General features: G+C 40.3%; 1 protein-coding gene and 1 long non-coding RNA gene across 2 annotated transcripts; one reads left to right on the top strand and one right to left on the bottom strand.

Moving 5' to 3' along the window:
* Positions 1-20,039: 20,039 nt before the first annotated feature.
* On the top strand, positions 20,040-30,596 carry LOC140468881 (uncharacterized). Its single transcript, XR_011955869.1, has 3 exons — positions 20,040-20,103; positions 25,714-25,848; positions 29,635-30,596. It is a non-coding gene; the product is annotated as an uncharacterized lncRNA (long non-coding RNA).
* A 5,516-nt stretch (positions 30,597-36,112) lies between these two features.
* On the bottom strand, positions 36,113-62,893 carry lysmd4 (LysM, putative peptidoglycan-binding, domain containing 4). Its single transcript, XM_072564933.1, has 3 exons — positions 62,718-62,893; positions 40,344-40,630; positions 36,113-37,448 (listed from the first exon to the last, which is right to left on the bottom strand). The coding sequence occupies exons 2-3, from the start codon at positions 40,617-40,619 to the stop codon at positions 36,903-36,905; spliced, it is 822 nt and encodes a 273-aa protein (XP_072421034.1). The 5' UTR covers positions 40,620-40,630; positions 62,718-62,893; the 3' UTR covers positions 36,113-36,902.
* Positions 62,894-72,089: the final 9,196 nt, after the last annotated feature.

Genomic DNA, 72,089 nt, shown 5'->3' with positions numbered 1-72,089 from the left:
TGTACATGAATCAGCAACTGACCTTTAAAGGTTGAGTTGCAGTAAATAATAGGAATACGTCGCAAAAGTTTTTTAAAAATTACACCTGTGTACAAATATTCCACTTAATTTTCCCATTATTAATTCCTATTTTGACATTTAGGGCCCCTGTGACATTCTTTTGGCAGCTTCTCAGTGGAGGTACTACAGTGCCATCATTAGCCGAAGGCTGTCATTGCAGCATGCCCAGTTTATTTCTGCAGTTACTTTTAAAGTAAGGGGATGGAGGTTTTTCAGAGATATATCAAAATAGGATGAAACCCTCTATCTTTCAAATAGAGACTGAGTAATCTCTGTCTTGGGTCAGATTGCCCATTAGCCACTACTTTCACCTGCAGCATTTGATTTGAAGATAAAGATCAGCTTGTATTTGCTTTTTCTCAGAACACTCCAAAGTTGTTTACACTTCGCTCGCCAATTTGCAGAGAGAAAGGTTGTATAGAAGGCAGTGGGATTCTCCGTTATAATGGTGTTGGAGAGTAATAATGGTGTGGACATTGAAGAGGACTCTCCAACCTCCTTCTCCCCCCCCCCCCCCCCCCCCCACCACTCAAAGACGATGACCACCACTGCCCGCACACACACGGTGACAGGTTCTGTGGCAGGGTCCATTCAATCACGCGGAAGGCTGGCAAAGGGATCACCATCTTTTTGCCTTCACCTGGTTATGTCTGGGACAGGAAGGCCTGTGGTCAGCCTTCCCACCACCCTGCTACCTGATATGGGTCATAAGTGATCAATTAATGACCATTTTGTCCTTATCCTGCCTCCACTGGTATTAATTCAGCAGCAGCTGTGAACTCCCTGTGCGGGGTGGCAACAAGAGACCTGTAGTACCCCTTGATACTTTTGAGAAGTTGTTTGCAGTTTCCTAGTCGCACAGGGTCCAATGTTTGCACTCCTGTTGAGGGCCGTGTGGTTCTCTTGTTACTGCCTCCCTCCGCACGCCCACCCTCCCAGTTCCACTACAGTCCATTCTAGCCTGAGATCCAACATTAATCTTTGGTCTCAGGACAGTATCACAGCTGGTGCTACCATTCCATAGAACTACCCAGTTCTGGGTTGGTTTATTCTACTATTCTCTATTCAAGATTGCTGTGGAGAAGGTGCTGGTGTGCTCCTTACCTTAAGCTGCTGCAGTCCTTGCCACCAGACCTATTACACCAGTCCCTGTTGAAATAGAATGACCGAATGGTGATTATGACTTGAAATTTGCTATAATTCTGGGTATATATGTTGACCTTTGCAATGGTCTCAAAAACCCTCCAAAATTGGGGTTGACTTATTTGCTGAGTAGAAAAGTGACCATCAGAATGGATTTGAATGGCCAGCATCCTCGTCATTTGTCACAGAGGGTGGGTGTGTCTCATACTCCTAGAATCTTGATAAAACAGTACATATCATCTCCTTCCACCCAGTTTTAACATACCAGGAAGTAATGTATCCATTTCAAGGGTGAAAAGTGAGGCTGACTACTAATACAATTATAGCATGTTGCTGTTGAAAAGAGGATTTATCAATTATAATCAAAAATATGATTTTTGGTACAAAGAATGGTTTTGTCATACATTGTCATACAATGGTGGGTCAGCTTACATACTCTGATCTATCACTTGTGTCTCAAAGTATATGAGGTACTATTTTTATTAAAAGAAATGTGATTTTTATTAACTGGTTTTGTGACATCTTCCAAATAAATCTTGGTATCATAATTAATACAAAACCTAGGATCAACATCTAACAGCAGAATTTCTTGTTTGAATTGAGTTCTTTAATCCTGACAGAGAATCCAAATACAGACACTCGTTTTTGCAATTGCTTGGCTCATAAACGCAATATGAAGCTAAATACCTCAAAATCATAAGTTGTAATGTCTGAAGAACTGGAGTTACCTCATAAGTAAAAAACTTCAGTCCCTCTTTCTTCATAAGCTAACCTTTGTCCAGCTGGCAGCAATATGTTTGGAAGGATTTAATTTGCTGTTCGACACAAGAACATTTGGCAATTTTCTCTCTGAATGTGCAAATCAATGGTATTTGAAGTTGGAAGCAAGATTCATTCTTGACTCATCCACCGAATAGATTATACACTGCATTGTCAAATAATAATGAAGGTGGTGCAGCACAGAGGGAAATAAAACAACAAAAGGGACTAGATTATTTTTTGAGTTGTGTATGCGAACACATCTCTCATAAATTCAACAAAGGCAGAGGCTTTAATACCTTTATTCAAAATAGTAACTGCTTCTGGCATTCCATTTTGTACAAAGCATTTTTATTACCTTATTAATTTACTATGTGGAATTCCAATACCATCAGCCTCCAGCTATCGGCAGATTGTGAATTACTGTAGAAAACTATGGATTTCTAAAACCCCTCATCTCTCTGCTTCTCTGTGGGATATTCTAACTAATGAGCATGTTTTAAGGTCAATGTCAGTTTAAATGAATATATACTTGGAAGTGGAAATGATTTAAAATGAACATGGGAAAAAAATCGCAACTTAACACCAAGCCATGCGTGTGTTTTGCTGTCAGCTGGTTAGGAGGAGCAGAGATGGTTCAACAGATGGAAGGAGGCAGCTTGCACCGATAAACAAAGTGAATCGTTGGGACTTGCATTGCATCTACATGGATTGAACAGTCTGCATCCACCCGGGTTTGGGCATCTGATGGAGCCAGTGCAGTTCAGGACTTGATCCTTCAGCTCACTTGAATGCTTTCTGGAGATTTAGGGCAGAACTTGAAAAGATTTTGACTCAAGTTTCAGGTACCGAGGACTAGGACCAGACCATGTAACCCCCTCGAGCCTCATTCAGTAAGGTCATGCCTGATCTTGTGTTCTGGGGTAAATAATACCTTACCCTTCACTCCTCAGTTTGTGTGTAAAAGTCTGTAAAAATATGCACACATAATATTCCCAACTCTATTCCCGAAAAGTTGCGCGTTTCCATTCTGTGTGGGATGCAAGCATCATTGGCAACAGACAGCATTTGTTGCCCATCCGTAACTTTTACATGAGCTTCCAATGTTTATGGAGATTATCAAAGTGTCAAGAATCACATCATTCCCTCTTCATGTAATTTTGCCAATAAATTATTAACAACTGGCTGCTGCAATGACAAAAGCATTGATTTAGCTAAATAACCACAGCAGGAGTTGCTCTATTTATAAATATTTGCTGCTGATATCCAAAGACCATAAATCTTGACTTATAAACTTAGTCTCAAAATTCTGCAAGCTGGATCCTTTGGCTCCCTAGTTGGAATGTTTTATGCCAGTACATAATCTCCTGTTCACACAAGGTTATGAAATGGAACTGCAATTTAGTAATCAGCAAACTTTGTAACCTCTTGGCATCTGCTTAGCAAAGACATAGGTCATTAGCATAGTGGGTGTTGTTGGAAAATCAAACTTAAAAGTGCATTTTTATGTTTCTCTGAAGTGCCCAAAGTGTTTCACAGAATGGATTACTTTGCAATGCAGTCACTAATTCCATCTGAACTCTGTTATGAGAGCGTTTCCATTTGGTTTCCTCCGAAGATGTGCCAGGAACAAAGGCACGGGGGATTGGTCCAAATGAAAATAGCAGTCTAACGTTCTAAATCCGATATTGATGAAGATGTCCAAACTGCTCTGAGTACATTAAAATATGCTAAAATGAGCTTTCTCACAACGTAAAATTGTATCTACTGTTGGAAATATTTATTTTTAATTTAATTGTAGAATTGACAAACTGATACCAGTTGTGTTCTAAATGGTCCTGTGGGAACTTTCCTAAGATATAAAATGTAGTGTGTTGTTTCTGCTGAAATGTAGGCACAAATGATGAAATTCTGCACCATTTCATCCAGCCAAGGAAATGGTCCTGATGTAAACAAAAGTGGTGAAGAAGTTTGGGCTTCTCTCTTCTTTCTTCCAGGTGCTGCCTTATCTCGAGGCAACATTATTTCTGTCCTTCAGAAATATTGAAGCTCTCCAATTTGTAATGCATAAGGAAGGTTCATTCATGCACATTGTTAAATTCAGAAGCCAGCGTTTCCTCCTTTGCTTTCACTGTCTTTGTCTACATCAATGTTTGTAGGTGACTGGAAAATTTCCCAATTCTTGCAATTGGATCATTTGCAAATTGAAGTCGGTATTTGACTTTTGCTGCCTTGTCAAACAGTCTTTGAACATCAGCAAGATAAACTAATACAGCAAAGTTAAAAATAGCACAACACCAGGTTATAGTCCAATAGGTTTATTTGGAAGTATTAGCCTGCGGAGCACTGCTCCTTCACTAGGTGGTTGTCACCTGATGAAGGAGCAGCACTCCGAAAGCTAGTGCTTCCAAATAAACCTGTTAGACTATAACCTGATGTTGTGTGATTGTTGACTTTCTATATCCCAGTCCAACACCAGCACCTCCAAATTCTAATACAGCAAGAGTTAGTTAACTTATGAACTACGAATTAATAAAGTCTTAAGCTTGTCATTGTATCTAGATTCCTTTTTCTTGTGTTGCATCTCTCAAATTGATAACAGTTGTCATTTCATGGGGCTCCAGAAGTCTTTACCATAAGACCATAAGACCATAAGACATAGGAGTGGAAGTAAGGCCATTCGGCCCATCGAGTCCACTCCGCCATTCAATCATGGCTGATGCGCATTTCAGCTCCACTTGCCAGCGTTCTCCCCGTAGCCCTTAATTCCTCTAGACAACAAGAACCTATCAATCTCGGCCTTGAAGACATTTAGCGTCCCGGCTTCCACTGCACTCCGTGGCAATGAATTCCACAGGCCCACCACTCTCTGGCTGAAGAAATGTCTCCGCATTTCCGTTCTGAAATGACCCCCTCTAATTCTAAGGCTGTGTCCACGGGTCCTAGTCTCCTCGCCTAACGGAAACAATTTTCTAGCATCCACCTTTTCAAAGCCATGTATTATTTTGTACGTCTCTATTAGATCTCCCCTTAATCTTCTAAACTCCAACGAATACAATCCCAGTATCCTCAGCCGTTCCTCATATGCTAGACCTGTCATTCCAGGGATCATCCGTGTGAATCTCCGCTGGACACGTTCCAGTGCTAGTATGTCCTTCCTGAGGTGTGGGGACCAAAACTGGACACAGTACTCCAAATGGGGCCTAACCAGAGCTTTATAAAGTCTTAGTAGTACATCTCTGCTTTTATATTCCAACCCTCTTGAGATAAGAGACAACATTGCATTCGCTTTCTTACACTCTCACAGTTGGCACCATGCTGTGTTTTCAGATACCACCACAGCTAACCTGGGGTTTGGGTTAATTTGCTACCACTAACTCTCCTTTCTCTAGACTGAGTCAACAGCGTCTCTGTCTCATTAGTAGAGGATGAGAGTAAACAAAAGAGGCATTTGTTTTACTTAACATGGTAATTTATTGCATGATGGACATTAACTTGGTGGACATACTTACTAAGGTCTTTCAGGAGCTGTACAGAATACATTTGCTCTCTTCAGGTACTTGTTCTATACTCACCTGTCTTCACCCAAAGACTGTGTGACACCACATTGGGAGGAGCTCAATGTAACATCGACAATAACTCCTTCAGAATCATTACCTTATACCACAATAGTTAGCAGGTAAATACCAAGAATATTTAATCATCCCACAACATTCAACATTTATAAATTATCAGTAGAATATGTGCAGGAGTTTTAGTAAATACTCATTGACATCCATATAGTTCTGTAGGCATTTAGACATCTTTGTTTGCTGTCATCTACAAAGACTTTTCATAATATTGAACATGATTTGTTTTTCACAAGTTAGCGTCAACATAGATTGGCCCTTGTGTAGATAGACCCTGGCAGGGTTGCAATGTTTCATCTGTGCATGAAGTGTCACTCTTTGGAAAGACAGCATTCTTACATCCAAAAAAACATCTGATTCGAGAATATTCTGAGCCATTGGCTGCATATCTTTTCTAATTATACGCAAACACTTCAAAACTATGTGAAAACCACCAGATACTGTCACTGACACTTTTTATCTGAATTTCAATATATATTATTGGATTTTTTTCAACCTACTCTTGATAATTCAATAAATTTTATCTTTAAAAACATGAAATCCACCAAGGGTTTGGATTGAGTAACAACAATCCACAGCAAAGTGGGCTTTTAGAGCTCAAACGCTGAATTTTCAGATGATTTGAATTATGTGGATTAAGATTAAATAGGGTTTGTGTTAATCCTGAACCCCTCTGACTTCACATCTCCTCTAGAATTAGGTACATGGTAATATAGGAACAGGAACAGGCCATTCTGCCTCTCGGGCCTGCTTTGCTATCCATTAAGGTGATAACTCTATATGCCTGCCTTGGACCCATATCCCTTGATACCCTTGCTTAATAAAAAGCTCTATCTCCGATTTAAATTTAATAATTTAATTTTCACCATTCCCCATTTAAGGAAGGGAGTTCCAAACCTCCTATATTTTTGTGCGTAGAAGTTCTTTCTAACATGTTTCCTGAATTTCCTGGCCCCTAATTCTTAGACCTTGCCCCCAGTTCTGGAATTTTCAATCTGTAGTAATAGTTTATCTTTATCTGCCTTGTCTTTCCTTGTTAATATTCTGAAGATCTAGACTTGATCACTCCTTAACCTTCTATATTCCAGAGAATACAGACCTTATTTGTTTAATCTCTCCTCATTATGTAACCTCTGAAGTCCAGATATCATCTTTGCAAACCTGCACTGAACTCCTTCCAGAGCCAAAACATCCTTCCCAAAGTGCAGTGCCCAGATCTGCTCATTGGACTCTAAGTGGAGTATGAACTATGGTTTTGTATAACTGCAGTATAACATTCTCCGCCCTGTAATTCAGAATTCTAATTACATCAGAAGGCCAGCTTGCCTTTAGTCATCTTGACTACTTAAAACCTGTTCGTGGCATTTTAAAGATTTATGCACTTGAACCCCCAAATCTAATTGGACATCTATTGGATTTAACTCTGTACCTTCTTAAAAAATACATTGCTCTATCCTTTCTTGGTTTGAAAAGGATAATCTAACATTTGCTTATATTAAAATGCATCTGCCACAGCATTGCCCATTCAACTAACTTATGAATATTGTGTTGTAATTTAATGCTGTTGTCAACACTGGCTATAATGCTGCCCATTTGGATCAGCAAATTTGGAGATTTGACATTTTATGCAATTATCCAGGCCATGAATGAATATTGTGAATAACTGAGGCTCCAGTACTGTTCTCTGTGGGACACCACTAGTCACATCCTGTCAATTTGAGTACTTACCCATTATTCCAATTCTGTTTCGTGTCACTGGACCAATTTCCTATCCATGTCTGTAATTTGTCCTCAGTTCTGTGGGCTTCCATCTTTGCTAATAGTCTCCTGTGTGGGAAGTCCATATCAATGCTATCCATCAACTTACCACTGTCTACCACCTTTGGTACCTGTTCAAAAATCTCTGAGATTTGTCAGGCATGAATCCATATTGTCATGAATCCATATTGGCTTTCCTTGATTAACTGAAAATTTACAAGGTGATTGGTTACTGAACTCGGGTTATTGGCTCCAACAGTTTCCCCATCACAAATGTCAGGCTAACTCATCTGGAAATCCCAGGTTTCCCGCTATCACCCTTCTTAAAGAGCAAGTGACATGAGCAAATTTCTAAACCAGAGGTACAACTCCCAAATCCAGGGAACTCTGAAAGATTATGGTGAGGGCACCGACAATGTGCTCTCCTACCTCCTTTAACATCTCTGGATGGGAACCATTACGTTCTGGGGATTTGTCACATTTTACTTCCATTGGTGCGCCCATTACTGACGATTTAACTAAACTAATTTTATTTAGACTCTGTCCTTGCTCCTTTCTTAATTTCTTTGGAATTTATGGCAAGTTTCAGTATTCTGCTGTGAATACTGAAACAAAATAATCATCTGGGATGTTTGCCATTTCCCCATGGTCATTTACCACATCCCCACTCTCAGGCTTCAGTGGGACAATAGTACTCTTAACTAGTTGCTTTCTCTTTATATAACTATAAAATCTTTTATGCCCCTTGCAGTTTCCTTTCATAATCCTATCGAGTTGCTCTTTTAAGCTGCTTTGTGGCCCTTTGTTGGTCATTGTATTTGTCCCAGTCTTCGGGACTGTTCTTTGCAATTCTATAAGCCCTTTGTTTGAATTTTATGCTGTCCCTTACCTCCTTGGGCGACTATGGCCATTTCCTTTGTGATGAGGAACTTTTCCTTTTCATGGGTACACACAGCTTCTGAATAGCATTAAATATTCCTTTGAACACACTTCACTCCTCTTCGGTTGTTTTATCTATTAGCAGAGCTTTCCTGTTTACTGTGGACTTTCTCTGTCTCATCCCATTAAAGTCTGCCTTACTTAGATCTAAAATTCATGGCTTATCTCCTACAAATGCTACATGAAACTTGACTATATTATGATCACTATTTGACAAATGCTCACAAACAACCATGTCATTGATTAAATCAACTCATTGCTCATTACTAGATCTAATACCCCTTATCCCTTTGTTGCATCAGAGATGTATTGCCATAGGAAACTATCCTAACGCTGTAGCGATTCACAGACTTTCTGCAGGTGATTGTCAGTCTCTGCCAGGCAAATTTAAGATTAAAATCCCCCATTAATACTGCGCCGCCTTTGCTACATAGTTGCCTAATTTCAGCATTTATACAATTGGCTACTTCTGAACTGCTACCAGGCTGTCTATATATGACACCTATTATGGTTTTAGTTCCTTTATGGTTCCATAAGGTCTCCATTGGGTTCTTTCCCCTCATTACATCCTCCCTCACCATAGAAGTGATTCTGTTTCTAAGCTGTAATGGTAATCCATCTCCTCTGCCGTTTTCTCTATCCCTCCTGTAAACCTATTCACCCGGTATGTTTAGATCTAGTCATGACCATGTCTCCGTAATGGCAACTGTATCATTGTTTCCAATTTGAATCTGAGTCTATAGTTCACTTAATTTTTCCTTACACTCCATGCATTTGTATAAAGAATGCTAATTTTGGCTCTATGCTCTATGGCAGGATAGAGTTGTACAGAACAGGAAACAGACCTTCAGTCCAACAAGTCCATGATGACCAGATATCCTAAACTGATCTTGTTCCATGTGCCAGCATTTGGCCCATATCCCTCTAAACCCTACCTATTCATGTACCCATCCAATACCTCTTTGATGCTGTAATTGTACCAACGAGCACCACATCCTCTGGCAACTCATTATATACACGCACCACCTTCTGTGTGAAAATGTTGCCCCTCAGGTCCTTTTTAAATCTTTCCTCTCTCAACTTAAACCTATGCCTTCTAGTTCTGGACTTCCCTACTCTGGGGAAAAAAAACCTTGTCTACTTATCCTATCCATGCCCCTTATGAGTTTATAAACCTCTATAAGGTCACCCCTCAGCCTCTGACGCTCCAGGGAAAACAGCCCCAGCCTGTTCAGCCTCTCCCTATAGCTGAAACCCTCCAACCCTGGCAACATCCTTGTAAATCTTTTCTGAACCCTTTCAAGTTTCACAACATCTTTCTGATAGGAGTGAGGCCAGAATTGCATGCAATTTTCCAAACGTAGCCTAACCAATGTCCTGTACAGCCACAACATGACCTCCCAATTCCAATATTCAATACTCTGACTAATGAAGGCAAACATAGAGTCATAGAGATGTAAAGAATGGAAAGGGCCAGTGGGCTGAGAAATGGCAGATGGAGTTTAATTCAGATAAATGCGAAGTGCTGCATTTTGGGTAAGCAAATCTTAGCAGGACTTTTCCACTTAATTAGGTCATAGGGAGTGTTGCTGTACAAAGAGACCTTGGAGTGCAGGTTCATAGCACCTTGAAAGTGGAGTCGCAGGTAGATAGGATAGTGAAGAAGGTGTTTGGTATGATGCCTTTTATTAGTAAGAGTATTGAGTTACGTAGCAAAGGCTTTCTTCACCATTCTGTCCTTCAGCATCCTTTTTTTTGTTTCTCCCTGCTGTCTTACTCAATACACTTTTTATAGGGCTGCCTTGTTTGTTAAACTGGTCCAGCTTGATCAGCCTAATAATCCCTACCTTCTCTTCACATGCTGACCTGCTGCTCTGGTTCCTAACCTTGCGCTGTAGTAGTTTAGACACTCCCAAGTGGAACAACAGAACTCCTTGCAAGGATAATAGTGTTCCTCCAGTTTACCAACAACCTGTCCACCTTGTCCAAGTCCCACCTGACCGAGAAGAGACTTAAGTTATGGTTGGAAGACCAATGATTGATACTACTACCTCACCACAAATTGAGACCCTTAAGTGGCCGATTACCAAAAATTAAAGAGTGTCAGAGTGGTTTAGCTCAATCGGCTGGACAGTTGGTTTGCAAAGCAGTGTGATACTAACAGCATGGGTTCAATTACTGTTACTGGCTGAGGTTACCATGAAAGGATTCTCCTTCTCAATCTCTTCCCTCGCCTGAAGTATGGTGACCCTCAGGTTAAATCACCATGCGTTTTCTCTCTCCAAGAGAGAACAGCCCTATGTAGTAAGATTATGGCCACTTGACTTGATTCAACACACCTGCAAACATAGTATGTATCCATGGAATAATATGGGGCATCCTCTAACATGCTAAATTAAAAAAAACCAAGAGCATCAGATCGCTGTTGTTGGGATTAATCACACTGCCAATGGATCCACTGGCCTGAGACCCCCTGAAAAGTCAGACTTGTTTGCAGCTTATCAGAACAAGAGAGATGGGGTGTGTGCTGTTGGGGTGTCTACTGATCAAAGGCTAGCAGCCTGATTTGAAATTCTGGACATAGAGCAGGGCTGGGGGCTCTTGTAGTGTAATAGCAGTGTCCATACCTCTGGGCTAGCAAGTCATACCTGCTCCAGAGGTGTATCATAACTTGTCTGAACAGGGTGACTATAATATCTTCTCGAGCAGGGCTAGAACCAACCAACTTCTGATACCCAAGCCCCCTTATCCTGTGAGCCCAAGCCCCAGCCCTCCTCCTATAATCCCCATCCATGTTGTTGATCCTCCATGATCCCAGTAGTCTTGTTTTTTTTTCTTTTTTTTTAAGGGGAAAAACACCCAAGTGGCCAGTGACAAGCAGTGCCCTTCACATCAAACCCAGTAGCCTTGTAGCAGCAGTCACCAGCTCCTGATTGGTCAGCAGCAGTCAGAGGGTGGGTGATTCTCAGAGGGATAGGCAATAAATGCTGGCCTAGCCAGTGATACCCTTATCCTGTGAATGAATGAATTTTTAAGAAATCCAATGGAGCAATTTTTCATGTTCACTTCATGCAGCAGCATCTGCACCTGCCACCCATCAAACAGGATCCCAGTTTTCCTCACAAGCTACCAAGAAGAGTATGGACCAATACTGCCTTTGGAATGGCAGTGGGCAAACTAATTCCCCATGTGGACATTTTATTTTAAGTGGCTGCATCCTTAAGATCCTGACTTCACCCCTTGGGTTTGCTAACTTAAACATCCAACCTTAACTGTGAGCTTCCCAATCACCTGCCTCCCAAATGGGTGGCCTTGGAGGCTAGTTTTTTGGTCTAAGAAACTAGTTTAATCCATCTGCTGTGAGGGCCTCCAATTACCCCGACTGGTGGAAATCCATGGATGGATTCAAAAAGGCGGCCAGTGAAAGGCAATTGCTTTGCCCTTGAACCCCCACCCTCCAACCCCACTGACTCTGTGAGAAACATATAAAAGTACATACTCAAGGAGTTGGTCTCAACTGGGAGTGACGTGGTGGCTCGGTGGAAGCACTACTGCTTGATAGCGCTGTGGACCCCAGTTCGATTCCAGCCTCGGGTGACTGTCTGTGCAGACTTTCCACATTCTCCCTGTGTCTGCGTGGGTTTCCTCTGGGTGCTCCAGTTTCCCCCCACAGTCCAAAGATGTGCAGGTTAGGTAGACTGGCCATGCTAAACTGCCCATAGTGTCAAGGGATATGCAGGCTCGGTGAATTAGCTATGGGGAAATGAAAGGCTACAGGGATTGTTTGGGATGCACCTCAGAGGGTCAGTGTGGAATTGATGGGCTGAATGGCCTGTTTCCACACTGTCGGGATTCTATATAGTAATTAGGCCATTTGGCCCATTGACCCTGATCTGCCATTCATTCATAATTGTGTGCTCAATTCCTCTTGTCTGATACTCTCTGAAGATCAGAACTAGAGGGCATAGGTTTATGGTGAGAGGTGAAAGATATAAAAGAGACTATAAAAGGGTCTGTTTCCATGCTGTACATCTCTATACTCTACCTTATCAGTTAAAAATCTATCGCTTCTTTCTTAGAAAACATTTAATGCCTCCTGCTCTCTGAGAAAGAGCTCCACAGACTCTCAACCCTCTGAGAGGAAGACTTTCTTCTCATTTCTCCTAAACAGGCAACACCAGTTTATTTACACAAACTGTAGCCCCTTGCTCTAGTCTCTCCCAAAATGGAGACATCCTTTCAGTATCAGAATGTCGAGCCCCCTCCAGATCATTTGAATGGGATTGTCTCTGATTTGTCTCATTTACAGTTGGTGAAGACCCAGCCTATCCGACGTTTCCTCATGAGATAATCTGTTCATCCCAGGAATAAGTCAAGTGAACCTTCTCTGACCTGCTTCCAATGCAATTGGCAAATATTCATCTGCTGCCCTTTGGTGAAATCACAGAATAATGTCGAAATCACAACCATAGATGAAAGACAGATGACCTGACGTGATCAACTATTAACTTGGTGTCATGTGACCTCTGACTAGATATAGTCCGACAGATCTCTTTGAAATCACAGCTTTTGAAGTGCTGCTCCTTTGTCAGTTTCACCTGAAAGCTTGTGATTTCAAATAGACCTATAGGTGGACTATAAGCTGGTGTCATGTGACCTCTGACTTTGTCCACCTGAGTCCTACACCAGCACCTCCACATCAAAGGAACCATTACCCAATTAGAGTCATAGAGTCACAGAGATGCACAGTATGGAAACAGACCCTTTGGTCCAACTTGTCCATGCCGACCAGATGTCCCAACCCAATCTAGTCCCACCTGCCAGCACCTGGCCCATATCCCTCCAAACCCTTCCTATTCACATACCCATCCAGAAGCCTTTTAAATGTTGTAATTGTACAAGGCTCCACCACTTCCTCTGGCAGCTCATTCCATACATGTATCACCCTCTGCGTGAAAAATTGCCCCTTAGGTCCCTCTTATATCTTTCCCCTCTCACCCTAAAGCTATGCCCTCTAGTTCTGGACTCCCCCACCCCAGGGAAAAGACTTTGTCTATTTATCCTCTCCATGCCCCTCATGATTTTATAAACCTCTATAAGGTCACTCCTCAATTCATGCAAGTGTTAAGCTGAAGTTCACCAGTCTCAAGCCTGAACCGTAATTATTCTGATAATAAGCACATCTTAGCCAGAAATGACCAAGTCTTTAAAATAGATCTCAGATGCGTGATTTTCATACAATGCATAAAAAGGTTTTTAATCTTTACCTTAATTATGTTGGCAGTACTTGAAGTTTGATTGAATTAATCAATGTGCTCTTTTTGAGGAGAATTCAATTTGCTACAGTCTGAGAGAACTTCATAAAACATATTCATACATCAATGAAGCATTAATTAGACAGGTATTTGTTGATTCAAAGACTTGCATATTCAAAAATATGATTTTGTGCCTCTAAGTTATGCATCTGGTAAGAAAAATGACCTCCTTTATGGCAAAGCAGCTCTGTGTCATGATTACGATGTCCTGTGTGTTTTAAATCTTTCATTGCAGCAGGCTGTTTACAAAGGATTATGTCAGTGAACTGCCAGAGATTGGAAAGAAGTTACAGCAGTATACTAAATACGTGAACCATTATTATCGTAAACCTACAATGAGGAGCCTGTTCACTCAGGATGTTGATTGTTGGTTTCAGATGTGCTGGGGCAGCTTGCAAGTTATGTTTGATCTTTACTCTACTTGGCTCAGTGAGCACTGTGACAAGCTGTTAGGTTTTATTCATGATAAAAGCTGAGCTAACTGCGCAACCTTTGCACAAAGGAACCAAATAGATCCTGTAAAAGATCTCATTTCACTTAAAATCACCTTTTGGTATATCCTGGGGGAGAAGGAGATGCACATTTCCATTTTATTATACAGAGTTGATATTGAATATGAAGAATTGTGAACTGCAGTGAAGGAGACATTGTTGAAACTTAAAGCATTCCTTCATTGATTGCATCACCTAAAGGGATTTGTGGTATGTTGTGAAACAAAAGTGTTGTCCTCAGAAGTTAGATGTGGTACGAAAGCTTCAACCAGGCCTTCAGATGTGAGATCAACTAATGTCTATCCAACATTGTTTTAGCGGCTGTGTGCTTAAACTAACTAAACTCATGAAAGGATAGATATCAAACTTTATCTTAAACAGCCTCTAACAAATCACTAACCGCACCTTTCTGAATGGCAGTTCATGGTTAAACTTTAAGTTTTTTATTTGTTCATATGGTTTGGACAACACAGGTTAAGATAGCATTTATTGCCCATCCCTAATTGCCCAGTGGGCAGTTAAGAGTCAACCACATTGCTGTGGGTCTTGAGTCACATTTAGGCAAATGTCCTTCCCTATTATTGAACCAGATGGTTTTTACAAATTGACAGTAATCACATGATCTCCATTCGGTTAACTTCTTATTACAGATTGTTAGTGAATTCAAATATCACCATCTGCCTTGGTGGGATTTTAACCCTTGTCCCCATCACACTGACCTGGTGCTCTCGATTACATGTCCTGTGACATTACTGCAATGCCACCTCTTATCCCAAGTTGGGTTTGTATGAAAACTAACATTTTATGTGAGATGGTTTAATTCTGTGATATACATGGTTTAATGGAGTGTTTGTAATTGTTCATTTGCAAGATTTATCATTCAAGTGCTGATATAAATATCATGAGTGGATTTGATTTTTTTTTGACGGAAGGGGGCTCTATACCATTCTAGTGATGAACATTATATAAACTATTTATAAAATGGATAGAGCAGGACTTCACGAGAATCTGTTTCACTCTTGTCCTTCTTCCATGTGATCTGGCTGTTATCACTGATAATGTAGTCTAGTTATTACTATAGTTATTGATATCACATACAACTGTAAGAGTGACACAATGGCTCGGTGGTTAGCACTGCTGTTTCACGGTGCCAGGGACCCGGGTTGGATTCCAGTCTCAGGTAACTGCCTCTGTGGAGTTTGCACATTCTCCCCATGTCTGAATTTCCTCTGTGTGCTCTGGTTTCCTCTCACAGTCCAAAGATGTGCAGATTAGGTGGATTGACCATGCTAAATTGCCCAGGGATGTGCAGTGTAGTGGGTAGGCCATGGGAAATGTAGTGTTACAGGGGTAGTGTAGTATGGTGCATCTGGATGGGATGCTCTTTAGAGAATTGGTGTGGATGCAATGGGCAGAATGGCCTGCTTCCACACTGTAGGGGTTCTATTATTCTGTGACATACTACATCAGTGATTGAAAAGTAATATAGCATACATGATTTCAATAAACTTCTGCTTCTCGATTACTTTATGATCCTGCAGGAAATTGACCCCTTTACCTTCATGTCCCAATATAAGAGACCAGTGGACACACTAATGTCATCATTTGGTTAGTTTTGTGGAATTCTTGATTCCCCTTATATTTTATTTTCCTGACTAATCTACAGTAAGAAACAAGGTGTATAATGACACACAACAACATCAAAACTTACAACATTTATGAGAACATTATTACACTTACCTTTAGAATGATATGTCAGGCATGTCAGTGGCTCTTCGAACAGCCTTAGGCTCGAGTCCAGGAGTTCAAAACAAGTCACAAAAAGGGAACAGGCTAAAGCTTCCCCAAGTTCATCAGTGGAACTGTTACCAGAGTATTAAGAAGATTTCCCACTGTGGACAATAGTCAAGAAGGCTGATCATTTATGGAATCTGCCTGGACTTTGAATTAGCCAACCCAGCCCCACTCCCCCACCACGTCTGTTTTTTAGTGGAAAATTAATGATGGGGAAAACGTATTGGTCCACAATTTCCAGTTGCAGTGGAAATATTAAGCATCAAATACAGTTACACACAGCTCTAACTTCATTCTGAAGTAAATACAGCAGAACATGTAATTACTTTCAAGAGATGATTGACTTGGGAATGTAATGAGACAAATTAAACTTTGCACTTTGAAATTTGGCATTGTTCATTTTGTCATGAATTTGAAATGAGCATCAATGAATATATTTTATTTGTGAAGATCTTAGACAGACCTCCAAATAAAGGTTCCATAAATAAAATGAGAGAAGCAGTGAGAATTCTGAAATGAATGTGTCATTGTACAAGTTCACAGAAAGCTTGAACAAAGCTTCAATCATAAACAAATCTAATTAAGTAAATTAGTTTAGTATCATTGAACAAAGTTAGGAAGAGATAATTAGTCATTGAAGAAAGAGCTCTCACAGCTCCAACACAGACACATGAACATTGGAGCTTCAGGCAGCTGGAGATCTGAAGTCAATTCTATTCAATCCACCATTACCAACATGCACAGAGAAAAACAAAACCCACAAACTTGACATGTTTGGAGAAAAAACAAACTCAAACCTTTAAAATGCCTTTCAAGAGGACATTCAAACAGTTAATAAAAGAAACTCTCGGAGGAAAAATAGGGACTGAAGAGAAATTTGGATTAAGTCCATTTTGACAATTAAGAGGTTTTGGAGCTGATCAACTTGCCCTAGAATGTTTTAAACTCAAGCAACATTGGGAACCGTCATACATATAACCAATTACCTCAAAGAGACATGAGTCCAGCTATGAACAGTCATACAACATGAAAACAAAAGACTACATCAGATTTCTAAAAAACCCATGATAGGAGCAATGTTTTTACACATTTGATCCAAACAAACTCAGAGCTAAAAGGCCATTAGGCATTACTGGCTAAGGAAGCTATTCTGCTACAGTCAGCATGTGATGGCTTTAACAGTAGAAAAAGAAGTCTTAGAAGAGAGAACAATAATCTTTGTTTAACTTTGCAGGAGACTATCATGCACTAGCAAGTTCTTGTTAAGGATGGAGATACCCTGCAAAATGAAGATGATCTTTCGAAGAAAAGACTTAAGAAATATATGGGAAAATAAACCAAATAACCATTCAGCCTGCAGAACAAAGTGAATAACAGAAACTTATTTTGGATTTTTGCTCTCCAACGATGATGCAGTTCTACTTGCTGTTTGAGTTCCAGAAATGTTCTTGCTTGCAGCAAGTCTGTCATCTCACTCTACCCGTGCTCCCCCCTGTCTCACCTTCCCAGACAATAACAGGGAGGACATACTTTGTATACAATCTTCAAGAGACCTAAAATGCTGTTTGAGATTAATGAGTTGAGCCATTGGGTGGGGGGAAAAGAGGGCAACTATGAGTAAAGAGTTCAACATTAATGGTTCAATGGAACACCATAAAAGAACCTGTGGTGTAAAGGGTTAATTATACCTTTATTCTAGGAATGAACATTGAGCATGTTCAAAGTAAGCTGTGTCAGAGTAATGCTGGATGACACGGAACTGGGGCCTGAGATAGTAAGGTTTCAGCAAGATTTCCTCGTTTAACACGCCTTTTAAATAGTTCTGTTTAATAAAGTCTGCTAACATTCATTATAAGAGTGTAGACTTCACAATGTTAGTGCTTAACCCCCAAATCCCACTTTTTCAATGAAAGGCTATTACGCTGTGGGCTGCCTGCCCGCTGATCTGCAGCATTTAATTTTCTTTTATATTCAGAAGTGCTATCGTGCACAAATGAGCAGCTTTCCCACCATCAAAGTTACTGTGACTCTTCAGTTTTTTGAAATGAACCACCACCAGTAATCACCTGTGCAGCCACCCCAGAATGTCTTTTGTTTTTTAACTTGTTTACCCCAGCATTTTAGGGCCACCAAGGCAGATTGAAGCCCATAATTGCCAATTATTTAGGCAGATAGGGCCTTAATAGGCCTAAGGGCCAGTCATCAAGTTTGTTGATGCTTTACTCATCCACGATATTATGAGGCACTGTTCAAGAGTGGGCAAGAAGTGGATGCTTAATACCTTATTCTAACCCATAACCTATTGTCTTAAGGTAGGAAATTAGTTTCCTGTTCTTAAATTTTATTTATCTGAAAAACACCATCTTCTTAACTGATAAGTAATCAAGACCAGGAGTTATCCCTTCATGATAGAGGCAAAGATATGTTTATATATTTCTTATAAATGAGTTTAAGTAAATTACAGTAATTCTACTTCAAAAGCTAATTCATTAGCTAAGAGGCGCATTATGATGTCCTAGGAAGCTTGATAGTAGTGGTGAGTCAGAGTTCATTCAGGACATTGGAGTTATTGTGACAATATTTATGTTGTAGAGTGTATCCAAGAACAGTAATTGTAGACTTACAATTGCAATTTTCTTTCTATCATGTGGCTGGCCAGGAATCCTTCCCACTCCTACTGCCAGTCATTGATGAATGTCAGAAGGACGTACAGGCTAATAATTGACCTGTTAGGCCTTATTATGAGCGTACCTTCCTTAACCATCAAGTCCTGAAGGGTAACCCAATCCTGGACTTCATTGCTCAAAGGTAGGAGCACCATCTACTGCACCACTAACCCTAAGGAGGTGTGGTAAGACTATACAAATGACTTACTAATTTCTAGTTCTTCATTACGAAAGTAGCAACATGTAGATCCTGCAGAACCTCTGAGGGGAATCTTATTTTGTTCTCCTTTCCATCTCCTGGAGCTCACGCATATGAATTTAATGAAGTCAAACTGCCAGTTATGATTGCGTTAATATTCCATGATCCCAGGTAGGGGGATGTAGATAAAACCATAATAGAAAATCCATATTTATACAAGAAAAAAAAGAATTTGCAAATAATTATCAAAAGTTGTAAAAAATAAAAGTAAGTGGGGAAAAAAACGTGAGAAATTACTGTTGGGCTTTATAAAAATGGCTCCTATTTAATTATTTCTGTTCCGGTGCAATGTAATGTTACTAATGGGAATTAATTTGTATAACCCAATTTTGATGTATTTACAAAGCACAAATTGGAAATGACTTCGCAGTTCTCAGCAAAAATATTGAAGCCAATTTTACCATAGTAAATATTCAAGCTATCTTCCACAAAACAAATAGAAAAAGCATAAAATGTTATTTATGAATCTCTATAACCAGAGAACAGTGATATATTTCATATTGCGAGGTAATGAGAATGTGGATAGTCTGAAAGCACTTAGGTAAACTTCAAATAACATTGGTCATGTGATGTTACTCATAATTTAATAACACCTTTTTTCTAAAGTGTTTTAATCTGTGATTGTTACCGTAGTACAATCATAGTAAATATGGAACCTGCTCACATACACAGTTTATGGAGTCTCATAAGGTTAGTCAGATAACCAACATGTTCACATACCTCCCAACATGATGGTGTGACAATGCAGCACGCATGCAGTTTCCAGTGAAAAGGACATTCAGAGCAAGACTTTAAATAGCTCTGTGCACATTCATACTCCATTAGAAGTGTGCCCTACAGTTTTTGTTAAATAAAAGCATCGCAAAAGGGCAAATGCAGTTCTAACAACTCCCCACATTTGTTGGTGCCATTCCTTCTCTGATTAATCATACATAGAAAAATGGCTCTTTCTCAATTCCCCAGTACCATACTGAGTAGCAGCCAGATACTACAGACCTCAGTGGCCATCCTTCTTGGTGCTATTGCATCTTAGCCCACATTGGAAGAAGCTTCCTGCTGTTAAGTGGGTCACATTCCTTTGCTGCATTTGTTCAGGACTTTTTAAACATTGAAGCCTATTCAGTCTGTTTACTTTGGAATGTGTTTAGCCCATTAGAAAGTGAACATTCCTAATGTTGTTTATTTTAGTAATAGCATCACTGGCTCAATCTGTAAAATGCCAGTCTCAAGGTCACTGGGCCTTTCGGAATTTGCTGAAGAAAGAAATGCCACTTTCTCCGACACATTAAGGTAATTTGTTTTCAAAAAGCTGTTTGCTAAAATCCAGACCTGCACAGAAATTCAAAACAGATATCTGTTGGCAAAAAAAAGGTTTTAGTGTGTGTGTGTGCATTTTGATTGCATCTTAAATAAATCTGGACCATGTTTGATGCAAGGCCAAAGGCAAGGAATGCACGGCTGGAAAACGGCGAGGAATTTCCTGCTGGTGAAATAAAGAAAGTGTTCTCTACAAATGTTTTGAAGGAATTGAAATGATTTGTTGAGGGATTGTTAAATGTTTGACAGATTAAGTTTATTAGTTTTGGCTTATCAAATGTATTAGTTAATGTTGTGCTTTTCAAAAGGTTTCTTTTTATCGTCTACAAGGTTTTAAACGATCTGTGCTAGTTACACTAACTCCTGTCACTGAGTGATACATGGGATGAGTTACACGGAAATAATCCAATGATGAATTCAGACAAGACCGTGAATTTAGGATTGTCAATTCTGTCTGAATGTATTGCCGAAGGTTTCAGGTTATGACTCTCTGCCTTCAAGCACCTTGCTCAGTAAACAACTTGTAATTTCTGCTCCAGTATTTTTACAACTAATGTTAAAAAGATGAATGGTTTCTTTCTTATTAGAGTCATGACCAAACAGGCAATGCAGACTAATACAACATCATTATTTCTTCCTTTAACATGGAAGACTGTTTCCAAGTGGATTTAGCAGATAAAGTGCACTAAATGAAGGCATATATTCTAACACAGTAAACTACAACTCACCATATTAACAATAAATCATGAGCTTCCATGATTGGCCAGTTTTCCCTCTATGTGCAGATATTGTGAGAATAATTCTTGTGACATTTTGGGCTAGATTTTCATTAATTTCTGAGATGAAGGGGTTGTCTTCTGAAGAGAGATCGAACGATTTAGGTCTATACTCTTCAGAAGTGAAAGTGGGTACTGCAGATACTGGGGATTAGAGTCAAGTTTAGAGTGGTGCGGGAAGAGCACAGCAATTCATGCAGCATCCGAGGAGCAGGAAAATCAACGTTTTGGAATTCTTGATGAAGGGCTTTTGCCCGAAATATCGATTTTCCTGCTCCTCCGATGCTGCCTGACCTGCTGTGCTTTTCCAGCGCCACTCTAATCTTGACTCTATACTCTTTGGAGTTTAGTGGAATGAATGGAGATCTAATTGAGGTATATAAAATGCCAAGATAGATTGATGAATTAGATATAGAAAGGATATTTCCTCCTGTGGGGCAATCTAAAATGAGAGGTCATAGTTTTAGGATAAGTATTAGTCAACTTAAGACAGAGATGGCAAGAAATTTCTTCTTTCGAAGCATGGTGAATCTATGGAATAGAATAAATTTAATGAGGGAATAGACAGATTTTTAATTATTAATGGGTTAAATGGTTAGGTGGCACAGGCAGAAAAGTGAATTTGGGGCTGAGATGAGATCTGCCATGATTGCATTAAATGGCAGAATAAACCCAAGAAGCTGAATTACTCATGGATTGCGATAACAGCAGGTGAAGGTGTTAAATTGGAGGAAGGTGAACTACAACAATGAGGCAGGAACTGGGGAATGTTGATTGGAGGTGGCTGTTTGAGGGGAAATGCACCTTGGACGTGTGGGAGTATTTTAAACAGCAGTTGATAAGAGTTCAGGAGTGGCACATTCCTGCGAGAATGAAGGATAGGTTTGGTAAGTTACGTGAACCTTGGAAGGCCAGGGATGTGACCTTGGTCAAAAAGAAAAGGGAACCATCAATAAAATCTAGGAGGATGCGAACTGACGAAGCCCTTGAAGTCTATAAGGAAAGTAGCTAAGAATTTAAACAAAGAATTAGAAGGGCTAAAACAAATCATGAAAAGTCATTAGCAAAGACGAGGAAGGAGAATCCCAAGGCTCTTTGACAATAGGGGTAGCCATTGAAAGGGTTAATCCACTGAAAGACAAAGGAGGGAATCTACATGCACGGAGCCAGAAGAGGTAGGTGAAGTCCTGAATGAATACATCCTGTTGGTATTCACCAAAGAGAAGGGATTGGTGGTGGGTGATCTCAGGGAAGGGAGTGTCAAATTTCTAAGCTAAGTTGCTATTAAAAAGGAAGAGGTGTTATGCATCTTATAAGTTATTAAGGTAGATAAGTTCCTGGGTCTTGATGGGATCTATCCCAGTATAATGAGGGATGCAAGAAAACAAATTGCTGGAGCATTGACAGACACCTTTGTATCCTCTTTGGCCATAGGTGAGTTCCCAGAGGACTGGAGAATAAACAATATTATCCCATTGTTTAAGAAGGGTAACAGGAACAATCCAGGAAATTACAGGCCTATGACCCTCACATCCGTGGTAGGGAAATTATTGGAAAACATTCTCAGGGACAAGATCTATATGCATTTAGAAGCAAATGGTCTTATTTGCGATGGACAGCATAGGTGGTCGTGCCTCACTAAATTGATCGAGATTTTTGAGGAGATGATGAAGGTGATTGATGAGGGAAAAGCAGCTGATGTTGTCTGCATGGAGTTCAGTAAAGCCTTTGACAAGATTCCTCATGGCAGGTTGGTACCAAAGGTGAAGTCACAAGGTATCAGGGGTGAACTGGCAAGATGGATACAGAACTGGCTTAGTCATAGGAGACAGAGGGTAGTGGTGGAAGGATGCTTTTTGGAATGCTGGGCTGTGACTTGTGATGTTCCACAGGGATCAGTGCTGGGACCTCTGCTGTTCGTGATCTACATCAAGGTTTTGGAGGAAAATGTAGCTGGTCTAATTAGTAAGTTTGTAGATGAAACAAAGATTGGTGGAGTTGTGGATAGTGAGGAGGATTGTTAAAGGATACAACAGGATATAGATCAGCTGGATGCATGGGCAGAAAAATGACAGATGGAATTTAATCCCAACAAATGTGAAGTGATGCATTTTGAAAAGTCAAGGACAGGTAGAAATTTTACAGAGAATAGCGCAACCCTTAGGAGTATGGACATGCAGAGGCATCTGGGTATACAGATTCACAGATCGCTGAAGGTGAGACTGCAGCTAGATAGGGTAGTGAAAAAGGTCTATGGCATGCCTGTCTTCAATACAACGTGCATTGAGTATAAGCATAGACAAGTTATGCTGCAGCTTTCTAGAAATTTAGTTAGGCCACTCTTGGAATATTGTGTATAGCTCTGGTCACCACACCACCAGAAGGATGTTGATGCTTTGGAGGAGGTACAGAAAAGGTTTACCGGGATGTTGTCTGGTATGGGCAATTTTAGCGATGAAGAAAGGTTGGATAGACTGCGTTTGTTTTCACTGGCACGCTGGAGGCTGAGAGGTAACCTGATAGAAGTTTATAAGATTGTGAATGGCCTGGATAGAATGGAACGTATGAGACTTTTTCCCAGGGTGGAGGGGTCAATTACCAGAGGACACAATTACAAGGAGTGAGGGGGAGAAGTTTAAAAGACATGTGCAAGGCAGGTTTTTCACACCGAGGGTGGTGAGTGCCTGGAACATGCTGCCAGAGATGGCGGTGGAAGCAGACGCAATAGCAGCATTCAAGAAAACACTTGGACGTAAACATAAATAGGAATAGAATGGAGAGATATGGATCCTGTAAGTGAAGCCAGTTTTAATATGGAAGGGCAAAATGTGTTGGCACAGGCATGGAGGGCAGAAGGGCCTATTCCTGTGCTGTTTTGTTCGTTGTTCTTTGTTCTACTCAATAAAACAAAACTCTAATAGGTGTTGCGTTATTGCCTAGATTCTAGACAAGTTTGGCAGTGCATCTCTAAGCCAGTTACATCATATCACATTTTGTGATGTACAATGTAAAGGTATTCCCCTTGTTTTCAGTCAGGCTCTCAGTGCAATGGAGTCAGTATAGTGCGTACAAACAGTCAGTTATGTACGCATAATCTAACGTGACATCTGTGTGCACAGCACCCAGACTGTGTGCAAGTCTGTGGTCTTGCAACAATGTAAATAGCAATATTAACAATGTTAATAAACATAAAGACTGGACAGAAAGGCAGACGGTATATCTGAAACAAAACAGAAATTGCTGGTGAAACTCAACAGGTCTGGCAGCGTCTGTGGCAAGAAAGCAGAGTTAACATTTCAAGTCCAGTGACTCTTCATCAAATATATGATATACGTTATGTGAGCAAACCACACTGTTCTTTGTGGTTGTGAAGGCATTCCTCATTATCCACCTGAGTTCAGAGTTGATGTTTTAACAACAAGACCAAAGCACAATCTATACTGCAAGATAGTCATCCCAATGGAGGAGAACCCTATGACAGGCAGAATACAATGTAGGAAAATGTGAGATTATACACTTTGGCAGGAGGAAGAGAGGAGCTAAATATTATTAAAATGATTAGATTCCCAACAGTGTGGAAACAGGCCCTTTGGCCCAACCAGTCCATGCTGACCCTCCGAAGAGCAACCTACCCAGAACCATTCCCCCTGAATGAGGCAACTAACTCTGTGGGCAATTTAACATGACCAATTCACCTAACCTGCACATCTTTGGACTATGGGAGGAAACTGGAGCACTTGGACATACACAAGGAGAATGTGCAAACTCCACACAGACAGTTACCCAAGGCTGGAATTGAACCCAGGTCCCCGGCACTGTGAGACAGCAGTGCTAACCACTGAACCACCATGCCACCCTTAGAAATGGAGATAGACTGCAGAAAGCTGTACCACAGAGGGATATGGGAGCCCTCACATAAAACTTAAAAAGCTAAGGGATCAACGGGTCTGTTTCTATGCTATATGACTCTATGATCAGGTAATGGACAAGGCAAAATTAATACTCTTCTTTATTTCAGAGGGAATGGAGTATAACAATAGGAAAGGCTCTTTAAAATTATACAAGGCATGATTTGAACTGTATCTGGAATATTGTGAACAGTTTTGGTCCTCTGGTTCCTTTGTCAAGGGGAGTAGATATGTTCTGGTAGGCACTGCGTTAGATCAGTGTCAGACCTACCACATGTGCCAGCCTCTACATGACGTACACAGTAAATGTGCTTGAACCACATGGCTGTGTCTCAAAGCCTAAGGAAATAGTCTTTAGTCAAGGGGGACTATCATCAGTTGGGCACATTAAGTCAAGGGCATTGTCCAATATCAGTCCAGGGGCTTGCACACTGTTGGTCAGGTGTTAGAGGTAGGTGGAGTTGGAAGGGGATTGGTTCCATGTCATTCCAATCTAGGGATTGGATAATGGTCAGCCCCGCAGGTCCAGTGCAACCAGAGGATTAATGCTCAATCAGTCGGAGCTGCAGACAGATCAGCTTAGGGTCTGGTCACATGTCAATCAGGGTTGTCATTCCAAGTGGGTTGGGGGTGGTAAGTCATGGTCAGTCCTGAACAATGATGCTATTTTATGCTACAAAAGGCATTAGGGAAAGAGTAGCGCTCCCTTTGACAGGTTTCCAACTGGGTTTGGCTCTAAGAATGCATCATATGTATAGCTTGATTCTTGAAGCTGCAGTTACAATGAGTCGATCAGAAAGGTGATAATGAAAAGTGACAATATATTTATGAATCTGCACCTGTGCCACAGATGTGCCCTCATAAACCTTTCTCTTTCGTTTCTCTCTCAACTATGAAAGGCTGTTCCTGACTGGCAGCGACTGACCTGGTGCACAGTCGGACTTTAAACATGATGCCATAATCAAAATTCCTGCCAGCAGAAAGATGAGTCCTCCACCACTGGTGCATGATAGTCATGGTGCCCACATAACAAGGTGAGCAGTATAAAACTGTGTGGGATCACTCACTAGAGTTCACAGAGAGAAAGCCCCCATTAACTTCCTCACAAGATTCATATTTACATGAATTTTAATGAAAATGAGCTCAATGTATTTGTGTGCATCCTTGCACATGTTATCAGAATAAAAGATTCCCTTTCTTTAAAGGGAAAAGGGGACTATGTTGTCATTGCATGAGCTCCAGACCAGTTATGGAAATTTCACTGAACTTCATAATTTAATGAAAAGTTGTTATATGTTTATGCCAACCTGCCTGCTATTAAAAGGGCACAAACTTCACTTTCAGTTTTCATCTATAATAAGTCCTTAACTGATCACAGTTAGTATTGCTAATAAACATCAGGACATTTGTCTTCATGAGATCCCAGTCTTTGTGTTGTATGGTATGTGACTAATACACTGTTGGTGATTTGTGATCCAAGAAACTACGTTAAGAGTTCTCTACTTGTGACATTCTCCTTCTTTCATATCCATGTCGGTATTGGATTAATTGATTGAGAATAATTTGATGACTAATTAAGTTCATTATGGCTGTAACGTGATGATAAAAGGCAGATTAGATTGGTCTTGCCATATCTGCATTAACTCTTATGTCTCAAACAAAACAGCTACTTTCACTGATTAGACTTTCAAAGTTCAGGATCAACACTTGAAATAATAATGTTAAAAATCACATAACACCAGTTTATAGTCCAACAGGTTTAATTGCTTTCAGAGCACTGCCCTTTCATCAAGTGGTTGTGGAGTACACAATTGTAAGATACAGAATTTATAGCGAAAGTTTACAGTGTGATGTAACTGAAATTATACATTGAAAGACACCTTGATTGTTTAAGTCTCGCATCTGTTAGAAGGACCATATTAGTTTCACTTCTTTCATATGTAAATCACACAACTTTTTAAAAAAAGTTGCATTCTCAGGTTAATTTTAACAATTGATGTCAGCCCAGATAATGTGTTGAAGGTGTTAGCCCCTTGTGTGCTGTTGTCTGTGCCATAATGTTTAAACTGATTCTAATCTAAAAATATTAGTTAATCTCCAAATCATGAAATTATGTTTTTCATTTTAGACATGACAATCTTCATTGTCTGTTAAATCAGAATAAATTAACTTACATTTCACAGTTTACCACCAGATGGAGGTAGAACAGTTCAGAGAACACCACAGCCATCTGCTGTCAGAAGTTAGACATTTACTGATTAATATTGTAACATTCTGAAGCCATTTTTATTCAAGTTAGCATTGCATTGCTAGACAGATCTGTTTTTATTACAGAAGATTTCTACAAACCAAAAAACAGATCCTGGAAGATAAGCCTCTGGGAATAAACTGCAAAAATAAATCGAGAAAGTTCACTGTGCGAAATTCCACTCTGCAAAATTTAGTGAAAAGTTATGTCATATCTTCATGCCAACCTGTCAGATATTTAAAAAAGCAGGAACTTCACGTTGTTTTCAACTTTAATAAACACTTAACCGATAGCAGATACATTGTAAACTTGCATCGGACATGTAAAATGGGGAGAATCCAATGGCATAGTCAGTTTCATTTTTTTAAAGATTTCAATTCCAAATCCAAAATATTCTATAAAATGCTGAGTGGTTTGATCAGAGTTGTGAAATAGTTAATCACCTAATTTTCAGATAGTGTTGATGCTACCACAACAGAGAATTCCACTTTATCCAACAGGTACAGAACTTGGACATTGTTAATTACTCCTGTGCCAAGTCTTCTGAATGAATGAAATTCAGCCAATTGGTCTTACTAACAAATGTCAAGACATGGCACAGTGGTTAGCATTGCTGCCTCACACTGCCAGAGACCCAGGTTCAATTCCTGCCTCAGGCAACTGTCTGTGTGGAGTTAGCACATTCTCCTTGTGTCTGTGTGGGTTTCCTCCCACAGTCCAAAAATGTGCAGGTTAGGTGAATTGGCAATGTTAAATTGCCTGTAGTGTTAGGTGTAGGGGAATGGGTCTGGGTCGTGGGTTGCTCTTTGGAGGGCTAGTATGGACTTGTTGGGCCAAAGGGTCTGCTTCCACATTGTAAGTAATCTAATCATTTGTTTTCATGAGAACCCAGTCTGTGTGTTGTATATTACATGTCCAATACACTGCTGGTGGTTTGTGATCCAAGAAATTACATCAAGAGTAGTTACTGCTTTGTCTCATCAGCAGCCAGTGTCATCTGACTAACAGTCTGATATAATTATCAGGCAGATTCGCTATCTAATTTCCTGAAGTGTTTGGGGAACCTGGGGCTTGTAAGCATAGGCTTGCTCAGCTACAAGCAAAACCCAATGCAGTCACACCAACAAAATTGGTCAATGGTAAGAATGCAGACTTCTAAAATGTCAGAAGTTAACTTCTGCCCTGCCCAACACAACATTAAATGAACTATAAGCTTCTTAATTTAGCTAGCTAATCATCTGAAACTATGCAAAAAGACAGAGAACACACTCAATCCTGTGTTGCCTCCAAAGTGGCAGTTGGTGCCCTGTGGACATCGTATGATTTTGATTTACACGTTTAAAGTATATGCCAGGCCATTGATAATCAAATAATTTATTTATTGATGCAGTTAATTAATATCAGATGATTTGATCTCCTCTAGAAGCTGAGATGGGAGGGAAATTGGAACAAATTGTTATGAATTTGATGAATTGCAGATTCTGATAAATGTTCAGAGGAATGTTTCTTTGTTGGCTGGAGTAAACCCTTCAAACTGATTGAATGTTATAGGAATAGTTTTTATTGCAACAAGAAATCTCAAGTCAAATTCAGAAAAAAGTTGCTTTGGATTGGCAGAATGTTCAATAACGCCGATTGATGCAGAGCTGGATAAAAGAATTATCTTGCAATATCCAAATTGCCAAAAAGAATTCAGAGAGCCGAAGGCAAGAAGAGAATAGTACTTGAAGGTGCTGCAACAGAACTTTAGCCTATTTATTCACAAAGACATTTTAGCTTGCTTTTACAACTGGGCCAACGTGTGACTCATGCTCACCTTAGCTAATGAAAACCTGACTATATTAACTAGAGCCGGGTTTATTTTAATAACATGGCTATGCTGTATTGAGACCATGCTTGATTAATATCTCACTCCAGGCCATTAATGTTGCAGCAGGACTTAAAAGTAATACAGAATCTGAGAGAAAAAAAATCATTCACCAGTTTCTTACCGACACCAAATTATGGGCTGTGAAAATAATCTGTTGCCTGAAACCTACCTTAAATATTTGATATAGGAGGACTACTTCAGGGGGATTATACAGATGAGGGTGGGTGTTTTTTGGAACAGTGAAACAAAGAGATCTGTCAAGATTCAGTAGCAAAGTGGCTTGGACAGGGCAAGCCACATCAATAATCCAATACCATTATCCAGTGTCAGAAAAAGGCAAATGACGTTACTAGATCAGCCAATGTAAGAAAGCCAGTCTTCTTTCCAAGACTTCTCATACATGATCTCAGACAAGCACCACTTAAGCCCTCATTATTGCCATTGGCTACATGAAAAGTGATGGTCCAAATTTGACTTTATAGAAGATGCATTCATACCAAGGGGGTTTCTGCCAAAGTTCTCTCTAATTATGAAATAAAATCAGAAATTGATGATTATTATTTTGAAAACATCGCTGGACTTGAAATGTTAACTCTGCTTTCTTGCTACAGACACATCTGCCAAGTTTCACAAGCAATTTGTTTTTGTTTCAAATCTCTAGCACTTACATTTTGTTTTATTTCACTCTAATTTTGCTTGCAGCTGTGCACACTTCTGGAGCCCATGTGAGACACTGACTTCCAAAACTAAAGAGCAATGCAACTGCATGTCGCTTGACATATGTGAACTGACCGAGGGAACATTGGTCTCCTGGTTGGAGTTGTCTCATTGAATATCATTTCATCTTAACATCATTTTCAGTCCGTCTTCCCAAATAAGCTCGCCATGATTGCTTTAATGTCAGCACATGGTGGGGGTGGGGTATAATCTATGTTGTCCTTAAGGATTCCGCACTTACTGATTGTGTTTTAGGCAAATATACTGTGCAAGATAGCAGAGGCTGACTCTTGGCTGTACAAGATGGGCCAGAGAAGCTATTTTAAGGCTAGTAGGACAACCGAGGCAGAGAATGCATAATACAAATCCCTAATTTCACTGTTGTGATTTAGTGTTGCAATCCCTTTTGGACCTAAAGCAGAAATACCCAGCTGGTGGTAGTACCCAGCAAATAAAAACAACAATAAAAACAAGTTATATAGATTTTAAAATTGTCTCAAGCACAAAAAGGTGTCAATATTGTTGAGAGTCTTTGGTCTACAAATTATGATAGTGAAAACAAACTATGGATAATTACCAAAATCAAAATAAGGATGCAGTGCCAACAAGGTGGGTTAGTCCAAAAGCAGCATCATGAAGAACATGGAAACTTTGCAGTGCAGATTGAAGACCAAAACCAGCACCAAGTACCTCTCCAGCTTGATCATAAATCAAGAAAGAGCCTCTATATCAAACACTACAGAATCAGCAGGATGAATGTTTTCAGTCAATGTTTCAAAGCTAGTCATGGATGGTTCAACATTTTCAAGAGACGCTCTTATCAGTGCATTCAAATATCAGGTGAAGCAGCTTGGTTCTACCCATTTGAAGAAAGAAAATGTATGTCAATCTTACTTTGAATACCCAATGAATTTTTTTTGGGAGATGATAATGGTATTTCAAGAGAATCATGCCAGGACTTAAAGTTGCCAAAGATCACCCCACTGTTTTTGATTGGTGGAAAGGTTGCAAAAGATTAAGTTTTAGCCCTTAATAGTGTGCCAGTCTGGAAACACCACAGGCAATGAGGGGTTGTTCCATCTGCACATCTTTTGGCATTTAATAAAGCCTCAATGATGGGTCAACTTTCAGAAATGTTTCTCTCTGTATGCCATCTCTGTTCAGAGGGCACATTGTGCCAAAGAATGTCTCACCTTCAAAATATTGCTCCTGTTGGATAATTGCCCAGTCATGGTATTAGATCTGATGATGTCCTTGAAAACGTAAACATGCTTTTCCTGCCACCCAACAACACTTAATCCATATTCACTGGTCTGGATCAAAAGCAGTATTCAAGGCCTATCACCTCTGCCATACCCTGCTTCAATTTGCTTACAGTGAGGATGTGGCATCAATCAGGGAGTTTTGATATGGATATAACATCAAGCGCACTGATAATAACTGAATTATAGGATGAAGTCACATTTTGTGACTAAATGGTATATGATGGAAATTGTGGCCCAAGTACCTTCACGGCTGAGAAGAATCTCCCGTTGCACTCCTGATGCTTAAATGAGGGACAAGGCCTTTGAAGTGGATGAGGCTGGTGTGGTGGACTTGTCTGCATGCCATAGAGAGGTACTTCCATCAAAGACTTCATTCAACTAGAAAGGGGTAAAGATTTGATGAATATTGCACTAAAATGCAATATACTCCAGCCGTACCAAAGGAACAGTTTTCTGTGATTTGGCAATGAGGTCCGTAACAGAAAATGGCACTTATACTCTGTCCATGTCAAAATGAAGAGGGATTGAAAATGTCATTAACTGCTGCAGGAAAATCTGCTGGAATAAAAAAATCTTTCCAATAACACTCGAATAAATGTTTCAATTTTTTAATGGTGGTTCTGGCCCTTTGTCCTATTAACATTTTTAAGAGTCACATCAGCTGTTTCTATCCAGAAATGTTGTCAGACTTGCTCAGCATTTTCAGATTTTATCACTAGCTTCAGTCATTGAGATATTGTTGATGAAGAGGTCCAGCATCTCAAACCCAATACTTTGGTCATGCACTGTGCAAGCACCTCAAAGTATCACCAGCAATGTCTTCAAAGGATCTACCGAATTTCATGGCAAGAAAGGTGATTATACTGCAAGTCTTTCTGAAGAGGTCAAAATTGCCCAATAACTCAATAGCCAATCAAAATGGAAGAAAATGCATTTGGGGGGGTACCAATGCAGAGAGAGAGACTTCATCCAGGTACAAAGATTAAGTTAATAGGGTGGAGGTAGTGCAAAAATTTCCAAGAAAGGAGATTGCACATTGGATAGATCAGCGATATCAGGGCACACAAAACTGAGCCAGAGACTTGTAAGCACATATTACAGAAATGTGCAAGTTGTTTAGCTAAGAATGCAAAGTGCTGTACATAGATGGTGTATACAAGGGAAGGCAATAGTCTAGTGGTTTTATTACTGGACTCTTAATCCAGAGACCGAAACGATGCTCTGGGGACCCAAGTTCAAATCCTGGCATGGCAGATGGTGGAATTTGAATTCAGTATTAAAAAACTCTTGAATTGAGCTTCTCCTGACAATCAACAATGGATTCATACTCATCATTAGAATCTTATCTGGTTCACTAATGCCCTTTAGGGAAGGAAAATACCATCCTTACTTAGTCTGGCCTACATGTGACTCCAGACCCACAGCAATGCGGCTTACTCTTACCTGCCTTCTAGGCAATTAGAGGCAGGAGAGAAATGCTAGCCTAGCCAGCAATGCCCTCATCCCATAAATGAATAATAGAAAAGTATTCAAAAACCACCTGATGTACACCCCAGTCCAACACCGGCATCTTCAAAATCAGAAAAAAAAATTCAACTGTGAATTGCTTTTTGTCTCGGCAAGAAATGTCTGAAAGAACCGAACTCTGGCTTTAACATTGATTTCTAAACAAAACCTTGATTTACTTTGGCATTTCATTTTCAGGAAAGCACAACTTCAAGGCAGAACATAGGATGTTTGCACGTACACAAGTATAGATTATCAGGAAATTTATGCCCTTCCTAAAGTTGTGCTTCCATACATTATTTTTAGAAAAAAATATAGAAGCTGCTTTCATAAGGTTACCTGAGCAGAAGTTTCACATTCGAGAGAATTATATATATTTCTACTTGACTGCAGTTAATTAATACTTACTAAAGGAAGGGAAAAAGCCTTGGTGTTCAAGAGATATATTACTGATTTTTGTAGATGGTCTTCTGCTGAAAATCCTTCCAGAGTTACCAGCAAAAAAGCCTTTGCATTATTAACAATTTCCTAATTTTGCATAAACAAGAATATTTTTTGAGATCCTGAGCCAACCAATGTACCAAACTGATTAAGAATTGGAACCACATTATCATACACTAATTGTGTTCAATGATGATTAGTAAACCTGATGAATACTGAGCTTAACACTTGGGATCCCAAGTGATGTATTATTATATAGGATAACCATTCCATCTCTTTCCTTTCAATTAGCAGTAGCAGGAAGCAGATGGTTTTAAACTGCAACAGTTTGGCAGCTGCCTGACGAACACTCATTCACCCTCACGTCACAATACAGCTGGTTGCTTTGAGGTATACACAGAGAATGCAATCCTTTCCTGCATATAGGTAATTACATTGAAACAAATTAGACAATAAGGACTGAAGGTTTGACTGATTTCACATTCACTAGCACCGCCATTTTAGAGCTGCATTGCTTGACCAACAGCACAATTTTCCAGCTCTCTTTAAAAAAAAAGGGACTAATTGTACAGATTATGGGAGATTAAATGACTGAAAATCCAAGGTTCCTGCTGTGCTGTTCAAGGAGTAATTTTACTAGATTTCCAGTGACCTGCAGCCAGACACCAGTTGTCTTCATGGAAAGATGTAGATGTGACTGGACAGCCGAGACCTAATTTTCTCTTTTCACCAGTACATCTTCAGTACAGATCCTGCTGTGACTCAAGTGGTAAATATAGTATTTAGTGTCAGATATTCTAAATCAAATGCAAGATGAGTGAACTATCCTTTGAATAGGAACAAAATAATTCACTCGAGAGAAAAAAAATCAATTAATTGTGAAAATTACCTCACATTTTGATCAATGCTACATACAATGTTTTCTAATAATAATGAGTAGAAGAAAAGATGAACAGATGTCAGTTGGTGGGGGCTGAGGATGAGGAGGTGATCTTAGTCCACAACCATTCGAACAGCTCGGAACAAAACTATTACAGAGACAAATGATAATTTTATTTTACTTCAATTTTAAATAATGGTACATTTATTTGTAAGCTTATTTAGGAAGTGATTTTGCAATTTAATGTCAACAATCAAGGATTATTTCCAAAAATCTCTTCCTTGATAACAGAGCAAATTTTCTTTCCCCAACTAAAATAAGATGAATTCGGTAAAAGCCACTCAAGTTTAAACATAAGAGGCCATTCAGCCCAATTTGCCCATGTCAGTTCATGCTAAAGATGTCCATTCTGATCTCATGTTCTGTTTCACAGCCTTTAACAATTTCCTTCAAGTGTTACCCTTTTAAATGCCACTTTATAATTGGTATTGCATTTCAGTCTAATAATCTATTGCAAAAAAAAAACCTTAAACCCTTCCCAAAACTGATTCCCTGACCAGAGTTACCTTCCTTTATTTACCTCTTTGAATTATTTCATAAATTTGAACATTATTATGTTCCTTTTATCGTTCTCTGCCTTGGTAATTTCATCAGGGAGAAAAAATGAACTAAGTAAATCTACACTATACTCTTTTTACAGCTCCTAAAATATCCTTTGCAATGGGGTGCACAATCTAACTGCAAATTAACGAAAGGTTTGTATTAATTCATTACTATATCCTTGGATTTATACGCAGCACGGCTATCACAAAATCCAAAGTCTTTCACTCATTTTAATGCTTTTCTTTTTAAAAGCGATTTTAAATGCGCAACAAATCTTCATTTAAAGATTTGTTTTAAAATTCAGTTGAGCACCATGTCACTTGAAGGAATATTTGCATTTTTGTTCTTTTTCCCCCAACTCCGTATTTATTCATTAAGAAGTTAATTTTTCAAAGCTCCCCTAACTTGCTTCCTATGTTAAACAGTGATTATATTTCTAAACCACTGGCTGCAAAAGTGCTTTGTGATATTTGAGGATAATGAGACGCATCATGTTAGTTTTTCTTCATTCCAATACTAGCCTCCTACCTTATGACCTCTTCTACAACTTTTTATGCTCCTAATTCAGAAGTATTGGTGAAGTTTGATATATCGAATTTTTTATATACATGGGGGGAGGTCCCAACATACATTTCTGAGGCATGGGCCTATCTAGAAAAATAGCTTTACTCGGCTTTTTAACATTACATATGCTGGAACCTTACCCTTACTATCACAGATCTTAAACTTTGTACTAAGACTCAAATACATTTTTAATTAAGTATCACATTAAAGTTAAAATGTACGATCCCTTCTGCATTCTTTGTGCCTTCATACTTGGTAATTTTCTGGAAGAATTTGACCAATCTATGATGGTCCATTGAAATCTATATTGACTGTTTCAGATTAGTTCATAACTTTTGTTATCATTGGTGGTCTTATTCTTAATAATAGGAGGTCTATTGCTACATAGCCTACTCTTGGTCCCCTCTCTCAATGGGTCCATTGGCAAAATATCTTGTACCAATGAATTGAGAACACATTGTGGTTAGTGCAAAGGCTATTTCACTGAGAATCACTCTAATGTGACCAGAATGACTGAGTTGAAAGCCATCTTGTCACATGAATAGATAAAATAAACTTAAGATGACTTGCATGTTTTATGGTATAACTCATTCATAGTTACAATCTATAGACAGATCAGAAAACAGCACATGCCAAGTTGCATTCATTTGAGCTGTTGTCTTTTCTTTGCTTAATTAGTATTTCAAAATTGTGAACAGAACAAACATAACTAAATCAGAAGTTTAGCACAAAATAAATATGTTCTAGTGGTTGAACCCATACAAGTAACATCCAGGCAAACACTGCACCAATCTGAAACTTTCTTTCAGCAGCAGAAAAGCACGAGTTTAAACTGGCAACACATTATAGAAATGTAAAATGGTATGCGTGGTTGCCTCAAAATTCATATGGAAATAGTGTTTGAATCAGAGGTTTATTGCAAAAGCAATATTTATAAATGTATTATGTGCAGGTGTAGCAGGAAAACTATTCACCAATTGCCTTTCAAACATTCAAAAGAAAATACATAAAAAATAATCAAATTAATTGTCAGAAAGTAGAATTTTCCCAAATGTCAAATTTTACTGTTCATGCTCTATTTTACTGCCACTTTTCTTAGGTTTCAGTTCTGAACAAGAGCATGTACATTGTTCTTTCACAACAGCAGATTACTTCAACAGCACCTCTATGTAGATCTCTGCAGTTCATAACCACACAATTCAAATTTAAATTTAAATCAATAGAACTTTTATATGAGCTCTCTAACACAACATGACGTAAAATAAAAATCACTGGCCAGAATGACAAAATGAAGGCTCAACATGATGACAGACAAAAACACCTTTTCTGCATGTGACTAGAATGCTGGTTCATGAAAATGCATCAACTTTCAAACACAATGTAGTTCTTAATCTGAGACCACTGTGATCTAGGTCATGACAGTAGAAACATTTCAAAGAATCAAGCATTGAAAACTGTTCGTACAAACCTGGAGGGCTGCTATTATTTGGCACTGTGATCCAATGTGGAAAGTATGTGACATTAACTTAATTCTGTGCTCATTTATTAAATACTTTTATAATAAATCTCAAGTGCTAGCACAGGCATAGCTGGCACTACCTAGTGCACTTTGTTTGATCAATCCGCCGTTTACATCTGTTGAATTCAGCAGTAGCCATCAAACGCCCAGGGAAATAGACAAGAAACAATGTGGCTACTAACTATTTGGTTGTAAACATGAGTAAAATCATTTTTCTTAAATGATCAGAAACGGATAAATGCCCTAAAGGGGTACTGCAAAAAGTTGCTATAAATCAGGAAGTGATATGAAAATGCAAACTTCAGTTTAGGACTTACACTGGACCTGTACAAGCAATTCCAGTGTCACAGTAAAGGTCTAATAATTGTATACATTTCCCTGCACTGGTACAGGCATGCTATCTGTACCAATCTTTAACCAATGACTTAAAATGTTCCAACCAATTACTGTGTACAGTTACCAATGATGAAGAAAATTAACTTTCTATAGATGGTGCAATTTTAGACTGTATTGTGGTCGACAGTGTGCCATTTGGAGCTGTTGGGTCCACGGCAGTCTCAGTCTCTTGAATTTTGAAATACACCACGTAAAATATTGGGACAATAATACCCACTAAAAGCATGATTACCACAGCATTCCACCACCGAATACCCCAGTCGGCTCCATGATGAACGTCCTTTGGAGATAATGGGGATGAATTAAATCCATTAGGTTTTTGACAATAAACCACTTCTTCTAAGTGATCTTTACATTGATCTGTAGACTGGATGACTCTCTCGATGCCCTTGTCAATTTCTTCAAAATATTCGTTCAATTTATTCTCATTTGTTCCTTGGCCTGTTGCAATACAACCTTCTACAAATGTGGAGGCCCTATTATTTGCAGGAAAAGGCTGCCGTCGCTTCGCCTCTTCATGTGCTTCGGTCAATAAACTGTGCTTTTTCACAGGAATTTTTATTGTTTTTAAGGCAAAGAAGTCTTGCTCTCTAATGAGGTGGTTCACTCTTTTGAGGTCTGCAACCTAAAATGCAAGCAAACGAATGTTTCTTTTAATCCATTGAAGTATTTTTGGAAGCCTAGTTACAACTTTTCTATACAACATTAATCAATCATTGAAAGTTTTTAAGACAGTTGTTTTTTCAGCTTGAAAGCACTGCTTAGGAATTTTTTTCAAACATCTTATTGCCAGATAAGTAAGCCTTTCAAAGCAAAGTTTTTTTGTTTTGGAACATATTTTTATTCAAAGCAGAATAAAGTTAAACAGCATAAGAATCATCCAGACCAGGTACAATTCTACTCTGGGCTTTAAGAACAGACTTAATATGTGACTGCATCAAATAGCTTTGGTAAACTCAGAATCCATTGGTCTATCAACAAAGTGATGAGTGAACGGGGCTTGGTGCAGAAAAGAACAGGATACAGAATTATGGATGAGGTGACTGACAATGGGAGTAGGAAACTGACAAGAAAGCAATAGAAAACTCAGATCTAGAGGTTACAATTGCACAGAATAGAGTTTCAACGAACATTTAAGAAATCAATAATGTTTGAAACTCTACCCATGAGATCCACTAATGTTGTCTGTAAGCTAAAATGTACCAGTTTTCACACCCAACAGCCAATGATTAAAGCGTAGGAAGTCTTTTCAAAATAGCAATCAAATTTTGATGGGGTGTCTTGCAATGTGCCTGCTAACCTGGAAGGTATGATGCAAGCCTGCTCTTCGGCCAGGAGGAATCTGTGTAAGCAGGAGGAATCATACACCAAAAAAAAAACAGCTGCTCGCAATTAAACATTAAAAAGCACATTGGCAATTAAATGGCACATGTAAATAAAATCCACATTTAAGATTAGGATTCCCATGATCAAAGTCTAATTTTGGCAAAATCTATGCCAGAGGAAGTGGTAGAGGTTGGTACAATTACACATTTAAAAGGCATCTGGGTGGGAATATGAATAGGAAGGGTTTAGAGGGATATGAGCCAAGTGCTGGCACACGGGACTAGATTAGGTTAGGATACCTGGGCAGCATGGACGAGTTGGACCGAAGGGTCTGTTTCTGTGCTGTATATCTCTATGACTCTATATAACACAAAATATTTTGACTTTTGTTAAACCACTCTCTCATTAAGATGCATTTCAAAGTGTTAAGTCAATGTTGAATCTAAAAAAGATTCCTAATCCTAAGGCTCATTATATATATATATATATATATATATATATATATAAAGTTTGCAGCTTCATCTTTTGGGCCTAATAGTAAGTTTAGGTAATCTCAGTGCAAAGGTCTGAAATATAATGTGTCATCTCAGTAGGGATAAGCAAAATCCTGGCAGGCTTCCTAATAACTGTACAAGTAATCCATACACTTTAGCGTCCAGAGTGCAGCTCACTGCAGGACCTCCCCTCTAAAATGAAGATGGCTTGTATAAGACAATTAAGCTTTGAGAAAACTTTACAGTAAACATGCTTAAACTATTAATGAGAAAATAACTTGCATTTGTTTAGCATGATCTCAGGATGTACAAAGTCATTTCAACCAATTAAATATTTCGTAGTTATGGCTGCAACAGAGTCAATGAACATTTACAAGGAGACCTACTGGAGGAATATTAAAATTATATCAGTTGTTTAAATTATATTTTATGATAAAATGGGGAGGATATGATCTTTAATTTGATTTTACAGATATGTTTGTGCTTAATGGAGCCAAGTCTGAGTAAATTTAGCTGACACCCATTCCAACCTTGGTCTTGAACAGCTGAGGAGTTGTGTGGAAAAGTACTATTGCCTAGTGACAAGACTCCAGTGACACTGAGAAATAGAACAGTTCAATAGTTCAGTAAGTCTATGCATAGGCATGCCAGAAGATGGAAACAAGAAGCTGGATAGCTGAACTTAGGAAACTCATTTGTCTGCTTTTAAATTTAAAGATAGTTTTGATGCAATAATTTCAACCTTTTGTCGCATCTACCATAATCTAGTTTCTTTATTCTGTTTAGACTGTAAGACATAAGAGCAGAAATTAGGCCATTCAGCCCACTGAGTCTGCTCCGCCATTCAAATCATGGCTGATGAGTTTCTCAACCCCATTCTCCCATAACCCTCGATCCCATTTACAATCCATCTTAAATGTACTCAATGACCTTAGTTTAAAATAAATAAATGTTTATTAGACATTTTACATTTTCTGTTAAAAATACGCTGGCAGCCATTTGTGATTAAGCTCAGTAATTGATCTTCTCGATTTAAAAAAGGTTAAGATCTAACAAACCAGATTTCATCCTGAGATTTGACTTGTCCAATATTAATGTCATGATCCTAACCGACATTAAGTCTGAAGTTAGTTAAGGAATAATAAGCAATAAATACATGGGAGTAGATTTGTCCGAGTAGCAGATTAGGACCTTAGTTCAATTTTACAAGATCCCTGGAAGCCTGACCCACTTTCCCGGATCAGCATTTATTAATTTTGCACTGTGGTCACTTAGGTAGTTGCTGCTGCCAAAAGTGAGCCACCAGTGACACAAAGTGAAACTCTACAGTATTGTAACAAAGAACTTCAAGGCAACAAAAGGAATTGCAACCTGAAACTTGAAAGCAGAGTTAATGTTGAATCCAGTGACTCTGCATCAGAACCAGACTCAAACTTTAACTCTGCTTTCTTCCCACAGATATGCCAGACCTGCTGGGTTTCACTTGCAGTTTCTGTTTTGTTTCAGATCTCCAGCATCTGCAACTCCTTGTTTTGTTTTAAGAAATTGCAACCTATCTGGGTAAATGAGAGGTCCTGGGGTCAGATGACAAAGGTCACTTGATCCAAGAAAAAATTATTTCCATTGTGACTGTGACCTGTAAAAGGAAGAACTTGGCTGTACATAATCAGATTTAACATTCCTGGATTATTTATGCTTACCGAGCAACCATACTGCAATGCAAAAGTATTGAGGTTGTCACCATCAACAACCTCTCGAATAAGAAGCACTGTACTGTTGGATTTCTCCTCAGTAACAGTGGACCATTGACACTCTCGACCTCTGGGCCGCAGTTCAATGTTACACTGGTCTTCATCTGATGACTCATCGGATGTTGCAACTTCACTCCCAAACAAATAAACCTGACCATCTTGTGAAGCGTGAACATCTACAGGTGCCTGGAAGGATCTTGTCTGCCCATCTCTCAGTCTCATCATACTAATGATACCTATGAGAGAAAGAAAGAATTAGTTTTATTCAGACACAAATGTTGTAACCCAGAGGTGCAAAGGAGTTCAAATCAGATGAAGTGAGGTGAACATACTCAGTTCACTTTGACCACAATACCTAGAGGCGAGATATTCTTTGACTTTATATTTTAAATAACATGGATAACTGAATCCAAAAATTAAGGGGTTATCATGGTTTGGAAATGCTGTTTCTAATTTAACTCATTGCAGTGTAGGCAAATAAACACAGATCTTTGTGAATGGATATCTCTATAGTGACTGTACAAAGTCTCTTTTGTCACATTTCAAAATTTATAATTGTACTATTCAGGTTATTTATTTATTTTTGGAGCATGCAAAGTCAACAAATTTGACTCAGTTGTAACATCTCGATTTTGCAGTCAGCCTGGCGATCTCCTAGTTGGCACATACAATGCACGCGTTAAATAAAAGCAAAATATTATTGATGTTGGAAATCTGAAAGAAACTCACAATGCTAGAGGAACTCAGCAAGGCTGGCTGCGTCTTTGAAGAGAGAAACAGACCTAATGTTTCACGTCCAGTATGACTCTTGAGAACTCAGCTGAAGTACTGCGTAGTTGTGGGTGCCACATTATAAAAAAAGGATGTGAACCCACTGGACAGAGTGCAGAAACAATTTACAAGCATGGCTCCAGTGATATAGAACAGTAGTCATGAGTATCGATTGAAGAAGTTGGGACTATTCTCTTTTGACAGAAGGTGGCTAAGAGGAGATCTCTTGGAGGCTTTCTACATCATGATTGAGTTGGATAGTGTGGCTAGGGAAGAATGGTTCTTGCTCATAGTAGAAGCAAGAGCAAGAGCGCATAGATTTGAAGTGGCCTATAAATGGAGGAAGTGCAATGTGAGAAAAATACTTTTCATACAGCAAGATGTCAGGGTATGAATGCACTGTTTGGAAGTGTGATGAAAGCAGATTCAATTGAGACATTCATGAGGGTATTACACAACTACTTGGATTGAAGTAATAAACAACAATATGGGGAAAAAGCAAGAAATTGGACAAAGTAATGACACTCATTTGAAAAGCTGGCGTTGACATGATGAACTAAATGGCCTCCTTCTGCATTGCAAGACTTCTAAGATTCTGTGGACATAACTACTATCTGCTATGTAGTGCCATCCTTCCTTGACCCTACTAGATGATAACGGTAATGACTATACTTAGGCAGACAGATATGGCAGCAACCCTACACACAACATAGATCTATCACCTCGTCAGTTTTTGATGTTATTCTTTGAAGAAGAAATTGCTGGGTTTTTTAAAACTATTATAATGGAATCTTTAACATCTACTTGAACCACTGGATCAGACATCCTCAGTCTAATGTCTCATTCAGAGCACACATAAGCATGGATTGGGGCAATACTATTTCAGAATTGCTTTAAATCAAGCATCCTTTTCATTTATATCTAGTACACAGCATTAGTTTCTTCCAAAGTGCAATCACCACACAGCCCATCAGAAAGCTCTGGCTAGCCAATAATGTGTAGCTTTTTTTTATTTTCACATCACCAAGGATTCGTTAAATGAAGTTATTGTCTATTTAAGGATTGTGAGTGCTTAGTTTAAGAACAGAACATTGCACACATTGTGCCAAGTGCACAGGCAACAATGAATTGCGTTACAGCCTTTACTTTAGGTTACTGAATATAAGTATTTTGCATATGGTTGTTAAGTATATATTTCAGAGAACCCTGGAGGGAAGGGATGGTGTAAGAGACTTTTTACAGTAAGGAATGATTTGAAATGTAATCTTTACTTTCTCGTTTCTGAAACGCCTGCCAGCAGTTAGCTAACAAACATCTCCACCTAAATAAAGTACACAGCAACCTTCTGGAATAAACTCCACCACACCCAGATAGATAAAGCCTTACATCACAGACAGCATTCACATCACTGAGTCAGAAGTTAAGGGCTCAATTGGACTCACACCAAGTATATAACCTTAGCAAGCATTTCCACGCTACTAAGTCCCTGTTTAGCTGCTCTGGTGATTCAGGTTGTGCGCTAATATCGCATGGCAATTCTCAAAGAAAGGCACAAAGTTCTTCCAGTGTCATTACCAACATTCGCCTTCAACCTCCACCAGATTATTTATCTCATTTCTGTTTTGAGAGATGATGCGGAGTACGAAATATTTACTGCATTTTCCTGTCCCGGAGTCCGTAAACTCCAAAGCAATTGTACATGTCACGAGACATGCTAGAAGGCCACAATATCTCTTTTCCCTCCTCTTTACACCCCCCAAACAGGATGACTGCATAAAAATTGTCTAAACAATTTTTTTTAAAAAATGGCCATTTCTTCTGACCCCAAGATATTGATTTCAAATGAAATCATTTAAATTAATGAACTGTATTTTCGGACCTGTGTCATTTTGGCTCCAATTTATTCCTCATGAGAGGGGCATTTTATTTCTTTACCTGCTTAATTATCATTTTCACCAACCTTTTGTTCTTCCTCCCTTTTGCTTGCTAAAAATCTACTACTTTTCAAAACTCAATTTCTTATGAGTAGTCATAAGCTTGAGAGATGTTAATTCTGTTTGTTTCTCTTCAGGAATATTGCCTAATTTGTCGAGGGTGATCCTTTTTTAGTTTATTTCATATTTCCAGCATCCACCTTAATTTTGCTTTTGCAGATCTTTCATTCGGTGCTTTTTCACTTCCACTAGATTCTTACTCATTGGTATTTTCTGAAATCTGTCAAGTCAATGTGAAGAATTACGAACACTGTTGGTACCAACATGAAACCTTGTTTTTGTCTTGATGCAGAAGATGGGTGAGTTAGTACTACATGAGACTTTGTTTAATGTTTTTTTTAAAATGTGACTGACTGTAAATTTCAGGTGTTTGTTAATAAAATTATTTTTTGTTACGTAGGAAACTCAATTCAGTTTTAGCTGCGATTCGGTGATATGGCTTAATGCTTTGATGTATGGCATTCACAATCACCTTTAACTAACTGCAAGTAATTTCTAGGATAATACCTGCAAACTTCAAGTTTTTGATTACAGTGCTCAGTACAAATTTGCATTGAATACCTACCTAGTTGTGAGTAAAATAAACCTCCAAACTTACAGTATGATGTTCAAAGTTAACACTACTAGGTCACTTTCATACAAACGCTAGTGGAAGGTGCTTTGGATCAATGATGAATTCATAAATCTGGAGTCATTGCTTTGTCTGATCTCCGAACAAAGCAGCACAAGACTTCTTCAATACACAGGTCTCAATCAACCAGCTGTATGTTTTACTAAATCCTGCTTTTAAAGATTTCTAATATCTGCAGTATTCTGCTTTTCACATGTAGTTTTAACCACTTGATGGTAAACCACTAAATGTAAGGAATGTACTTCCAGAGTAGGGTCACATTAGATTCAAAAAGGAGTAGAACATGCTATCTGCTGAACGTCCTGGATTATTTTTTAAACCTTTTTTCAATATACCGGCATATTGAAGGATGTCGCTCAGCATTAACATTTAAAATTGAACAGCCATGACAGGACTTCTGTTTGAATTCACATAGCTCAAAAGGCCTAAATAACAGGACTGAAATTCCACACAGGTTGCTTAAACACAAACTGCAGCTGGCAACTTTAGGTCTGTACCTGCAGACTAAATGTGTCCACAAAATACAACATGCAGTTATGTGGTTTTCTTATCTGCCAGCAATATAACACAATGCAGTTGTGGTATTCAAAATCAACATGACTTCCATGTTCTGATCCACATCCTATATTTCTTTATACATTTTGTAATGAAAATTAAATCAGTTAACTAGAGTCTATTAACACAGGTTTTAAAAAAAACCAAACATTTTTGATCTCTTAAATCACAACAAAGTAGCTTGCACTGTAGTAATGGCATCACCTGCTCTTCCTTCATTCCACCATTTCAAAGAAAATTAGCATGCAAGCTAACTTCAAACTCCCCACATAGTACAACCTTATTCTTAGTTGTCTCTATAAAGAGGTGAAAAAACAAAAAAACCCACAAATTTTAAGAATCAATCATTCTACCACAATCTCAAGCATGCCTCGATGACTCTCAACAGATAAAATCTTCCAAATAAATCATGCAATCAGGAAGTGTTAAAGTAGGGCGGCACAGTGCTTAACACTGCTGCCTCACAGCACCAGAGACCCGGGTTCAATTTCTGCCTCAGGCAACTGTCTGTGTGGAGTTTGCACATTCTCCAAGTGTCTGTGTGGGTTTCCTCCCGAAGTCCAAAGATGTGCAGGTTAGGTGAATTGGCCATGCTAAATTGCCCATAGTGTGAGGTGAAGGGGTAAATGCAGAGGAATGGGTCTGGGTGGGTTGCGCTTCGGAGGGTTAGTGTGGACTTGTTGGGCCGAAGGGCCTGGTTTCCACACTGTAGGGAAACTAAATCTAAATCTGACGGAGGGAGAAAAATCTTGTGAAATAAACAGATGCAACCATTTTTACAGAATTATTTTTGTCAAGAAGCTGAAGCTCCTTCCTTCTCTCACCATCCAAACCTTCTTGTTCATCAGTTATAATGGTTTCCCGGCTGTGCATAGGTGAAAGCAAAAGGACAGGTGCCCTGCTTGTACCTAGTGCTCTGCCAATGTAAAGACTAGAACGTAAAAAGCTGTCAGGAGCAGGTTTCCCTTGGTGCCAATTCTCTAGTTGGTGTTTGGCTATGCAGTTCATTTTTGCAATTTAACAGCATGGAGTGACATTGTATACATTTCTATTAAGTAAAACAAACTCTGATAGAAAGTTGTAGACTTGGATGTGAGCATCAGGTTGTAGTTTGAATTGAATTAAATTTATTGTCATGTGTACCGAGGCACAGTGAAACACTTTGTCTTGCGAGCAATACAGGCAGATCACAGAGATAAGTAGCATAGATATTTTCTTTTTTTAAAATAATATTTTTATTAAGAAAAAATAGATTTTTAAGTATTACAACAAATACTTCAACACCCAGCTCTCTTTCCCACATCTTGCAGAGTCGATCAGACTCATCTGAGGTGGCACCCCCCAGTTGGTGATATAGAGTACTGACAGAGAGTGTACTCTTAGCCCTTAGTACCCCTCTTTCTATGTCAGATTTGTAGGGATCAGTCAAAAGTGTGGTCTTTTTTTTGAATAAAAATCCTTAACTTGAAAAAAAATGAAAGAGGTCTCTATTAGGTAACTCGTACTTCCATACTAACTGATCAAAGGACATCATTACATCTCCCTCAAATAAATCACCCATGCAATATATACCCCTAGCTACCCAACGTTTAAATCCTGAATCTATCATACCCGGTTGAAAACCCGGCATACCCACTAAAGGTGTAAACCTTTATTCCTTCCCTCTGCCGAATTGCCCTCCATGCTTTAACAGTATTGATGACTATTGGGTTATGGCAATATTCCCTAACTGTCCTCATCTTGTCCAAAAACAGCAAACTGGTAAGGGGGCACCTTGCCTGGGAGGCTTCGATATCTAGCCATATTGAAAGAGGGTCCCCACAAACCCAATCACTCGCACAGGTCAAGAGCGAGCTTCATTGGTAATTTTTAATGTCCGGAAGGTCTCCTCCCCCCCAATCTGTGAGGCAACTGCAGTTTGGCTAATTTAATGAGGGGCCGTTTACGGTGCCAGATAAAGGAGCTGAACCAACCTTTCAGTCTTGAGTGTTTGTTTATTGAAAATCAGGGGGAACATCCGTATAGGGTATAGCAAACGAGGGAGAATATTCATCTTAATAAGTGCTATCCGACCCAACCATGAGACTGGAAGTGCCTCCCATCTTTGGAGATCTTGTTTAATTTTTTCGAATAATTGAATAAAATTGGCTTTGAACAGCCAATCCAGAACTGGAGTAATGAATATGCCCAAATACACAAAACCCCCCTGTGACCACCTAAATGGGAATCTATAGTCACTCTCAAGAGCCAACTCTTTCATAAGACCACCCATAGGCATAGCCTCTGATTTAGCAAAATTAATCTTATACCCTGAAAAAGCAACAAACGCTTGAATGCATTGTATCAGGCAAGGCACTGAGACAACTGGATTTGTCAAGAAAATTAGAACATCATCAACGAGATCTTATGTAATTTTGACCCCACTTCTGGAGCTGATATATTGAGATCCCATGAATGGCCTCTGCCAACTGTTCAATCAGCAACGTAAAAAGTAATGGTGAAAATAAATATTAAAATTGCTTGATCGTACCCGTTGGTAACGACCGCCGCGAGAGGTACACTGTAGAGAACCTTTACCCATCTTATGAAAACTTCACCCAGACCAAACCGGTCTAGAACGTAGAAAAGGTACAGCCACTCAACTTGGTCAAATGCCTTCTCTGCATCTAAAGAAATCACCAATCCCTGTATTGACTACTGTTGGCATGTTTGAATTACGTTAAGCAGCCTCCTAACGTTATTGGAGGATCTGCGACCCTTTATGAAGCCCGTCTGATCCTCTTTGATAATAGAGGGTAACAGTCTCCAGCCTTAACGCAAAAGCCTTAAAGAGGATCTTAAAGTCCACATTTAAGAGCGAGATGGGCCTGTATGAAAGCACAGTCTTCTGGATCCTTCCCTTTTTTAAAGGGAAGTGAAATATTGGCCTCTCTCAGGAGATGGTGGGAGACAATCATGACTGTATGAATCATTAAACATATTCAGCATTGGGCCTGACAGTATACTTATAAATTCCTTATAGAGTTCACTGGGAAGTCCATCAGGACCGGGCGCCTTTCCACTCTGAAGCTGCTTCACAGCTTCCTGCACTTCTTGCTCTGATAATGGGGCATTGAGAAAGGACTGTTGTTTGGGAATCACACCCGGGAGTTTCGGATCTCTAAAAAAGGATTCCATTTTGGCTTGCCCCTCCTCACAATTCTCAGACTGATATAACTTAGAGTAGAATCTCTGGAACGCCGCATTAATCTTTTTAGAATCACATGTTAGGTTCCCAGACCCTTCCCCAATCACTGTAATGGTTTGTGGTGTACTTCTCTTTCTGGTAAGGTATGCTAAGTATTTGCCTGGCTTGTCACCATGCTCGTATAACCTTTGCTTTGCAAACGCCAGCTCCTTCTTTGCCGTCTGCATGAGCACGGAATTTAGTGCAGACCACAGTGCCGTAATCCTCTGTAGTTTGACCAATGAGGGTTTGTCAAAATAGGCCTTCTCGGCTGCCTTCAACCGTGCTGCAAGGAGACGTTGCTACTTTCCCTTCTGCCCCTTCCTACTGGTGGAATATGAAATAACTAACCCCCTGGCATAAGCTTTGGCAGTTTCCCAGGGAACAGATGAGCTATCAACCGAGCCTATGTTGATGTCTAGGAATGCCTGAAATTCCCTAGAGAAATACTCCACAAACTTACTGTCCATGAGAATAAAGGGGTCCATTTGCCAGTACCTTGAATCCACTGTAACATCCTTAATCTTAACCATGAGGTACACTGGAGCATGATCAGAGATGGCAATATTACCAATCGTGCAGGATGCCACCAGATCCAGGGTTACCGCAGGGGTCAGAAAAAAAAACAATCCTCATGTGACATCTATGCGGATTGGAGAAAAACATGAAATCCCTACCTGTAGGGTGGAGACACCTCCAGACGTTCACCAACCCTAATTCCCCACACAAACCCAATAACTGTTTAGTTTGTGCAGATTGTATCGAGGGACCTTTAGGCAACCTGTCTACTGTGGGGTCCATGAGGCAGTTAAAATCTCCCCCTATAATGATGTGCCGAGACTTGAGACTTATCAGTTTAGAAAAAGCATCTACCAAGAATTTAAGAGGATGAGCTGGGGGACAATAAACATTTAAAATGCCATATTCTTCCCCATTTATCAAGGCTTTAAGAATTACAAACCTCCTGTATGTGTCTTTAACACATTCCAACAATTTAAATGAGAGATTTTTCCTTACCAATATAGCCACTCCCCTACTTCTAGTATTAAATGATGAAAAATAAACTAGGTCAAAGCCATTCTGCTGTAATTTCAGACGCTCTTTGTCATCCAAATGTGTTTCTTGTAACAAAGCAATATCCACCTTCTCCTTTCTAAGACTCAAGAGTACCTTCTTCCTTTGAATTGATGAGTGACTTCCCTTGATATTCCAGGTGCACCATTTAATCAAATCATTAGCCATAATCTTCTGCAATTACATTTAAATTCCAGAGAGGAGGAACCCGAACCACAAATTGCTGAGCCTGAGTGTTACATGGTCCACCAAATATAAAAACCACTACATTTAATAAACATACAAAATTATTGAAAATAAAAAGAACAAAAACCAGAAAACAAACCAACATATAAAGCGCCAATAGCGCTGAGTAGGGGAACTCACCCCCTGCCCGGAGGGGGCAACTACCCGTCCCGAACTGCCCATAAATAGGCATTTAACCAACTCAACCAAGTTCACTTATCCCAGCTAGAGCCGCATCGCAAGCACATGCTAAAAAAAATAAACACTCCATTGAATATCAATATGAATTTTAAAAAATCTTTTATATAAAAAAAGGAATAAATATCCTACCATTCTTTGGTATGTCCTAACTTAGAAATTTAAAATGTACATCTTAACCACCGCCAGACATAGTTTGAACCAAATTATCATCAATAGAGGGAAAAAAAGGGGAATAAACAAAGCTCCAATCGAATTTTCTCCACTTCTTTTACAGAATGATAAACGCATACCCAAGCAACAATATTTATACATACTACAATTGTTTAAATTAGGTTAGTTTGTCCACAAAGTCTCTTGTCTTCTCCAATGTGTCAAAGAGATGCATGGATCCATCTAAGGTGATCTGAAGCACTGCCGGATATCTCAGAGCGTACTGAATCCCAAGCTCCTTCAGTCTTCTCTTGACACCATCACACTATTTTCGTTTCTGGATCACCGCTGCTGAAAAGTCCTGAAAAAAACATGATCTTAGACCCCTCGTAACTTACGGCTTTTGGATCCTTCCCCTGGAGTCTGGAAGCCTCCATGACTCTCTCCTTATCCCGGTAATTATGGAACCGCACCAGGAAAGGACGAGGGCGTTGACCCAGACCCAACCCCCGCACTGCGACCCTGTAAGCCCTCTCTATCTTCAATCCTCTCATGCCAGTCTCCAAGTCAAGAAATTTCGGAAGCCAATCTTCAACAAATTCCGCAGGCCGCTCACCTTCCTTACCCTCAGGCAGACCAATGATCTGAATGTTTTTTTCCTCTTGCCCCTGTTGCCAAGATCATCCACTTGGTCACGCAAATTACGAACCTGCGTCTTCAGGGCTTGGATCTCTTCCTTGAATGAACTGGCATCAGCTTCCACCACTGTGACCCTGTGGTCCACTTCATCCGTCCTCTTCTCCAGGTCTCCCAGCTGCTGCTCGTGCTTCTGCAGCATGAGAGAGACTGGAGCCAGCTTCTCTTCAATCTGTTTCCCCAACATCTCACGAGATTGCGAGAGCTGGTTCACCAGGTCCTGGAGAGTAATCGGCTCAGAGGCTGCTGCAGGCCGAGCTGCAGGCCTGGCCTCAGATGCTCCTCCTCCCTTTTTAGACATTTCTGGACAGCTGAAAATACAAGTAAGTCAATTTTCAAAATGTTCTTAGGGCGCCACAATCTTTCCTACGCCCCAAGAAATCCTGATGACCTGGGTTGGACGAGTTAAAGGACGGTCCTGCTCCTGCTGCGATGCGAAGCTCTGTAGTGTGATCTTCTCAAATCGCCGCCATCTTAGATCCCCCGCATAGATATTTTCTAATCAAGCTGTTCACAGATTTACTCATAGATATACCTCCAGAACAGGTGGGACATGAACACTGGTCTTCTGGCTCAGAAGTGTAAACACAACCACTGCATCACAACCCTTAAAAAAGTCACATACCCTGCACAGATTTATTAATTCTTTGGTTTGGCCTATTGGGACCACCAGCCCATTCAATTATACAATCACCAGGAGATAAGCAAGTTCAAACAAATGAGATGAAAGTAAATCAAATTGTGGTTTCAATAGCTTTATCATATAAATACAATAATTTGGGATTATAAAAACAGTTCCACTCACTGGGATCCAATCTAGGATAGTTACAGTAGTACAAACCACTAAAACCAAAGCCAACTTCCTCATTTTTATTTGTTTTGCTCCAAACACAAAAATACAACCAGGGCAAATAGGAGTCACTGTAATGAGTAATTCATGCTTGACAATGAAGATGTTTAATTGGCATACTTTATGGCTTAATTTCTTGTCTTTGGGCCTTCCAAAATTACTGAGGATTGCCTACATTAATCAGCAAATGGAAAACTTTATTGCTGATCTGTGTTGTTAGACTGAGTTCAGCCTTGCCAAGGAGGGTACTAAAACCTCTTTGTTTGGGTCACTGCTACCACTTTAAATCCAGCTGAATACCAATCCTCAGGTGAGGTTTGCTATCTCTGGAGGCAGTAATGATGGTCATACTATTTTACCAGCCTGTCAATAAGTGGACAGTCTAGTATAGCACTGTAAAGGAGGGGCAGGGAAATCGGTTGTAGCATTTGGCAATTTGTAGTAGAAAGGTTACAAAGGTATTGAATTTGTGGTCTCTCACCACTTTTATCTAAAACTATAATATTTACATAACAGGAGTATGTTTCACTCTTCATGCTCTAGTCTGTCGATAAACAGTCTTCGTATTTTATCATATTGTGTGCTGTGAACACAAACCACAATTTCTGGGATTCAGCTGTTATTATTTCTTTTGCCTCCGAGAACAATACTGTCCAGAGTAGCTAAACAGAAAATTGCTGTCTAATCTTGAGATAGCTGCACAAATTCCAAGTGATAAAAAAAATTCCACACCAAACCATTGTGCACAATGTAAATATTTATAAGGGAAAGGAATTGATGGTATGGGAAAATGAAAAAAAATTCTACATTACATAGGGTGAACTGAGTCATTCTTATTCCAAACCATAGAGTAAATAAAATGCTAAATCAGGAAGCACTGGCAACGTAATATGATGAATATTCAACTTTCCTCAGGCATGGCTGGGTCCAAATTGTGAACGTCTGAAGGTTATTTGGAATCCATGGGGGATGAACCGGCTGAGTAGACAGACACTGAGGAAGGAGATGAGGCTGTAATAGCAAGATTGCTTCAGAATGTGGTTGAAGAGCTATATGCAGAGGAGGCAACCTGGGGATAGCAGTGGAAATGTGTGGTCTCCTCGATACTGGGGAGACCAAACACAGATTTGGGGACAGGTTTGTGGAGCATCTATGCTCTGCATGCATCAACCAACCCGATCTTCCGGTTGCCATCCATTTCAATTCCCTCTCCCATTCCCTCAGCAACATGTCCATCCTTGGCCTCTTCCACTGACAGAGTGAGCCAAACAGAAACTGGAAGGAACAACATGTTATTTCACCTGGGAAGCTTACTGCTCAATGGTCTCAATATTGACTTCACCAGGTTCAAAGTCCTTCCATCCCCAACCCTCCTCTTCGCCTCCCTGACCTGCTCTAATCTGTCCATTTTCCCATTCACCTATCTGCTCCACCTTTTCCACTAACCAATCACAATAATCCCCTACCTGCATTCACCTATCACATTGAACATGGAAGAATACAGCGCAGTACAGGCCCTTTGGCCCTCAATGTTGCGCCGATCCAAGCCCACCTAACCTACACTAGCCCACTATCCTCCATATGCCTATCCAATGCCCGCTTAAATGCCCATAAAGAGGGAGAGTCCACCACTGCTACTGGCAGGGCATTCCATGAACTCACGACTCGCTGAGTAAAGAATCTACCCCTAACATCTGTCCTATACCTACCACCCCTTAATTTAAAGCTATGCCCCCTCGTAATAGCTGACTCCATACGTGGAAAAAGGTTCTCACGGCCAACCCTATCTAAACCCCTAATCATCTTGTACACCTCTATCAAGTCACCCCAAACCTTCTTTTCTCCAATGAAAACAGCCCCAAGTGCCTCAGCCTTTCCTCATACGATCTTCCTACCATACCAGGCAACATCCTGGTAAAACTCCTCTGCACCCGTTCCAGTGCCTCCACATCTTTCCTATAGTATGGTGACCAAAACTGCACAGAATACTCCAGATGCGGCCGCACCAGAGTCTTGTACAACTGCAACATGACCTCAGGACTGCGGAACTCAATTCCTCTACCAATAAAAGCCAGTACGCCATATGCCTTCTTCACCGCACTATTTACCTGGGTGGCAACTTTCAAAGATCTGTGTACATGGACACCAAGATCCCTCTGCTCATCCACACTACCAAGTATCTGACCATAAGCCCAGTACGCCATCTTCTTGTTACTCTTACCAAAGTGAATCACCTCACACTTAGCTACATTGAACTCCATTTACCACCTTTCTGCCCAGCTCTGCAGCTTATCTATATCCCGCTGTAACCTGCCACATCCTTCCTCACTGTCAACAACTCCTCCGACTTTTGTATCATCCGCAAACTTGCTCACCTAACCTTCTAACCTCTCCTCCAGGTCATTTATAAAAATGACAAACAGCAATGGTCCCAAAACAGATCCTTGCAGAACACCGCTAGTAACGGCACTCCAAGATGAACCTTTACCATCAACTACTACCCTCTGTCTTCTTCCAGCCAGCCAATTCCTAATCCAAACTTCCAACTCACCCTCAATGCCATACCTCCGTATTTTTTGCAGTAGCCTACCATGGGGAACCTTATCAAACGCCTTACTAAAATCCACATACACCAGATCTACCGCTTTACCCTCGTCCACCTCCTTAGTCACCTTCTCAAAGAATTCAATAAGGTTTGTGAGGCACGACCTGCCCTTCACAAAACCATGCTGACTATCCTTGATCACATTATTCCTATCCAGATGTTCATAAATCCTATCCCTTACAATTCTCTCCAAGACTTTGCCCACAACAGAAGGGAGACTCACCGGCCTATAGTTACTAGGGTTATCCCTACTCCCCTTCTTGAACAAGGGAACCACATTTGCTATCCTCCAGTCTTCTGGCACTATTCCTGTAGACAACGAGGACATAAAAATCAAGGCCAATGGCTCTGCAATCTCCTCCCTTGCTTCCCAGAGAATCCTAGGATAAATGCCATCAGGCCCAGGAGACTTATCTATTTTCACCATTTCCAGAATTTCCAACACCTCTACCCTACATACCTCAAAGCCATCCATTCTAATTAATCATGAGTCAATATTCACATCGGCAACAATGTCCTGTTCCTGAGTGAATACTGATGAAAAGTATTCATTCAGTGTCTCCCCAATCTCTTCAGCCTCCACACGCAACTTCCCACTACTATCCTTGACTGGACCTATTCCTACCCTCGTCATTCTTTTATTCCTGACATACCTATAGAAAGCCTTTGGGTTTTCCCTAACCCTACCAACTAAGGACCTTTCATGTCCCCTCCTTGCTGCTCTAAGTGCTCTCTTCAGGTCCTTCCGGGCTACCTTATAACTCTCAATCGCCCCAATTGAACCTTCACGTCTCATCTTTACATAGGCCGCCCTCTTCCATTTAACAAGGGATTCCAATTCCTTATTAAACCACAGCTCCCTCACACGACCCTTTCCTCCCTGCCTGACAGGTACATACTTATCAAGACACTCAATAGTTGCTCCTTGAACAAGCTCCACATATCAATTACGCCCTTGCCTTGCAGCCTACTTTTCCAAGCCACGTGTCCTAAGTCATGCCTCACCGCATCATAATTTCCCTGCCCCCAGCTATAACTCTTATCCTGCAGTGCACACTTATCCCTCTCCATCACTAAAGTAAAAATCACCGAATTGTGGTCACTGTCCCCAAAGTGCTCACCTACCTCTAATTCTAACACCTGGCCTGGTTCATTACCCAGAACCAAATCCAGTATGGCCTCACCTCTTGTTGGCCTATCTACATATTGTGTCAGGAAACCCTCCTGAACACATTGGACAAACACCGACCCATCTAACGAACTTGAGCTATAGCTTTCCCAATCAATATCAGGAAAATTAAAGTCTCCCATAACAACCACCCTATTACTTTCACTCTTCTCCTGAATCATCCTCGCAATCCTTTCTTCTACATCTCTAGGACTATTAGGAGGCCTGTAGAAAACTCCTAACAGGGTGACCTCACCTTTCCTATTCCTAACCTCAGCCCAAACTACCTCAGATGGCGAGTCTTCATCCATCGTCCTTTCCACCGCTGTAATACTATCTTTGACAAGCAATGCCACACCTCCCCCTCTTTTACCCCCACTTCTGACCCTACTGAAACATTTAAACCCTGGAACCTGCAACAGCCAATCCTGTCCCTGCTCTACCCACGTCTCTTTAATAGCCACAATATCGAAGTCCCAGGTACCAACCCACGCTGCAAGTTCACCTACCTTATTTCGTATACTTCTCGCATTGAAGTATACACACTTCAAGCCACTTTCCTGTTTACAGGCACCCTCCTTCGAGATTGATGCCATGTTCCTAATCTCCCTACATTCCAGGTCCTGCACCCTAAAGCTACAGTCTAGGTTCCCATGCCCCTGCAGAGTTAGTTTAAATCCCCCCCCCCCCCCACCAAGAGCACTAGCAAACCTCCCGCCAAGGATACTGGTGCCCCTCAGGTTCAGGTGTAGACCATCCTGTTTATAGAGGTCCCACCTTCCCAAGAAAGAACCCCAGTTATCCAAATACCGGAATCCCTCCCTCCTGCACCATCCCTGTAGCCACGGATTTAACTGTTCTCTCTCCCTATTCCTCGACTCTCTATCACGTGGCATCCTAGCTACCTTCACTCTAGCCTCACCCCCGTTCCTCCCTCCCTAGTCCTAATGAAGGGTTTTGGCCCGAAATGTTGACTTTCCTGCTTCTTGGCTGCTGTCTGACCTGCTGTGCTTCTCCAGCTTCACATCTACTAACTCTGAACATTCAGCTGTCAGATTGAGTAAGCCCACATTAATAATTAAACTTGACAATCTGGACTTGTGTGTGCTTGCTTAATGTGATTATTATTTAAATGTACAGCTGAGCAGAACAAGGGACACTAGCTCCAGAGATGAATGTAAAAGTGGGCGAGTGTCATGGATGTTACTTGCAACATTGTAGTAAAACATTGCATATAGTATGAACTGTGAATCCTTCTAAAATTGAGGCAGAAGACACTTTATCCTAAATTCAGCTTGCAATCATTGTAGACATGGATTGCTTAGGATCAAAATGAATGCAAACAGAATGATATAGGAGAGATGGAAATCACTTTTCTTATAATTGATGTGTAGTTATTTGTGTGTTATCTAATTAATTCCACTTGCTCTGTAACCCTACAATTCATTTTGCTTTAAGTACTTAATCATTTGTCCTTTTAATGTAACTGAATCTCCTTCCATCATTCTTCCAGTCAGTGTGTTCTGGATTGCAACTTGGTTTGGAAAATAAGTTTCTCTGGTTCTTTTGCCAATTGCCTTAAACCTTTCTTCTGAACACTGACCGTTCGGCCACTAGAAACGGTTTCTCTTCACTTACTGTATCAAATGATTTTGAACATCTCCACCAACTCTCCTTTTAACCCTCATAGCTTAAAAAGGAGAATAACCCCAACTTTCCCATCCACTCCATTTAAGAGAAATATTTCACTCTTGGTGCCCTATTCGGGCATGTTGCTGCACCCTCTCAAAGAAAGAACAAAGAAACTTTACAGCCTACGATCAAGCCCTCCAAGCCTGAGCCGATCCAAATCCACTGTCTAAACCTGCCACCAATTCCTATCATTTGTATCCCTCTGCCTCCCACCTACTCATACATCTGTCCAGATGCAAGTTAAATGAATCTACCATGCCTGCCTCTACCACCTATGCTGGCAATGCGTTCCAGACACCTACCACCCTCTGTGTAACGTACTTGCCACGTGTATCCCCCTTAAACTTTCCACCTCTCACCTTGAAAGTGTGACCTCTCATTATTGAGTACTTCATCCTGGGAAAAAGCTAATCTCTATCGATCCTGTCTATACCGTTCATGATTGTGTAGACCTCATTAAGGTCCCCCCCCCCCCCCCCCCGATCTAGCTTTTTCTAATGAAAACAATCCTAACCTACTCAACCTCCCTTCATTGCTAGCACCTTCCATACCAGGCAACATCCTCATAAGCCTTCTCTGTACCCTCTCCAAAGCGTCCACATCCTTTTGGTCATGTGGCGACCAGAACTATACACAGTATTCTAAGTGCTGCCGAACCAATGTCTTGTACAATTTTAACATGACATGTCAGCTCTTATACTCAATACCCTGTCCGATGAAGGAAAAGTATGCCATATGCTTTCTTGACCACTATCCACCTGAGCAGCTATCTTCAGGATACAATGGACCTGAACTCCCAGATCTCTCTGCTCATCAACTTTTCCCAAGGATCTTCTGTTTACTGTATAATTTGCTCTAGAATTAGACTTCCCAAAATGCATCACCTTACATTTGCCTGGATTGAACTCCATGTGCCACTTCTCCACTCAACTCTCCAGTCTATCTATATTCTCCTGTATTCTTTGATAGTCCCCTATGCTTTCTGCTACTCCACCAATCTTTGTGTCATCTGCAAACTTGCTGATCATACCAAGTGCCTCTTGCAGATCATTTCTGTATATCACAAATGACAGTGGCCCCAGCACTGATCCTTGTGGAACACCACTGGTCACCTTTCTCCATTTCGGGAAGCTCCCTTCAACTCCTACCGTCTCCTGTTGCTCAACCAGTTCCTTACCCACCTAGCTAGAACACCCTGCACACTCGACTTCACTTTCTCCATTAGTTTACCATGGGAAACTTTATCAAACGCCTTACTAAAGTCCATGTACTAAAGCAGTGCAACAGCCCTTCCTTCATCTATCAACTTGGTCACTTCCTTAAAGAACTCTATTTAGGTGGTAAGGGAAGACTTCCCCCCCACACAAAACCATGTTGCCTATCACTGATAAGCCCACTCTATTCCAAATATAAATAGATTTTATTCCTCAGTACCTTCTCCAGCAACTTTCCCACCACTGACATCAGGGTCAATGATCTGTAGCGATCCAGAGTAATCCTCTCCTAGGATATTATTCCCAAATTAATGTTGGCCAAAACAATACACAATATTCCAGTTGAGGCCAATCCAGGATTTTTGTGAAGGACGAGCCTAAGCTCCTTACTTTTGTGCTCATGCTCTCAATTAACAAAGCTAAGGATCAAATATGCTTTTTCCAAACCACCTTTTCAGCAACAAATTGAACATCAACTTTAAAAAAAAACACACATTCATAGGATATGAATATTAATGATTAGTCTAGCTTTTACTAGTGGCGGTGAGCCGCTTTCTTGAACCACTTCAATCCATTTAATTGAGGAAAAAGGTTTTCTACAATTCTGACTGTTTAGGGATGGTCATATTGATGGCAAATGGCTTGGAAAGGAACTTGCAGGTGGTGATGCTCCCTTGTAGGTGCTATCCTTGACTTCTAGATGGTATTGGTTGTGGGTTTGGATGGTGTTGTCATTGCAGCCATGGTGAATTTCAGCAGTGCATCTTGCATATGATGCACACTGCTGCGGCAGTGATGATGGTGGTAAAGGCAGTGAATGTTTGTGGATGTGGTGCTAATCAAGTGGGCTACTTTATCCTGGGAAGTAACAAGCTTCACAGAATCATACTTGAGTGTTGTTGGAGAGCTGCACTTAATTGCCAACCACCATTCACAACCAGATGTAGCAGGACTGCAGAGTTTAGATCTGGTTCATTATGGCATCACTTAGCCCTATCTATCACTTGTTGTGTAACATGAAAGTAGTCCTGTGTTGTAGCTTCTCCAAGTTGACACCTCATTTTCAGCTATGTATGGCACTACTCCTGGCATGCCCTTCTCTACTCTTCATTGAGCGAGGATTGTTGCCAAGGCTTATAGATAATGATCACAGTGGAGTATATGCCAGGTCATGAGGTTGCAGATTGTGTTGCATGTCCAATTCTGGTGCTGACACAACCTCATGCATGCCTAATCTGCCACACCTGTTTGAAATCAATCCCATTTAGTATGCTAGCTGTGTCGCACATCTCATCGCCAGAAGAACTGCGCAGTGGTCACTCCTACAGATACTGGCATGGACAGATACATTTGTGACAGGCAGATTTATGTGGGTGAATTCAGTTTTTTTTCCCCTTGTTGATTCTGTCAGCGCCTATTGAATACCCAGTGTAACAGCCTGTCAAACAATGTGTCTTTCAGGACTCAACCAGCTTGGGCAGTAGTGATGCTGTCAAGCCATACTTGGTTTATGGACATTGAAGACTACATTCTGCCTCCTTGCCACCTATGGTGCTTCTGCTTGATAATATTTGACTTGATTCCATGAAATTTCGTAAAATTTGGAGTCAATGCTGACGACTCCCTGGAGAAAACACTCCCATTGTATTCTACTTGTAATGTTAAAGATAAAATTGGACTGTCTCCCTGGATATTAATGTAATATTAAAAGGGTTAAACTGCACGGTCTTTCCCCAGAAGCTAAACATCCTGGAAGTGAGTGGAGACGACATTCATGCAGGAATGCGGATTAGTCCCACTTCATTTAGACAGTCATTTACTACTACAACCCTTCTGGTATTATCAAATTCAACTCTCATTCAGCCCTTTCCATTCTGAAATACTTTCATAGCCATTCCCCGCCAATCAGGTTTGCTTGCATGATCACCCCTGATACCAAAGCATATCACACCTACATTTTCTGGGAAAGTAGCGGAGCGAGAATCCATTTGCAGGGCTACCCTGAAGCGAGGACGTATCACACCTACACTGTCTTGGGGAATCACGGAGTCAGGAAATAGTCTGCATAACAATTCCTCAGGATTAGGGCACTTACATTATCTCAGAGGACGACCTCATCCTACCATTGTAACTGATGTAATATGTGATTATAGGGGTCAGGGGATGGCCAGAATGCTTGTAAACATTGCGAACTGACCTGTATAAAGAGTAGGAGTTCTCTTTGTTCGGGGCCTCATTTTGACTCAACCTCACATAACCAGAGCGTCAGAGGGGTCAGCTAGCTTGTACAAGCTTTAATAAACTTTAACTTTTTGCAGAAGTTGGTGTCTGCAAATTGCATCATGTATATGAAACCTCAGCAAAAGAACCTACACACTGTGCTGCCATCTCTGTCGTCTGCGTCTTGCAGTTTGGATAGGACACACTTGGGGATGGTGATGTTATTGTCTAGGCCATTGCCTGTGAGGTATACCTCGGTGAGTATGATTATGCCAGGCCGTTCCTTGACTAGCCTACAAGACAGCTTTTCCATTCATGGCACTAGCCCCCAGCTGTTATTAAAGAGGACTTTGCAGGGTTGACAAGACTGATTAGAATTTGTCATTTTTGGGTGCTTAGATTGAAGCCTAGTAGTCTGTCTGCTTTCACTGCTGATTTAAGACTTTTTTTTAAGCAGCCTGATACAATTATGTGGCATGATAGGCCATTTCAGAGGATAATTAAAATCCAACCACATTGCTGTGGGTCTGGAGTTACATGGATGCCAGATCAAGTAAGGACCACAGCCTTCCTTCACTAAAGGACATTATGGAACCCATTATTGGATTTTACAACATCCAATAATTGATTCAGTCATCATTAGATTATGAATTTTAGATTTCAAAAGGTATATAGATTCCAGCATCTGCTGTTGCATGGATTCAACCACAGTCCTCTCAACATTACCTGGATATCTGGATTTCTAGTCAAGCAACCTGCCCCCTTCAAAAGATCTAAGCAACAGAATTAAGGTCAATTCCAATGACATCATGGCAGATAAAGTAATATTTCTTTCATAATTTTATGTACAGCAGGAGGCAAGTACTTTATTGATAGTCTCAAACTAAAGTTATAAAACATCATTAACATATTGTTTCTAATAAGTGATAAGACTGTGTAAACAACTTCCACATCTTAATCTTGAAGACTCAATACATTCCCCAAACAATATAAAGAAGCTGTCCTCAATCTACCCAATCTTGCTTGCTAAATAGCATTGTTCAAAAAAAATCAAAAAAGTATAAAGATACCACAAAGATTTAAGACACATTGACACAGAGCAGATCCCACTTAGTGAAGAAGGGCTTATGACCGAAACGTCAATTCTCCTGCTCCTCGGATGCTGCCTGGCCTGCTGGGGTTTTCCAGCACCACATTTTTCAACCCCACTTAGTGAATGGCAAGGGTTGCAATCACCCAAACCCACAGTGGTTCTCCTCTAGGCAAGTCAAGCCCCATTTTTTGCTGGGATTTTGAGAGGCTTCAAAAAGTTGACTTAAAAGGGAACAGTAATGACAGCTTAGGTGCACCCTAGGCTATGTTCCCACCAGGCTGCAGGAGTATGCAACTCTGCAGACATGTAAGCAACACACATATCTACAATAGAAAAAGACATGGCACAGATTATGTTGGTCAGGCACAGCACAACTAAATTTTAAAGGGATTTTAATCAATCTTGAATGCTTATTATGGGAAGTAGATGATCAGACAATGCAACAGAAACACTTAGGAAACTATATCATGGCTTGAATTTTTGTTGTGCTTCTGCTGCATTTCCCTAAAAACTTAATTCCTTCAAAAGAACTTCAGTGGCCACCATATCATGAAGTTGCGAAAGGTACTACATACTCGAAGCACTTTCTTTATTTCTAATAGAGTAACACCAAGACAAAGCATCTCATGATATGAAGAAAACAAATAAAACTCAATAGCGTTCAAAAGGTGACAAACTACAAGAGTAACTTTTAACCAAACGAATCAATTTACTAGATAACATGACAAAGGTCACATACCAGTAATACTAACTTCTCTATTTTCTCCTAAAGATAAAGCCTGGTCTTAGATACTGTGAATACTTGTCTCCACTATCATTTAAAGTATTAACATTACTTGGCATCCCTAGTCTTAGAAGTGTTGTCTTAAACAGAAACTTCCCACAAACCAATTTTTCCTTTATTATATATCTAAATAAACCTGTTGGACTATAACCTGGTGTTGTGTAACTTTTAACTTTCTCTATTTGGTCAAGTCTTACTCATTCTTTTTGCTGAGAGGTCAAACAGGCAAGTAATCTATTGTCAGTCTCAGGAAGTAAGAATGCTTAGATTCAATTTATTATTGTGTTTGTGATAAAACAAATTGCTTTAATAAAGAATCTCCAACTAAGTAAAGCACCCTAGAACATAATCATATAAAAAATGATACAGCCACAGGAGATCAGAGATATCGATGACTTGACAGAAGAACGGCTTTGAAAAAGGGTTTTTAAAGGGCAGGAAGTAGAGTGCTCAACAGTGGGAAATTCCAGAGTCTTGATGCAGAATGACACAGCTACCAATGGCAGGGTGAAAGAAGTAGAATAAATATTTGTTTGGCTGTACAGATCCAAAACAGAAAGTTAAAGTCAAAGCTTTTCAAAAGTGGGAGCAAAAACAACTCAGGGACTTCAGAGATTGCAGAGACTTCCTCTTAGATTACATAACTGAGGTGAGAAACAATTACAGTGAAAATGCACAATGCCAGCCAACCTATAGTTTCCAAACTTAAATATCTAGATGGATGCTGGAAATCTGAAATAAAGAAAAACAGAAAATGCTCAGGGTTTTATGTAAACACAAAATCAGATTGGGCAACATCTATGGAGAGCAAGAGAAACAATTAAAGATTTTCATTCCTCCTCCCCATCCCCTTGCATTTTCTGTTGTTGTTACCAATCTATACTGTCAGGGTGATGCCTGAAGACACCTACCACCATCCCCCTGCTTATCTACCACTCTCTGGAAGATGCACATATTTCTTCCCCTGTCTCTTGTTTGACAACACCGTTTGCCTCAGGAGTCCTGGCCACATATTCCTGTGAGGGATCTTCACCCACAGTGAGTCAGTTCACACAGAGAGAGGGAGCTGAAGTGAAAGGCCTCTCCCCCTCACCCCACAACAACACAGGGCCCAGCCCCGGGGGAGGGGGGTACAAGGGAGGGGGGGGGGGGGGGCGGCAGCAACAATACTCACCGCAGTCAGACCCTCCATCCAAACCCGGCCACGACGGGCCTTCAGCCCCAACAGCTTTCAGTTGAGGCCTTGTCTTCCCGGCCTTCCAGTCCCGGTTCTCCCTCACTCCAATCGGACCCTGAGCCCCAGCACACGGTCCCCTCCTCTTCTTATTCTTATTCTTCAAACGTTATCCCTGCCTGCCCCTCCCCCGACTACCCTACATCCGAACCTGCTGGCTGCCCCCTCCCCCGCCCCCTTCAGGAGAGGGGTGCTGGGGAATCCTGACTGACAGTCCTGCTGACCCATGGCAAGTCGTACCGCCGAGTCGGTCATCCAATCGAAAAGGCGGTGGCGGTGATGGGCGGGGCCGATGCCAGCAAGTTCGGGTGAGGAGGAGGTGGTGGCAGCGGAGAGTCCGCGCATGCGCTGCCTACGTGTTCGCTCCCGGTTCCCGACGGCGCGAGGCACATTACTCGATGCAAAAGCTGCTGTGAGGTGCATGCAAAATTTTGTACCCCCTCATTTATAAAAGGGAGCCCACTGAGCAGCAGGAATTATTAATAACCTCAGGCTGTCTGATGCCAGGTTCTAATACTCCTCCATGACTCCATCACCTTTCCCAACTAGCCTCTTGCACATCACCTTTCCCAACTAGCATCTTGCTCAGTTTCATGGAACTGAGCCCCAAGAATGCAATAAAGAGACCTTGAAGGCTATGAGCAGCTTTGCACTTGCCGTCCAGTGTTTTGTTTTTTGTGTGCTGAAAGGTGCATGAGAGACTGTAGAAGGATAGAAAGGTTCCAGCACAGAAGGAAGCAATTCAGACCACGGTGTCTGCACTGGCTGAATAAACTAGCCACTCATTCTAATCCCACAGTCCAGCACCTGGTCCATAGGCTTGATGATAATGGCACTTCAGCTGCAGATCCTGGTTGCTTTTAACTGAGTTGAGGGTTTCCATCTCAACCACCAAACTGGGCAGAGAATTCCAAACGTGCACCACTCGGTTAAAAATACTTTTCCATCAGGTCCCTCTCATCTTTCTACCAATCACCTTCACTATTCTTCCATTAATTGACCTTGCTACTCAGAAAAATAAGTCTTTTCTGTGCACCCTATTCAAGCTTATAATCTTGTGTATCTCAACTAAGTCACTCCTCAACCTTTTCAGTTCTAAGGAGATCAGACCTAACCCATTAAATATTTCCTCATACCTGAAACTTTCAAGACCTGGCAACATTCTTGTAAATATGGTCTGTACTCTCTCGAGGACAATTATGTTCATTCTGTAATATGTTGGCCAGAACTGTACATCATCATCATTGGTGATCCCTCGCAGATAAGGATAGTTCTCTTGCACTGTCAGGGTGGGTCCATAGGTGACTGTACAGACTGATACAGCTACCACTGGCTCTGTCACATTTGGGGCAGGTGGTGGTCAAGAGAAGGGGTAGGTGGGACAATGGTGTGACTGCTCCTTTTGCTGTTTTTGCAAGGCTTCCATTTTTCCCAGAACTGTACACAATACCTAGCTTTGCCCTAACCAGTGTCTTACATAGTTCCAGCTCTTGCTCTTGCTTTCAATATCTTGCCCAAGAAAGGAAAGTATTACTTCTGCCTTCTTTGCCATCGTAACTACATGTCCTTCCATTTTAGGGACCTGTAGACATATACTCAATGGTCTTTCACTTCATCTACCCATTGCAATGCTCCTGCTTATAATATAAACCCCCACCCTCCCCAAATACATAACCTTATATTTCTTGTGGAGGTGCTGGTGTTGGACTGGAGTGGACAAGGTCAGAAGTCACACAACACCAGGTTATAGTCCAACAAAGTTATTTGAAATCACAAGCTCTTGGAATACTGCTCCTTCATCAAGTGAAGCACACAGGCACAGAATATACATGATGTGGAGGTGCTGGTGTTGGACTGGGATGGACAAAGTTAAAAATCACACAACACCAATTTACAGTCCAATAGGTTTATTTGGGAGTAAAACCTTTTGGAGTACTGCTCTTTCATCGGATAACTGGTGGGGCATGATCCTGCTCCATAGCTACCTGATGAAGAAACAGCGCTCCGAATGCTAGTAATTCCAGATAAACCTGTTGGATTGTAACCTGGTGTTGTGTGATTTTTGATAGAATATACAGGCAGAGAGATCAAAAGATTATATAAATGTTGTCAATGGAGCATCAACAGGCTGAGTACTAAGTCTCTGTAGGTGATCAACAGTGTCAGTGTGAGCAAAGTGTCAATTGCTGAATAGCAAGTGAAGAAATGACCTATAATCCAATTAATTGAGGCAGAATGATAATTACAAAAAAAAGAGGTGCTGGAGACAAACTAAACAGTTGGACTGACATGATAGTAACAAGTAATCCAAAACTGTACTGCTAATTAAGATACACAGATTGTAACAATTTATCAAGGTAATGGTGTCAAGGAAGATTTTACAGATACATAACAGTATGGTGGATGGCATGTAGTGTGACATGAACCCAAGATCACAGTTGAGGTGGTCCTCATGCATGCAGAATTTGGCTATCAGTTTCTGCTTGGTGATTCTTCATTGTTGTGTATATTGAAGGCGCAACAATCACCAGAGAGGAATGCTTCCTCCCAGTTGGGGAGAACATCAGTGATCAAGAACATTCAGCCTCCGATCTTCAGGTAAGCGTCCTCCAAGGATGCGTTTGAGATAATTCTCCATGTTGAATTCCATTTGCCACTTTCCCTTACACTCTACAAAGCTACTGATGTTGTACTGCTGCAGTTGACAGCCCATTCTGTTCATTATTATAATTACAGTCAATTTATGTGTTATCTACAAATTTCTCAAAAGTCTCCCACATTTAAGTCTAAATCATTAATATGCAGCACAAACAGCAAGGGACACAAAACTGGAATGCCAGTGAAAACCATTTTCCATTTGCAAAAACATCTGTCAGCCATAACCTTTTATTTTCTGACATTGAGCCAAATTTGAATCCAACTTGCTACATTCCTTTTTATCCCACAGATTTTTGTTTTTCTTTATCCAGTCTGCCATGCAGGACCTTGTCCTTATTTAAATACCTTTAGAAAATCCATGTTGACAACTTCCACTGCACACCCATCAACCATATTCCTTGTTACTTCCTCAATGAAATTTAATGGTTAATAAGATTTGACCTTGGCAACATAGTTGGAGTTGAATACCCCCCTAATTCTCAATTAATTTTGGGTGGCATGGTGGCTCAATGGTTAGCACTGCTGCCTCACAGTGCCAGGGACCGAGGTTCAATTCTCACCTTGGGTGACTGTCTGTGTGGAGTTTACACATTCTCCCCTATCAGTGTGGGTTTCCTCCAGGTGCTCTGGTTTCCTCCCACAATCCAAAGATGTGTAGGTCAGGTGAATTGGCCATGCTAAATTGCCCGTAGTGTTAGGTAAATGTAGAGGAATAGGTCTGGGTGGGTTGCTTTTCAGAGGGTCGGTGTGGACTTGTTGGGCCAAAGGGCCTGTTTGCACACTGTAGGAAATCTAATCTTAAAAAAAACTTGCCTTAATAAATCCATGCTGACTACCTCTGATGAATCCTTGCTTTTCTAAGTAACAGTTAATTCCATCTCTCAGCATTGATTCCAGTAATTTTCTGCCTAGGTTCTGGATCGCAAAGCGATATTGTACACAAACACAATCAAAATGGAAGGTCATGAGAATTAAAAGTGGAGGAACGTCAAGGAAAAAATTGCTGAGAATGGCATTTGGACATAATGATAATGCCATGAAGGAGGAAGGGCGCTCTGAATTCTTCATTATATTAGATTATCTTCTAGTGACATTATCCTTGACAGTGGGAAACCTTAAGTCTTTTATTATAATGGAAACAGTTATTTTTAAAGAAGCAATATTTGCAACTTGTAACAACTTTACATCATTCATGCACCAGCACTTGTGTATTAATATGATATGTTACAGCTGATTTTCAGTGCATTTTGGAATTGAAGGGTTAAAATATTTAGTAAATTAATTTTATATTGTACTTGAAATGATTTAGTATTTGTTTATACCTTGTATATGATAAGGACATCCCAAAGAGCTTTATCACTGAAAATCATTAAAAGTATTTGACTACATTCACTTTAAAGCTATCAGGGGGATAAACAAGGTGAATATTAGTACACCACTGTCATTAATCACAAACATGAGTGCTACATGTAATTTTGAAGAACATATAACTGGTGTTGGTTCACGTTTAATTCTGGACGTTGTCAACATAGTTGGAGTTCAATCACCACCAATTCTCAATTAATCTATTCTGTAGCACTACAGTTTCATGCATGTTGTAAGCAAATCAGGGAAATTAAACAGATAAATGATAGACAGTGGCCTATTTTCTGCTAGCTCAGCAGCATTTGGCCCAGTTTATGTTTCTGTCACAAAAAAACCCAGGAAATGCTGGAGAAACTCAGTCACCCTAACTACATGGGCATGAGGACTTTAGCTGTAGAGAGCTGGGATTTTCTGCCCAGGAGGATCTCCAAATTATTGGACATGTCTGGACTGGATGCCATTTTCTGGTGTTTATTATTATTTTGCAAAAGTTCACTGGTACAGCTTAGGTAACTTGCTGAAAATGTGTTGCTGGAAAAGCGCAGCAGGTCAGGCAGCATCCAAGGACCAGGAGAATCGATGTTTCGGGCATAAGCCCTTCTTCAGGAATGAGGAAAGTGTGTCCAGCAGGCTAAGATAAAAGGAAGGGAGGAGGGACTTGGGGGAGGGGCGTTGGAAATGCGATTGGTTGAAGGAGGTCAAAGTGATGGTGATAGGCCGGAGTGGGGTGGGGGTGGAGAGGTCAGGAAGAAGATTGCAGGTTAGGAAGGTGGTGCTGAGTTCGAGGGATTTGACTGAGACAAGGTGGGGGGAGGGGAAATGAGGAAACTGGAGAAATCTGAGTTCATCCCTTGTGGTTGGAGGGTACCTAGGCGGAAGATGAGGCGTTCTTCCTCCAACCGTTGTGTTGCTATGGTCTGGCGATGGAGGAGTCCAAGGACCTGCATGTCCTTGGTGGAGTGGGAGGGGGAGTTGAAGTGTTGAGCTACAGAGTGGTTGGGTTAGTTGGTCCGGGTGTCCCAGAGGTGTTCTCTGAAACTTTCCGCAAGTAGGCGGCCTGTCTCCCCAATATAGAGGAGGTCACATCGGGTGCAGCAGATGCAAATGGCGATGTGTGTGGAGGTGCAAGTGAATTTGTGGCGGATATGGAAGTATCCCTTGGAGCCTTGGAGGGAAGTAAGGGAGGAGGTGTGGGAGCAAGTTTTGCATTTCTTGCGGTTGCAGGGGAAGGTGCTGGGAGTGGAGGTTGGGTTGGTTGGGAGGTGTGGACCTGACGAGGGAGTCACGGAGGGAGTGGTCTTTTCGGAACGCTGACAACAGTCTTTAACTGCAAATGATTTGCAAGTGTGTTATTCTCAAAATTGATTCATAGAGACTTATTTCATTTCAATACATCTTTTTTCCCAATGTCTAACAAACCTGTAAAGATTTTGGGAGAGTTGGTAGTGGTTCCGCATGTTTCTAAACTTTAGTAAATTAATTAAAAATCTTGAAAGGTTACGATTTCACATTTAGAAATGTAGAAACAAAGAATCAAGGAGCAGGAGGAGGCCATTCAGTCCTTTGGGCCTGTTCTCCCATTCAATTTTATTACAAATGATCTTCTACTCAATGTTGTATTCCTGTTTTCTCCTCATACCCCTTGATACCTTTAGTATCTAAAAAAGGTATCTGTTTCTTTCTTGAATATATTCAGTGTACTTTGCCTCCACAGCCTTTTGAAGTAGAAAATTCCACGGGTTCACTACCATTTGAGTGAAAAATCTTTTCTTCATCTCAGTCCTAAATGGGCGACCCGATCCCAAGACTGTGTCCCCTGGAAAAATACATTCCCTGCATCTAGGCAGTCCAACCCTGTTAGAATTTTGTATGTTTGAATCAGATTCACTTTTATCCTTCTAAACTGTAATGAATACAGCCAAGATTAGATTGGTGCTGGAAAAGCACAGCTGGTCAGGCAGCAGGAATGATGAAGGGCTTTTGTCCGAAATGTCGATTTTTCTGTTCCTCGGATGCTGCCTGACCTGCTGTGCTTTTCCAGCACCACTCTAATCTTGACTTTAAAGTCCAGCATCTGCAGTACTCACTTTTGTCGAATCAATATAGGCCTAGTCCAAACAACTTTTCCTCTTAGAACAATCCTGTTAACCCCATTAACAGCCCTGTGAACCCCCACTACACTCCCTCTATTGGCAAGTATATCCTTTCTTGGGTAAGGAGACCAAATCTGCATGCAATATTCCAGGTTTGTTCTCACTAATGCTCTATCTATCTGCAGTATGCATAGTTTTCATATAAGAGCTAAGGTAGGCTGATGTAACACTAAAAACATGAACTCAAACGAATTGTCTGGAGTCCAGTTTAACTTGTACAAACAAGTAGTTCATCAAAAAAAAAGAAATAGGTCACGGGCATGTCATAACAGTTTGTATTCACCTCGCAGATTATGTTAATTATAATGTTTTAACATGAATGTGAAGCTTTATGTTTATAACAAACCAAGCATACTTGTTCCTATTAGCTGTGGTGCTCTTTTTAGCAGCTGGTCACTTATTTCAAGTTTCTGGGATTTCAGAAAACTTATAGTTTACACTAGCATTTTCATCCTTGCAAAATATGTGTAAGGATCAGTCGGCATGAGAATTTACTTACCCATATGTCCTATTTTGCACTACTACCAATATCTATCAAACATCTTGAGTTTAGAAGACTGAGAGGGGATCTGATTGAAACGTATAGGATTATGAAAGGACTGGACACTCTGGCAGGAGGGAACATATTTCCGTTGATGGGGGAGTGCCGAACCAGAGGACACAACTTAAAAATACGGGGTAGACAATTTAGGACAGAGATGAGGAGAAACTACTTCACCCAGAGAGTGGTGGCTGTGTGGAATGCTCTGCCCCAGAGGGCAGTGGAGGCCCAGTCTCTGGATTCATTTAAGAAAGAATTGGATAGAGCTCTTAAAGATAGTGGAGTCAAGGGGTATGGAGATAAGGCTGGAACAGGATGCTGATTAGGAATGATCAGCCATGATCATATTGAATGGCGGTGCAGGCTCGAAGGGCAGAATGGCCTACTCCTGCATCTATTGTCTATTGTCTATCTTTGTTTCATGCAAAGATAGGATTCAGACCTGGTGACTGGATTTAAATTGAAAAAAACATCAGTGCAGAGTCAGGTCTGAATTGCCTCGATATATCTATGCCTCCTGATTATACACTGAATGGCTTACCCTGTAGCCAGCAGTTCAGTCTGAATGAACATGCACACATTGTTCCGTGAGATAGGTCCAGCCCTTGGTGAAAGTAAAATTGACTACTTTTATTTGTATCTCTCACACTGTATTAATAAAGTCATTTTAGACCAATACTCATTGGAATTTAGAAGGATGAGAGATGATCTAGTGAAATATGTAAAACTCTGAGGGAGCCTGACAGGTTAAATGCTGAGAAGCTGAATCCCTTCACAGGAACATCTAGAACCAGGGAACACAACTTAAAAATAAGTGGTCTCCATTTAAGAATGAGATGGGGAAGAATTTCTTCTCTGTCAAAAGGTTGCTGATCTTTGGAACTCTCTTCCACAGAAAAACAATGGAGGCTGGGTCATTGAATATATTCAATGTGCAAGTCAAATTTTGACCTACAAAGAGGTCAAGGTTTAAGGGACAGGCAGGAAAATGGAGTCAAGGCCACCATCAGATTGATCTTATTGAATAGTGGAGCAGGTAATATGGACCAGATAATATGTTTTGCAGGCTCTTTTTAACTTAACGTAATGCAGATATCACTTTTTAACAAAAGGTAGGTATGGAATTATGGACAGAATGATTTCCTAGACTAATTTATTTTATCTCCAAATGGATCGTAGAGCAAATTCTGAAAAGGTTCGCATCCCCTATTTCAGTCTATTTTTCTATGTTCTAGACCCCTCCCAGTAGATCAATTAGATTTCAGTGAGTTGGAGAAAGGACGTTTATTATAAAAAAGGCTTGCATATTTGACACCTTCACAATGACCCAGAACACTTGACGGCCATGAGAAACAGTTGAAATGTACAATTGGATAATTTGAAGAAGCCCGACTATTTTCCTTTAGAAAGGAAAAGGTTGAGAGGAGATTTGTTACAGGTGTTCAAAATCATAGGGGTCACTGCAGATAGAGAGAAACTGGAGGGATGGCTGTGAACCAGAAGGCATGGGTTTAAAATAATTGACAGAAGAGGCAAACTTGACATGGAGAATTTTTTTAATGCAGTGAGTTGTTACATTTTGAAATGCACTAAATGCGAGTCTGGAGGAGGCAGATTCAATTGCATCTTTTAAAAGAGAATTGGATAAGTACTGCGAAGGCGAAATAATTGCTAGGCTACTGAGAAATGGTGGGGAAATAAGGCAAATTGCAGGGACTCAATGGATTGAATGTTATAACTCAATGATGTAACTCTACTATGATTCTACATTTCATTATAATTGTGAGGGTCCGATTGAATGGATTTGATGTGTTCATCATTGCTCAACAGTCGATCCTCTCCATGCCTACAGTTAACTTGGTGTTTGTGGAATGCAGTTGAGAAAATACACCCATTCCTGGGAAAACATGGCAAAGGATTATAATTACAACCAAAGGGTCAACCACCTTTATGTGAAAAACTGATCAGAGCGATGATAGGTGCTTGCAGACGGAATAGCATCTGAAGAACCTTGTGACTGTTTCATTTCCACTAGCTTGAAACACATGTAAATAATTAAAAAACTAAAGAAGCTGTGCCAGACTCGAAATGATTTTGGTTTGATTTCTCATCAACGCATTCAATTATCTCCACCAAACAATAGTTATGGGGCAGAGGAAGGGGATAGAAAGAACTCCCTTGCACATAGTGTAGGTTCAATGCACTTCAAAATCTCAAACTGGTTTACCTAATAAACTTGATTAATTGCCATTAGACAGCAACCTACTTACACATCCTTAGTCTGACATGCTGCACCATAGACTCCCATAACTGCGTGGGCATGTGGTGTCATCTTGATCATTGTTTGTACTAGACTCTTAAAACAGCAACACAATAGCAAGGACCTCAATTGAAAGCCATGTATCTAAAGGTCATTCAGAATTTAGGCCATTATAGAAAGAGTATATTGAGAATAAATTGAGAAAATGAGAGAGAAAAAGAGAATGAAAGAAAGAAAACTGCAGGAAAGCTTCAACTTTAGAAGGCATCCCCTTCAAGTGCAATAATCCACTCTCTTCTCATCCATTGTCCAGAGATATACCACTAACACGGACC

Source organism: Chiloscyllium punctatum, chromosome 48, assembly GCF_047496795.1.
Source record: "Chiloscyllium punctatum isolate Juve2018m chromosome 48, sChiPun1.3, whole genome shotgun sequence".
Lineage (NCBI taxonomy): Eukaryota > Metazoa > Chordata > Chondrichthyes > Orectolobiformes > Hemiscylliidae > Chiloscyllium > Chiloscyllium punctatum.
This window is presented reverse-complemented; position numbering and strand designations above follow the sequence as displayed.

Coding starts and splice junctions, on each gene's coding strand:
- lysmd4 (XM_072564933.1), bottom strand. CDS start 40,619: ATGATGAGACTGAGAGATGGGCAGACAAGATCCTTCCAGGCACCTGTA. Junction 37,449..40,343: donor CATTGCAGTATGGTTGCTCG/GTAAGCATAAAT, acceptor CTTGCATTTTAG/GTTGCAGACCTCAAAAGAGT.